This window comes from Diabrotica virgifera, chromosome 7 (genome assembly GCF_917563875.1).
Source record: "Diabrotica virgifera virgifera chromosome 7, PGI_DIABVI_V3a".
Taxonomy (NCBI): Eukaryota; Metazoa; Arthropoda; class Insecta; order Coleoptera; family Chrysomelidae; genus Diabrotica; species Diabrotica virgifera.
The window spans coordinates 50,581,586-50,653,674 of NC_065449.1; the positions used below are offsets into that span (position 1 = coordinate 50,581,586).

Below are 72,089 nucleotides of genomic sequence, written 5' to 3' on the forward strand. Positions count from 1 at the left end.
TAGGTTCGATTTTTATTTTTAAATTATGATTTTTTGGCGTAGATTTATTTATCTAGTAGGTATGTAATGCTTTGATTTACATACTTAATTTGATTACCAACAAAAGTTCTACCAATCTTCATCTAATATATTGTTTTCTTACTGTTTTGTTATATTTTTATATTTTCTTCCACAAAATTTAAACTACATAATTTTCAAAACAATTGTCAAACAGTAAAACGTTCAGTTACCGTATTTTCCCACAAGATAAATAATGTGCGATTGGACGAGTGAGTCTACACTTCGATTACGAGTCAAAGCGGCACGAAATTCAAGGGTTCAATTCCCGATGCAAGTTTTATTTTTTTATGCATATTATGATTGTAAGTATATTTGTTATATAATTTTTTTTTCAGCAAATGCGTATTTAAAATTTTTGCCAACAATTATTATCGTCCAGAATTCATTTTTTCTTTGTGGCATTTTTCAATGTGTTTCTGTGCGTTTTATTCTTTTATTTTTTTAAATTTTTGGTATAGTCTTAAAAATCACATAATATGTAGTAGAAGTATAACTTCTTACGTGCGTACAAAGTACACACACATTCTTGTTTTGTTAATCCGGACCTGGATTTTTCTTGTCATTAGTAATTGAGTCGTTCCAATGTGGTAAATAAGTATTGATTATTTTTAAAATGAGTATTGATGCATTAACTTTAATAATTTATAAGTAAAAGTTAATAATATCCGCTTTTTAATGTCAGAGTTCTCAAAAAATTCAATATAATTTCAAAATTACAGACACAAAATTGTCTGGCCGAAAAATTTAAGCAAACCATTAAACTTACTTTTTGTGCTCTTTTCAAATATGCAAACAGATTTTCAAAATTTGAATATACAGGGTGTTTTTTTTAAGCTCACAAATACTTTATAATTTTTTGTTAATTCGGACCTGGACTTTTCTTATGGTTAGTATGTCGGTCGTTTGGTTTTTGAATTAGACATATGTGTACCAAATTTCAAACAAATATACAGGGTGGTTCTAAAGTTATGGCTTAGGATAGAAATGGGTAAAATTGATAAAACACCCTGTAACTCGGTTATAAAAGTCGGTAGGGCAAAAAACGTAGTATATCTAGAACCGACTCGGTGACCTCTATTTACCATTAAAGTATTTCCGTTTCCCAATAAAACACCCTGTATAATAACCGAGATATTGATAATACCTTATCCTTTCCAAAGAATGTACGGAAGTAGACTACCATCCATAGGAAAGAAAAGAAAATAATTGATACAATGATGAAATTTTATACAACATCGGCAATTCAATCATTTCTACGTGGACACTAACAAAAAAAGAAATAAAGTAGAAGACATTCTGCCAAAATAGGGTTTTTAAGAAGTGTTATAGGATAACGAGGGCTAACCGAATAAATTAATGAGCAGAGTTGATATTCGCCCTAAATGACAAAATGGTAGGATACCGGAACAACTGGAACAGGAACTGGAACATTTGAACATAATTAATACCGAACTGTGTCCCTTGTTAAATACTATCCTAAAACGTACATTTAAAATTCTACAAGAACTAATGAATCAGAGGATACGCTTAGCAGATGAACGACATGAATTTCGTACTGGAAGATCGTGTACAGATGCAATATTCGTCATAAAGGAAAGTACTGAGAAATCACTAGAGTATAATACACTAGCATTTCTATGTGTTATTGACTTAAAGAAAGCATTTGACAGAGTAAGACTCAAAGATGTAATCCATATTCTGTATAATAAAGAAGTCCTCCTAGATATCATAAAAACCACACCTACATGAAAACATCTACTAACACAACAAAATGGAAGTCAGAATAGATGGACAACTTACAAAGTCTATAGACATTGGCAGCGGAATAAGACAGGGAGGCTCATTGAGTCATATGCTCTTCAATTTATTCATAGATGAAATATTCAAAAGCGTCAACAGAGGAATAGGATTCAAAATGGGATACAAAGAATAAAATAGTCTGTTACGCAGACGACGAAATATTGATAGCACAAGATGAAGATGTCTGCAAAGATCAGTCCACAGATTTAACATAAAATCAAAAGAATTCAATATGACAATTTCATCTCAGGGAACTAAAACAGTAGTAATCAGAAGAGACCCAATCAGATGTAAAACAGAAATTGATGGCATCATCATTGAACAAGTAATGGAAATAAAATACCTTGGAATTACATTGTTAAGCTACGGATACCTGGACAAAGAAGTGAGAAATCCAGTACAGCAGGCAAATAGACTAGCAGAAATAATCTTAATAACATTTGGCGAAACCGACATATTAACACTGAGATAAAGGCAAGAATTTATAAAGCCAGTATAAGACCAATAATGACATATGTATCAGAAATAGCCACAACACAAAGACTACTAGAAACGGCAGAGATGGAAGTAATGAGAAGAATTACAGGAAATACGCTGAGAGATCGAAAGAGGACTGAGAGTGAAGACTTTAGAAGACAATGTAACGTACAGTGTATAAACGAATGGACACTAAGTAGTTAGAAAAAAAAATGAATGACCATTTTCAATTTCGTTGCAACACGAAACTACATCCGCATCATTATTATAGTTCAATCAGAGAGTGCAACAAGCACCTCTACCGGTTTCGAAACTTATTAGTTTCTCATCAGGAGGCACATATGCTGCTCTCTCTGACCCAACTAGGACAAACGCCGGCGTGCAGTCACGGATTGCAACGAACGAAATGGCAGTGATGCCCTAGCGGCAACTGCTAGCAAAAGACTAAGTTTTCAATCTAACAAAACCATTCTCATTGGAACTTTACCGCACTGAGCAGATGGGACGTGAATTATAAATTGTAAAATTCCCTCATCTTCCTTAGTCTCAGCATCCGTTATGGCTTGCAAATTGTAGAAGCCTCGGAGGTGTTACCAGAGAAGGTTCCCATTGTTTTCAATCTGGTAGAATGTAGAGTAGCATTTTTTGGTGTTGCTTTATGTGCTATTAGATTGAAAACTTAGTCTTTTGCTAGCAGTTGCCGCTAGGGCATGCCTGCCATTTCGTTCGTTGCAATCCGTGACTGCACGCCGGCGTTTGTCCTAGTTGGGCCAGAGAGAGCAGCATATGTGCCTCCTGATGAGAAACTAATAAGTTTCGAAACCGGTCGAGGTGTTTGTTGCACTTTCTGATTGAACTAGAATAATGATGCGGTTGTAGTTTCGCGTTGCAACGAAAGTGAAAATGGTCATTTATTTTTGATTTACATGTTTACTATGATTGGAGTACGAAGGGAACCATTCTCGTTGGAACTTTACCGCGCTGAGCAGATGGGACGTGAATTATAAATTGTAAAATTCCCTCATCTTCCTTAGTCTCAGCATCCGTTATGGCTTGCAAATTGTAGAAGCCTCGGAGGTGTTACCAGATAAGTTTCCCATTGTTTTCAATCTGGTAGGATGTAGAGTAGCATTTTTTGGTGTTGCTTTATGTGCTATTAGATTGAAAACTTAGTCTTTTGCTAGCAGTTGCCGCTAGGGCATCCCTGCCATTTCGTTCCTTGCAATCTGTGACTTCACGCCGGGGTTTGTCCTAGTTGAGTCAAAGAGAGCAGCACATGTGCCTCCTGATGAGAGACTAATAAGTTTCGAAACCGGTAGAGGTGCTTGTTGCACTTTTTGATTGAACTAGAATAATTATGCGGATGTAGTTTCGTGTTGCAATGAAACTGAAAATGGTCATTCATTTTTAATTTACATGTTTACTCTGATTGGAGTACGGAGGGAACCATTCTCGTTGGAACTTTACCGCGCTGAGCAGATGGGACGTGAATTATAAATTGTAATATTCCCTCATCTTCCTTAGTCTCAGCATCCGTTATGGCTTGCAAATTGTAGAAGCCTCGGAGGTGTTACCAGATAAGTTTCCCATTGTTTTCGATCTGATAGGAGGTAGAGTAGCATTTTTTGGAGTGGCTTTATTATGTGCTATTAGATTGAAAACTTAGTCTTTTAGTTAGAAAAAGATTAGAATAACCACATAAGTAGAATGGGGGAGATACGTGTGACCAAGAAGAGATACATCACCAATCAGCAGAAGAAGTATCGGCCGACCGAGCAAAAGATGGAGAGACAACCTTTCATATAGGTATCAATTCGCCAATGAACAAGCAGAATATTGCTTATAAAGAGGAATCAGAAAAAGGCGAACAACTGTGTCCGACTACAAACCCAAAGATAAAAAAATGTTGTAAGACCAGAAAGTGGTGAATTAAAAGAAAAGAACAGTGAAGGCTGATAATGATGATGAAGTATGTTATTATGTAATAGTGTAAAGAAATTATTATTATCAGCCACAATATAAATAGAATACAAAAAAATACTCGTTAGAACTTGTTAAGAACAATAACACATTATTTTAGTTATCTAATTATTAAAAAGTCTCCCTTTTTAATTTGCCCATTAGCGACATAAACAACTTTTTAACTGCGTAATCAGTTAATTTTTGACATCTTCATTAAGTTTTTCATAAACAATTAAACAGAACAACCAAACAGGGGGTACTATAAATATAAGCTCCACTTCGTAGGAAAGTAACTCTGTTCAGAATGGCTTTCTCTATTTACATCGTCTATGTCATTGCATTGGCAGGTCTTGTAGGTAAGTATAATTTTTATTAACGTACAGATGAACCGAAACAGGAATAGACGTTTGCAATAAATGATTTTGAATTTCTATTGTTGAAGTTATACTTCTTTACGATCGAGGGTAAAATTTTATACTTGCCTGGCGCATACGCAGTCAGACAGTATGTAGTTCGTTGCCAATCTTTCAAATTATGTATGTATCAGCGCAAATAAGTCATTAAAAGAATATATTAGTGTTTTTAGTAAATGTATTATTTATTATAATTATTGTGTCTTTGGATTTGTCTTCCTCGGAAATAAAATATTTTATAATAATAGTAAGTATATTTACTTTAAATTTTAAAGTATTTTTATACCTCACTTTTGGTCTATTGAATTTGTCAGTATGTATGAGAAATCTTGTAAGCTGTCAAAGCAAAGGGAGTTTGGCTCGGCGATAGCGCGTTCGACCGGAGATTGAGAGGTCCCTGGTTCAATTCCGTTTGTTATCTATTTTTTTTTTATTATTTTTAGTATTGTTTTAATAAAAATTTTTGGAAAGTAGTAAGTAAAAATTAGTTTAAACTTTAAATACACATAACCTGTTGAAAGTATATTTATTTCGTTGAAATCATATATAATAGAAGTATAACTTCTTACGTGCGCAAAAAGTACACACACATTCTTTTTTTTATTTTTCTTTTATTTAATTATATTAGTTTTGAAAAATTGGAAAAAAATAAGCGAAGTCGAGTCGTGAGTTATGTACAGGGTGTTTCTCAATAAGTCTGTCAAACTTCAAGGCACAATTCTGCATAAAAAATAATGACAGTTTGATCTATAAACATATGTCCAGAAATGCTTCGTTTCCTAGATACCACTAACACCGGTTGAGCTATGAAAATAAAATTTATTGAGTTTTAAGAGGTAGTTATTGTGCATTTTTTGACATTTGAATTTTGTATTCATCTTTGGCGCGCATACGGGTAATGGTCTGAATTTTTTTAAAGAAAAAATAGTACGCCACTGTGATATTTCAAAATTAAAATTATTTTTAAATTTCTCGTGTAATTTGTGATAAAAATCTTTCTTTTCTTATTTTCATATGATGCACCGTTTTTATGCAAAAAATGAACAGAGCGCGTATTTTTCTTTTCATATCTTATCAAGAACTGATACTGAGACAATAATACTTAACTAGAACAATAACAGAAAATAATACTAATAAGATTTCAACAACACGCAAAGATACAACAAATGTTCAAAATGACCTTCTTCACTGGTTACAGAAAAATTTTATATTGATTATTGACTCGCGTAAGGGTAATGTTCTGAATTTTTTGAAGAAAAGATAGTAGGCCACTGAGATATTTCAAATTAAAACCATTGTTAAATTTCTCGTATAATTTGTGACAAAAAATATATCTTGAATTTTTTTCGCACGAGGCACCGTTCTTATACAATAAACTAAACGCTTACACAGTATTTTTGAGGTATTTCTCATGCATGGAATTCAAGTAATTTGTAAACGTTAAGATGTTTTATTTTTTTGCATATAAACGGCGCCTTATATGCAAAAAAGTCGAGAAATATTTTTTGTCGTAAATTGAACGAGGAATTCAAAAATCTTTTTTTATTTGAAATATCTCAGTGGCGTACTACTCTTTTCATTAAAAAAACCTGCAGACCATTATCCGTACGAGCGCCAATGATGAATATAAAATTCTTCTGTCACCTCCGAAGGCGGTCATTTTGAATATTTGTTGTAGCTTTGCGCCTAGTTTAAATCTTATTAGCGTCTGTTATTGTTCTAGTTTAGTATTATTGTATTAGATAGTTCTTGATAATGTATCATAAAGAAATGAAAAACACGCGCTAAGATGTTTTTTTTGCATAAAAACTGTGCAACATATCAAAATATGACGAGAGAAATTTTTTAGCATAAATTAAACGACGAAATCATAAATAATGTTTAATTTGACATAGCTCAATGGCGTACTATTCTTTTCTTTAAAAACATTCAGACCATTACCCGTATGCGCGCCAATGATGAATACATCTTATTTGTATTTCAAAAAATGCACAATAACTACCTCTTAGAACCCACCAAATTTCATTTTCATAGTTCAACCGGTCTTAGAGAGATAAATAAATTGGCACTTTGAAAGAAAAATTTCAACACCACCTATCTCGGAAACGAAACATTTCCGGACATATAATTATAGAACGAACTGTCATTATTTTTGCATGTAAAATTACCCCTTAAAGTTTGTCATACTTATTTAGGAACACACTGTATATACCAGGACCAGAGAGTTTGCTAAACAGAACATCTTGAGTGGGGATTGGAAAATTTTCCCGTCTAATATAAACATTTAAGGACCGAGGGTCCATGCACACCCTAATATCGCCGTTGGCCTTGGGTGCTATTACTATGGGGTGTACCCAGTCCGTTGGCTCACTTACAGGTACAATAATTTTTTCAGCCACCATTTCATCAAGTTTTTCCTTCACTTTGGAATTAAGAGCAGCAGGTATTTTTCTAGCACCAGAAATTCGGGGTATAGCATCATCCCTTAAGGCTATTTTGTAGCACCTATCAACAAGTCCTATACCTGAAAAAACTTTTGTATGTTTGCACAGAATGTTATTTACACTAGTTGGAATGGGAATGTGTTTGTCGGAGTCTATAATAGTTTCACAATTGTTACCATTCAGGTTTAATATTTTTAAATCATTAGCAGCACTAAGTCCCAGAATAGAACTAGGGTAGGGGTCCCTTAGAACATAAAATAAAAGTTTTTTCTGGATATTATTATATTCACAATTTATATAAATCTGTCCGATAGTGTCTATTTTGTGACCAGAATATGATGAAAGTTTTACACGTGAAAGTTTATTAGATGGAATATTTAAGTTTTTAAAATCACTAAAATTTAAAATCCACAAGGAAAAAAGTTTTCCTGTAGTTGGCTGTATACCATGTGATACAAAAACAATAAATGCTGTATAAAAGGTATATTTAAAAAAACCCTCAAAAGGGCCACATCAATTCACATAACTAGTTTTCGACTGGTTTACCAGTCATCATCAGTGCTTACGTGCAATGTACATGTTAGCCACCAAAATGCTATTTTACAAAAATATGTGGGTCAAAGCCCATTTCAAGTAGTCCGTTAAGGAAACATAAGTATAAAAAGCTACCTTAAGCCTTGATGTTCACTTGCCGTCAAACTTCCAACATGTGAACAAGTCACACCCAAATTTCAGATGTTACCTAGGGCAAATTAAATTATATTTTAAACATCAAGGCTTAAGGTAGCTTTTTATACTTATGTTTCCTTAACGGACTACTTGAAATGGGCTTTGACCCACATATTTTTGTAAAATAGCATTTTGGTGGCTAACATGTACATTGCACGTAAGCACTGATGATGACTGGTAAACCAGTCGAAAACTAGTTATGTGAATTGATGTGGCCCTTTTGAGGGTTTTTTTAAATATACCTTTTATACAGCATTTATTGTTTTTTTTTTTAAATTTAAAATGTTTACATGACTGCCCGGATCAATTTTGAAATTAGTTTTAGTACCCATGAGAGATATCCTCTCAAACCACTCAATAGCATCAACTGAGTCTATTGTCCACACGACATTTTCGGAACAGTCAATAGAGTCTATACGCACTTCTAATTCCTCAGTACTGTCTTCCAGGTTTTCGGAAATTTCGTGTACTCTATTCATGCTGCGGCAAAATTTACGATAGTGACCCCTACGGTTACAGTGGCCACAAGTTCTATAAAAAGCAGGACACTTACCTCGTACATGTTGAAGACCGCAGTTCATACAGTTACCTCCAGCCGTTCTGCCACTCCTGATGTCAGCACTTTTACTGTTGCCGCTGTGCTCTGCTTTAGACCGAAACTGTTCATTTTTCTGAAAGTTGCTACTTGTTGCACTACGCGCACTATCACTATTTGGCATGTATTGTTTATTAATTGCACTTACGGATGCACTGTCTGCCGCTATTTGTCTCTGGGTTAAAACACTTGATTCCATTGACCTGGATATGTTTATAGCTTCAGCTAAACTAAGATCTGGCTTTTGTAATAATTTCTCCTGTATTCTTTCATCTATAACTCCAAGGACAATCCTATCCCGTATCAACACATCTTTTTCTTTAAAATCACATGAATTTGCTAACTCTTCCAATGACATGACAAATTGTTCTATTGTTTCACCCTGTAACTGGTTTCGTTTGAAAAATTTGTAGTGCTCAAATACCTGATTTTTAAGTGGCTCACAGTATTGATCAAACTTTTCCAATACTACTGACAATTTCTTTTTGTCTTCTGCTTCTTCATACTCAAAGGTATTATAGATACGGATGCCCTCATCTCCTAAATAGTTTAATAGTATGTACTGCTATTTTTATGCTGTCTGGTTTAGTTGACTTCCCACTAGCCAATATGTAAATATGATATTTTTGCTTCCACAACTTCCAGTTTGCTGGGAGATTGTTACCCTTGAATTCGAATTGTTCAGGGGCTCTACACTGTTCAAATGACTCGGCCATTTTAAGAAAGTAAATTCTACAGCTAGCTAGGTATTATACCACCTTAATTGAATGTGTTTTTTAGAAAAAACCGAAAATGTTTTTATGATTACCGCTAAATCACGCCATTGACATAACCTTTTCACACAAAGTTATTTTAAACATTAGTTTTCCGTTTACCGCTGCCACCATGTTATGTCCTGAATATTAGGTAAACGGGAAAATATTATTTACTCATACACTGTACTTTGATTATTACTTTTATTTAATTAGAGAGTTATTGCCAACGTCTTTTAAGTCGACCTGTAATAAAAGATCCTTTATTTTGACATATAAGCATGCGCAGTATTGCGTCTTTTATTTTTGTCTTTTAATAAAATACAGGCCGCCTGTATTTAAGGAAAATTAGAGGACACCTTTATTTTAATAAAAGTTCCTTTATTTTGACATAACGTGTCAAAAATGTGAAGAAAGGTCTAACTTGTATTTTGAATTTATCTTGCTTCTTTGGATTGATAATTTATGTATTGTGGGATTGATATTTGATTAAACTTTCATCATTAAAGTTGTATGTTGGGTTTTATTTATTAAAAACAACTCTAAGTAATATTCTGAGATATAGATTATTGATGTTTTGACCCAAACGAATAAAGAAAAGAACATTTTATTGAAGCTTGAGTTATTACAAGAAGTTGTAAAAAGGAATATTACGTAAATAATTTTAAATTGTTACTAATTACAATGATCAGACTTAAAATATCAGTAACTCATTTATTAAACTCAATATATTTTACATTTTTCTATAGAAATAAATATTTATTGAAGATATAAGAGATTGAAGATATAAGATCAATAAATTTTAATGAAAGTTAGGATTTGTTAAAATTCTAGATTCAAAATAGAGTTCTATTCAACAGATATATAACAACAGGTTAACAAAATAAAACAAAGGTTCAAGTATTTATTTTTGAAAATTTAATCTTTTATAGATTAGAATCTATAAAATTTTTAATCAAAAGTATTAATACACTTTCATTTTCATGCCATATTCTTCTTTTGGTTCTTATCCGTTTCGAATGTTGGAAATCATATAGCAATCGTAACCTTGCTAGCTGCGATTCGAAACAGTTCCATTGATATTCTCCCTCTACCAGGTCTTCGCTTACCTTTGACTGTACCTTGCAATATGTACTGCAGCAGGGAGTAACGGTGCTGATTTATCATATGTGTCCCAGATACTGCAGTTTTATGCGTTTAATGGTAAACACAATCTCCAATTCCTTCTTCATTCCTCCTTGTTCGTGATCCATTTCATGCCATCAGTATTTGTTTATTTAAACATTGCCAAAAAAATTAATAAAAACCAGCATAAAGCTTAATTCTTCTATTATCTTTTTGTATATCGGGAAGTTTATCCGACAGATTACAGGTCTTTTCATTTTCAGATAACTAATTATTGGGAAGTTTATATAACAGTATCCTTAGTATCTGTCTTTTCAGCTCCGGATAACTATTTACCGGGAAGTTTTTCTCTGTCAGATATCTATTAGTATCTAATCTGTCAGATAAACTTCCTGATAACTAGTTATCCAGAGGTGAAAAGAAAGAAAGAGAGGGCCATAATGGATAAAAGATCAAACGCCAATAGCATGTATGTATATATTTATAAATTTATTATTTAAAACCTGCTAATGATCATAAAATACTTAAAATAAGTCACCAATATATTATTTATATTTATTTATAAATTTATTAACAAACTGCAGTCCAATAAAAATAAAATTAGTTTAAGCGCTAGCTTTAAATGTCGAACAATAATTTTAAACAAACACACACACAATTTAGTCGCATTAGATTAGCTCCTGGTTGAAAATGTACTGCCACAGCTTCTATATCAATATCAACAGCACACTCATTTGCCAGTATTTCAACGTTTTCTCTATTATGTACTACTGCAATATGTAAAACTGAACAAGCTGATATTATTCTTTGAATAAAAGGTAACTTGCATCTCATTACATATGGTAAAATGGGAAATCTCTTCACAATACCAAATGTTCTTTCAATAACAATTCTTGAAGGGATTTGTGATGGATTATAAAAACACAACTTCTGTCTGAAAATTCTGGAATGGTGTCATTCGGTAGTTGTAGTTGAGGAATGGATATCCACTATTCCCTAATAATATATTCTCCAGAAATTCCCCATTACATATACCCATAATGCAAAAGTATTTAAAAACTCCTAAAATAGTATTTCCAATTTATTGCACTTCCATATTATTGAACGATGAGTATTATGGGATATATTATGTTGTTCTCTAAACATCTTTAAATGACAAAATAATTAAATTTAACGTTTTACTCTTCAATTATCTTATTTTAATTTATATCGACAAATGGAATTTTATAGGTTATTTTTATATTTACAAAAATATTTCATGTCATTTGTCAAAATAAAAGATTCTTTAACTGCGTTTGCAATACCACTCTTTTAGACCCGTCCTGTATTTGTCCTTTATTAAAGTATCCTGTAATAAAGGATCCTTTATTTGCCGGTGGCAATAACTCTCTATTAGTTTATACATTTTAAATTATATGACCTGACATGAGTTGTGACATAAGTCAAACTGGGGACCTGGCTGTCAGCTGCGTTGCCAGACGTCTTTGATGACCTTGATATATGACAATATATGTATATTTATTCAATATGTATATGTAAACTGTTTCTAGACCTCACCTATGCTGATGTTGAAGTTCAAATTAAATGCCAGAAAACCGGAAACCTGATCGGTGCTGATAGCTTTAACACTGAAGAATACGGTACCACGAAATTGTACGCAAAAAAAACTGTAGCTCATAATAAATGGATATTTACCGAAGAAGCTCAATTCAGGAACAAAAAACTATATACAGCCGAACTGAAAGATAACTCTAAGTAAGTAAAATAATTATACAGTGTGTCAATTTGAAAAGGTGTCCCGTGTCCCCTCGATAATTTTTTGGTCCCTGTAAAAAATTTAAAAATATGCAAAAACACGTAAAATTTATTTGTGAGATGGACATTTTGTACGCCAGTTTTCAACTAGATTACTAGTAGGCGATGGGCACACACCTACTTTTAGGCTTAAAAATCGATAAAGTGACCACGAGAGGCGAATGGCAAATGTTAATCATTCTTTACGTTTCGGAGGTCGCTGAATCCGAATATGAAGCTAATTTTTATCTAGAGTTGGTGGAACATATCCAAAAGTCAAATTTTATGCAAAAATGCGAACAATAAATTTTGATGATTTTTCAACTTTAACTTGGTGTATCTTTGGTCTCTGTAAATATTTCTTTTGAAAATTGTTCACACGGTCCCCATTAATAGACTATGGGAAGTACTAGAAAAGACCAGCATAAATGTATCTATTATACGGGCACTCAAAGAACTATATAGAAACTCGACATCCAAAATTAAAAACGGAAATAAAATATCAAAAGGTTGCCTGACCACTAAAGGTCTAAGGCAAGGATGCTATATATCTCCAGTATTATTCAATACATTGATGAAGCCCATAGACAATGGCAGAAGAAGTGTAATGGAACGGGACTACCGCTGCACTATGCAGACGACCAAATTGTAATTGCACAGGACAAGGAAGATCTTGAATATATGGCAAGGAGACAGGAGACTAATAGAGGAATATAGAAAATGGGGCCTGGATGTGAATACAAAAAAAAAACACAATATCTCTGCGTAGGAAGGGAAGAAACGGAGAACTTGAACCTGGAACAGGAGATAATTACAAGCTGCAATGAATACATATATCTGGGAATAAAACTAACTAGTACACAGGACGAAACGAAGAAATTAAAAAAGGATAGTAAAGGGAAAACAGGTGATAGGAGCCCTGAACTCGGTACTGCGGAAAAAAATATAAGAACAGAAAATAAAAAACGAATTTACAACACAATATTAAAACCAGTGTTAACCTATGGAGCTGAAGTCTGACAATTAACCAACAAGTACAAAGATAAATAATCACTAGCCACTAAGATGGATTTTTGGAGAAGGTCAGCAAGAAGATCTAGACTACATCAGAAACGACGACATTAGACAACAAATGGAAATAGAAAGAACAATCATAGATGACATCAAAAGACAACAGCTAGTTTGGTGCGGACACGTAAGACGAATGGATGAAAGGAGAATCCCCAAAAAAGTGTTAGAATGGGCCCCCAAAGAAAAACGAAAACGAGGAATACCAGCAACTACATGGATAAAGAGCATCTCCAAGGCGATGTCGGAAAGAAATCTAAGAGAGGAAGGCTGCCACAATAGAAAGGAGTGGCGATTAGGAACGGAAAGGCGTAGAACGCTATAAAACCGATATAATATATATGAAAATTGTTCAATATTATCTTAGATGTATTTAGATAACAATGAGATTTTGTCTAAAATTTTTAAACAAATTAAAAGATGAGTTGTTAATTTTTAAACATTTTCTCGTCAGATTTCGTTAGTTTGATGTTTACTTAAAAAAAGTTGAGTAACAAACTTTTTAGTACATAATTTTGACCACCCGTGTTGAGCTGGACCCCCACTTGCAAAAATTATAAAACAAATAGCGCTGATTTATGAGCTATTTATGAGCTTTCATATTCCGCAAATTAAAAATTTTGAGCTCGTTACACTGAGCAGGAATTTAATATTTTAGGGGGGGCTACGTTAGCCCTCCCGCTACTTAAAAATAGGGATATTGAAGCGGTCTTTACGGCAGAATTACGAGCTATTTATGAGCTCTTGAAATAATAGAGTTTCGATTTTTGAGCTCATCCCTTCACCCCAAACAACCCTTTAATTGATTTAACTTAAAAGAAACATGCTGAAAAAAATTAAAATATATCGTATCGGGGATATAATTCGTATAACTTATATATTATAAGAATCAACTCTTAAACCACGCGCATTTCATTTATTGAGATACAACCCCTTCGCAAGAAAACCACTCAATCTTCCCGGATTAAGAGGGAGTTATACTTGGTTGTACTTAAAATGCATTAAATTAATTATTTGGCGACTACATATCATTTAATAATTTATGAGCTCCCAAAATACGCTCATTTAGATCATTAAATTACAATTCCTTTTGTATAGTGCAGTCACTGAAGGTAAAAATCAACTATTACCTTCAATTTCTGTGAACCTTCATCGATTTTCACGAAAATTGGTGAGTGGATAGAGGATACCTTAAGAAACAAAAGTAACATGGTACCGACTTGCGGTTTTAGCCTGAAATTATCCCTTCTCGGGGCTGAAAATTACATTATTAAAAATAGCCCCACCAATCGATAGAGGGACAAATTCTAAGCAAAATGTGTTATAATTAATGTTATTAAAATAAATCAATAGTTTTTGAGTTATTAAAGATCGAATATATTAATTTTTGTGAAAAAAAATGCATGCTTCAAAGCGATTTTTCATAACTAACTCAAAAACTGTAAGTTTTTACAAAAAAGTTTTTATCATTAAAATTGAAGCTAATAAAAAATTATAATAAAATCCTTACTTGAAAAACTATTTAATATTAATTTAAAGTAAGTTATAGGTAATTTAATATATATTTTTTTCAGCGAGTATTCAAATCTAAGGATCCAAGCTTAAATAACGGGAAAGCGATGCATTTTATAACACTTACTAAATACTTGTCAAAGTACTTAGAAATACCTATCAAATGAGCCCCAAAAAAGTTGATATCATCAAAATTTATACTCCAAGAATTTTTTCAAAAAAAAAAATGAAATTGTTTTTTTTTGGAATAACTCTGTTAATTTTTGTGACATCAGGCACATCCAACTATTAAGGTAATTTCAAAAAGCTATATATAAAACTGTATTAGATTTAACATTTCAAATACTTTATTGTTTTAGGATAATAGGTTAAAGGGCCTCAGTTACATTGTTCTCGCAGTAAAATTTAGGCTTAAACGTTTCTATCTTGGTTATTCTGATTCATACAAGACAAGTAAAATCTTTGCTAATAAAAAAACTCAAATTTCGTTATCTATCATTTTTTACGTGTATCGAGTATTGTTGGAGTTATTATCAAAAGCAAATAATTTACGAAAATTTGAAAAATTTTGATTTTTTTTAAATCACATATATTTTAAATTTTTTAAAAATATGCATTCCAAATCGGTCAAAATGTTTAAGGTCATTACTTATGCTAAAGTAAAGAAAGTCTTATAGGGATCAATAAAGATTTTATTTTTTGTGGAAATGGCGTTCGTTTTATTTTTCACTTTTTACTAAAAAATTCGAAAGGGTACTATTATTTTCATGTTTACTTGCTTAATTTTGATGCTATTAACTTCTTTATGTGCTCATTTAATAGGTATTTCTGAATACGTTGACAAATGTATATTAAGTGTATTTTATAAAATGCATCGTTTCCCTGTTAATTAGGCTCGAATAATAAGATTTGAGTACTCGCCGAAAAAAAAATGCATTTAATTACACCTTTAATTAGGTTTTTCAAAACTTTAATTTTCGTAATGGTAACTTTTTTGTAAAAACTTACAATTTTTAAGTGATTTACGAAAAACGGCTTTGAAACATGCATTTTTTCACGAAAAATTAAAATCTGTGATCTTTAGTAACTCAAAAAGTGTTGATTTACTTTAATAACTTTATATAACAAGTTCTACTTATAATTTGCCCTTCTATCGATTTGTGGAGTTACTTTTAATAAAATAATTTTCACCCCCGAGAAGGGGCGGTATCCACCCTCAGGGTAAAGGCGCAAGGTGGCACCACGTCACCTTTGTTTCTTGGGGTATCCTCTAACCACTTACCAATTTTCGTGAAAATCTATGAAGGTTCACCGAAATTGAAGGTATTAGTTGATTTTTACCTTCAGTGACTGCACTATACAAAAGAAATTCCAATTTAATTATCTAAATGCGAGTATTTTGGGAGCTCATAAATTATTAAACGATATATAGTCTCCAAATAATTAATTTAATTCAGTTTAAGTAGAACTACTTTCTCTTAAGCCGGGAAGAAGGGGTGGTTTTCTTGCGAAGTGGTTATATCTGAATAATCGAAATGCGCGTGATTTAAGATTTTATTCTTAGAATATATAAGCTACAGGAATTATATCCGCGATGCAATATATTTTAATTTTTTTGCATGTTTTTCTTAAGTTAAATCAATTAAAGGGCTGTTTGGGGGCGGAGGGGATGAGCTCAAAAGTAAAAAAAATCATTTCAAGAGCTCATAAATGGCTTGTAATTCTGCGACAAAGATCGATTCAATATCCCTATTTTTAAGTAGTGGGGGGGGGGGCTGCCCCCCAACTAAAATATTAAATTCCTGCTCAGTGTAACGAGTTAAAATTTTTAATTTGTGGAATATGAAAGCTCATAAATCAGCGCTATTTGTTTTTTAATTTTTGCAAGGGGGGTGGGAGCTCAAAGGTATTTTGACCAACAGAAGAGGAAAAAGTTATGTGACTTTGGAGATCGACATCAGTCAAGCGCTACCGCACTCGGTACGCGGCAAATCGAAACTCAATGCTCTATCTATATTATACATATAAACGAATGCTAAATGCTATTTTCGAGTCGCCAGATACTGATGTTGTTTAACTATTGAGTCACTATCATCGATTTGAAAATAATCCATAAATTTGATTTTTCACTGGAAAAAGTTTACTTGGTAACGATTTGCCCAGATATACATATACCTATTCACGTATCTATATCATAAACTTTAGGAAAAACTTTTAACTTCGCAGTTTTAGCAGCTCACACCCTCACTGGTTGTGATACAGTTTAATCGATATTTTATATAGGAAAAAAGACTGTTTTTATATTGTTTAAAAATATCAAGAGAAAAAAGTTTTAAAAATAGCATATTATTCGTACAACAGGGTGATTCATTAAGAATGTCCAATCTCTGAGTTATAGAATCTAGACCTCAAAATATTAAGATTTAACCCAAATCACTCAAATAAAATGTGGCTCGTTACTGAGTTACAGGGTTTCTTTAAAAAAATTTATAAATATTTTTACACAGTGCTTTAAAACTATTTGATATATCCTACTAAATTATGATAAATAAACGTTTCTGGCTACTACCAGAAGCGTACGACAGGGGACAGTTAATGGTTTACCATTCCCAAATTCTACGCCACTGGCGTAGATTTCGAAACGAGCCGAAATTTCTTTAACAAGCTTGTCATTATTTTATCTTGTACTCTAATACTTTTTCTAATTCATTTGTTTCTGCTATGACTGATACTGTTCTTTGACAATAAGTAATTCAGATTACAAATATGTATTTTCAATGTACAGTGTGTCCGTAAAGTATGGAATAAATTGGAGAAAAATCTCTCACTCATCTTCTCTCCTAACGTTACTATGAGAGAGTAGCTATGTGCGAAAAGTATTTTTTCTTTGGATGCTATACAATGTGCAACTTCTCTCACTACTTACTTACATTCAAAATGAACAATTTCTCAGACAGTGAGAAAAGTCGGCCATTGCAGTGAGAAATATTTTTTCTCACAGGTTCTCCACACATAATATGATCGCCGTTTCTATGGTAACATGCACATTACAAACACAATTATTTTTGTCAAACAAAATGTGTTGAAGCAAAACTTACCAGGAATTACCTTTCAAAACTGTCCAAATATTTCTAGTAATTATAATTTTAAATATATAAAGTATATAAATTTTAAGAATATTAAATATCTACATGTAGGCTATTGATTATATTCAAAATAAGATAGCTAAAAGGAACTACAACGTTAACGGAGTTTTATTATTTGATATGGTCAATGGACATCTATATATGAAAAAACCGCGGAGTGCTACCATTTAAAGGGGTGCGTTTTTGAGAAATTAGTGAATTAGTCCCTGGGCACAGGTTACATTAGGGTGAGTTCTATGCACTTTTTATACAAATACGTCTACATAAAAATTGTTCCTGGTTAAATTTCCTATCTCAATATAACTTTTTAAAGTCAAAGATACTTTTTTTTACAAAAATATATTCAAAAGAAAAAGCACAAAGAAACCCAAAAGAAAGAAATTTTATTTTTTGTCCCATAACTTTTGTCCACGGGGATATAGGTATAGACATTTCTTCACAGAAAAAAACTTACATATTTTCTCTTTAAAATGATGTTTGGTAGAGGTCATTAGGATTTACAGTTTTCGGAATATGATTTTTCAAAGTTCGCCACTCACAGCAATTTTGGGCAATTTTCCTTGTTATTTCGCAAATATTGTTCTGTAACTTTTTTCTACGTAACTTTAGGTATATGCAATGGTACACGTAATAGGAATAGAAATCAATTAGCTTTAAAATGGTCTGCTGTATAACGTTGTACGACCTTTTTTAAAGAGATTGTGGTTTTTCAAGGTTTTATACTTTTAACGATTTTTTTATAATATAATATAAAAAGAAAACAAAATTATTATATAATATATTATATATTATATAATACCTAATATAAAAAAAATATTATTTTTTACATTTTTTACGAATATTTTTGAAATTTCTCATTATAACTTTTTTTCTTGTACATGAATATACTATCTATATATTGCGCAAAAAAGAGGGCTTACTTTCTGTTCTTTAAAATGGTGTATCATCTATATTTAAATACATAATGGAAACCGAGTGATTCTTTGATATTTTTTTACAAAATTACAAAAACATTAGTCTTAAAAAACATCACTTTAGTTAAAATTATTTAAACGTTGACATTTAAAAAAATTTCAAAATCAAAATCCATCTCTTCGTTAGCATTAGCTTCAATATCTTCCTCTGACACCTCAGTTATCTTAGAGTTCCCACAATTAGTACCCATGCACATGCACCCTTTGCAGAATTTGAACAACTAATTCCTATCTTCCTACAACCGCAGTTTTTTGTACATCCTTTGGTACATTTACATGATATTTTTTCAAGCAAAGCTTGTGGTGCAGGACAGTAAATATTGGAATTAATCCATATTTTCAAGTTTGCCCGGCCGAGTCAAGTGGATCAAAAGTATTACCTATAAAAAATAAGATTCAATCATAACACACAATCAAATAAAAAAGTTATAATGGGGAATTTAAAAAATAATCCTAAAATCAAAAATCGTTGCAAGTACTTATTACAATTTGAAAAAGCACATCTTATTCAAAAATAACCCTAGAATTTTTTATAATTCACCGTTTTAAAGTAAACAGAATAAGCTTTCTTTTTTATTATTTAATATATACCATATAGAAAAAAAGTTATAATGGGAAATTTAAAAAATAATGGTAAAAATATAAAAACTCGTTAAAAGTCTTGAAAAAGATAACCTCTTTAAAAGAAGTCGTACAACATTATACAGTAGACCATTTTAAAGGTAATTGATTTATATTCCTCTTACATGTACCATTGCATATATCTAAAGTTACGTAGAAAAAAGTTACAGAACAATATTTGCGAAATAACAAGGAAAATTGCCCAAAATTGCTGTGAGTGGCGAACTTTGAAAAATCATATTTCGAAAACTGTAAATCCTAATGACCTCTACCAAACATCATTTTAAAAAGAAAATATGTAAGTTTTTTTTGTGAAGCAATGTCTATACCTATATCCCCGTGGACAAAAGTTATGGGACAAAAAACAAAATTTCTTTCTTTTGGGTTTCTTTGTGCTTTTTCTTTTGAATATATTTTTGTAAAAAAAAGTATCTTTGACTTTAAAAAGTTATATTTAGATAGGAAACTAATTCACCTATTTCTCAAAAACGCACCCCTTTAAATGGTAGCACTCCGCGGGTTTTTCATATAGAGAGATTCATTGACCATATGAAATAATAAAACCCCGTTAACGTTGTAGTTCCTTTCTATAGTACATAATCAATAGCCTAATGTATATGTATTTTATTTCAATTTATGTATATAATATACCTAAAAGCACCTAAATTACTTAATTTTGAAGTTTGAACTCTTGTCAAAACCGCATCCATAGAAAAAGTACAGTGTACAACACATGAGAAAATGACATATTTCTCCCTCGCTTGATTTGCGCAGACTTCTGGCTCGTGAGAAATATGTCTTTTTCCTAACTTGTTGTTCAATATACTATAGTGTATGTCTTATTATTTTTTATATTTGACTATTCTCTTGCTTGGCTAAACTAAGTAAAAAAACTACTACGAATGTTACATTTTACAAAAATGATCTGAAACCCGTTTTTCAGTGCGTCATTAATTTTGATGTCATATAAGATTTTAAGAATGTCGCGAATCGAGGCATGACATTTTAGTTAAATCTGACAGTTGTCAGAATATTTGTATTTATGTTTATACGAATATAAATATTTGCCAGAATTTTAATATTTAAGATATTTTGAGGACAAAACAAATAAATATAGAATACAATTTTACTATATAATCTCCGAATATACCAATGACATAAAATATTTATATTTACGTCGTTGACAAATATCTAACATAGAATTACAATTATCATTTTATCCGTTAAAATTGTGAAACCTAATATCACGTAGATCACTTTTGTTTCAAATTATCTTTATTCGCATCATGGATTGGTTACCTATTGTAGAGTATTGTAACTGTAAATCAATTATACATATCTTTAAGTATAAGTAAGTTAAATATGGAAAACCCTTCAACGAATACATAATTTTGGAAGTTCTATGTACAGTATTCACGAAGGTACCTTTTTTCTATCTTCTTCTTTAAGAGCCGTCTCATAATCGGAGGTTGGATATCATCATTATTATCTTTACTCTATCTACCTCTGCTCTGAAGTGTTCTATAGAACTGCTTTTAAACCAGTCCCTTAAATTCTTCAACCATGACACTCTCCTTCTTCCTACACTCCTTCAGCCTCTTATCTTTCCCTGTATTATCAGTCTTAGCAATTCATATCGCTGTCCCCTCATCACGTGTCCCAGATATTGTAACTTTCTTATATTTATTGTGTTTATTATTTCGCATTCTTTGCCCATTTCTCGCAATACTTCTGTGTTCAGTTTCTTCTGTGTCCATGCTATTATAAGCATCCTTCTGTAACACCACATTTCAAATGACTGTAGCTTATTTATGTGTTCTTCCTTCAATGTCCAGCTTTCAAGTCCATATTGCGGTATCGAGAACACGTAACATCTCAAAGCTCTTCCTTTTTTCTGTCAGTTCGATCTTAATGCGTTAGAGCGAATTCGACAAATTATGACGGACTGAAAAAACGGTTTGGGATCCACTGTACCGGGTGTCCCAATAAGAATGGCTCTCGGCCATATCTCAGGAACCGTTTATAGTACAGCTTTGAGAAAAACATATTTATAACAAAAGTTGCCTCGGGAAAAGCCTGGAAATTATTTTCATAACTGTAAGTCCACCGCTAGAGGGCGTAATTGAATATCAAAAATTAAAAAATGAAATTTTACAAAATTTACCTAATTAAAGGGCACTAGAAATCCAATCATCGTATTCTTCATAAAATGCTGCTCATATTTGATTTCACAAGTTTAAGTCTACTTTTGCAAATAAGAGGTGGGGGTGAGTGGGAACCTTCTTATGAAAAAATGGCCGTAAGTCCGGTTCTACTAAATTGAATTTTGCATACTTGATCTTGTTGAAAACAGCTCTTTTTCGTCAATATAAGTGTCTTATTTTCAAAATAGCCTAATAAGTAGTGTGTAAATCAGGAGGCGTTATTTAATTATTTTCAGAAATCTAGTTTTATTTGGAAAATATGAAATACAAGTAGGCGTTTTTATTCCTCTATTACAAAATTATACCAAATTAGCAACATAATACCGAAAACGGCATGTCGATACCTTTTTTCTATCTCGATATATCTTAAGAAACGTGTAAATTTTAGACAATTGTTAATGTCACCGGTAAACGAAGTTAAGGAAAAGTAGTGTGCTATGGAAAAAACAAATAAACATTTTCCAGATGTAAACCTATATAAATAATTAAAACAACAATAAGACAAACAACACTATAAAATATAACAAAGAAATAAAAGCAACTAATTATTTAGTGACGACCTAGATTTTCAAATTTTTGCCCATCATTTTCGATGCAAGCATTTACTCTTTCAAGAGTAAACTGAACAGCAGTTTCAATTTCTGCTTTCGCAATGCTTTAAATGGCGTTTCGTATTCTCTAGATTCTAGATTATGTTTTCTCGAGTAGTGGGCATAGCGGCAAAAAAAGGTCTTTAATCCGTCCCCATAAATAGAAGTCTAAAGCAGTTAAATCTGTTGCTATTTAATTTACTCTTGAAAGAGTAAATGCATCGAAAATGATGGGCAACAATTTGAACATTTAGGCGGTCACTTAGACTAAGTAAGTATTCGCTATTATTTCTTTGTTATATTTTATAGTGTTGTTTGTCTTATTGCTGTTTTAATTAATTATATACGTTTACATCTGGAAAATGTTTATTTGTTTCTTCCATAGCACACTACTCTTCCTTAACCTCGTTTACCGGTGACAGTAACAGTTATGTTTAAAATTTACACGTTTCTTGAGATATCTCGAGATAGAAAAAAGGTATCGACCTGCGGTTTTTGGTATTATGTTCATAAGTTGGTCTTATTTTGTAATACAGGATTTAAAATGCATACTTATATTCAATATTTTCCAAAGAAAACTAGATTTCTGAAAATAATTAAATAACGCCTGCTAGCTTGTACATTACTTATTAGGCTATTTCGAAAATAAGACAATTACATTGACGAAAAAGAACTGTTTTCAACAATACCAAGTATACAAAATTCGATTTAGCAGAACCGGACTTACAGCCATTTTTTTATAAGAAGGTTCCCACTCACCCCCACCTCTTATTTTCAAAGGTAGACTTAAACGTGGCAATTCAAATATGCGCAGAATTTTATAAAGAATACGATGATTGGATTTACAGTGCACTTTCATTAGGTAAATTTTGTAAAATTTGATTTTTTAATTTTTGATATTCAATTACGCCCTCTAGAGGCGTATAATTTCCAGGCTTTTTCCGAGGCAACTTTTGTTATAAATATTTTTTTTTCAAAACTGTACTATAAACGGTTCCTGAGATATGGCCGAGAGCCATTCCTATTGGAACACCCGGTACATTCATTATGTTTTCGAGCTCGGCTTGTTAGTTCGAGCCGAGCCGACACGAGCCACGAGCTCATCCTGAAAGCTCGAAGTTCAAGCCGAGCTTCTATCTCAAGCTAGCCTCGAAATTTCGAGCTGGACTCGAGCATTTCAAAAGCTCGGCTCGGCTCGACTCGAGTCCATCCCTAATAGATATGTAGATTTTATATTTATACATTTTTTTAGATTGCTTTTAACTCATTCAAAAAATTGTAATGGAGACACTGATGCAGTATTATTTAAACGACCGGCACAGGTAAGCCAAATCAACTATTTTAACATCAATTTGGACTCAACCGCCCCACAGCAAATTTATTCGTTTTATAAACAATGTGACAAACAATGTCTTTACGTTGACGGAGAGGAACTCAAATCTGGCAGTTGCGATGCTCATTCAGATAGTAATCAATTTGTAATAACTAAGTTAAAATAAAACAAATAAGATGAAATAACTTTTTAATTTTTGGAATGTAGTAATATTAAAGGTCATAAAAAAGTTGAGTGTATTATTATTAGGGGTCTACCCCAATATCCCGACAGAAAAAAAAACCCGACAGCCAAAATCCCGACACGCCAGAATCCCGACACGCCAAAATCCCGACACGCCAAAATCCCGACACGCCAACATTCCGACAAATCAAAAATCACATATTTAATTCTCTTAAATTGATTGGTATATCACTGCAGGTTTTAATCCCATAAAAAAATACTGTGTTTTGGTCAAGGTTTGATAATTTCTTTTATCTACTCTATGTCATATTATGTATAAGTTTTTAGTTTGTGAAAACTGTCATTATAGATAGCAGTGCCTGAAGGATTTAAAGTGTGCGTGAAGTAACAATGTATTTTAAATGGGACATACTTTTTCGCACTGTTTTTAACTTTCGCGTTGTCATGGTGACAATCCTTAACTTTCGCGTTGTCATGGTGATGACAATATGAGCAATGAATTACAACAAAAGTTTTGACAGTTTTGTGGTTTGAAAGTAGTTAGAATTTTTAAATGTCAAAGTTCTAAAAATTGTAGAATAGAAATGAATTCCAGTGACGAAGAGTTACAGGTTTTTTAATTTGTTTATCGTAGATAAAATATTGTATGAAACTGTTCGTGAAGTACTTTTTGCGAACTTACGCGATTTATAGCACTCGCTCCGTTGTCGCTCGTGCTCTAAAAATCGCGTGCGTTCGCAAAAAGCATACTTCACGAACTGTTTCATAAATAACCATTATAACATAATTACATTTAGGTACATATAGTTACTGTATTTTGGATTTTGTTTACCGAGATCTGTTTTTTATTTTTTGTTACTAAACAAAACTATTTACCATTTAATACGAACTAATTTTTTAAATAAAATTACTAACATAGGTACATAGGTACGTTAAATTATTTTTATATTTTGAATGTATAGTTCAATATACAGGGTTGCGAAAAAGTCTGGCAACAAGGCTTTATCATTGAAACGAATTAACTTAAAATTATGAAATAAATTGGGTTACTAAATGGAATTATATTATGCATGTTTTACAAGAAAACTCAAATTTGTATGACGTCATCGTTTCCAGCATAGCCGCCATCCTGAATTTTTTTAAATAGCAACCTAGGTTGTGTTAGATCAGATTGTACCGTCGCCCCCGTTAGATAAATTATTCCGATTCAAATTTTTTGCACAAACTTACTAAAAAGGAGGTCCTTATAACAAATCTACAGGGTGGCGTAAAACCTTAATACTCTGGGATTGAGATTTTGAAGAGGAAGAACAGACTAAATAGGGGAAAAACTGGAAGAGAAAATATTTAAGATACTAATGAAGAGTGACTTAGCTCAGAAGAACAAATCAAATAGGCAGAGAGACACTAAATCTCAAGTGAGTATTCGGGCTAGCTTCAATACACTGGATATTGGCTTTGAGATATAAAAATAGAGAGATGGGACATGGAAATGATGGAAACAAGGAAGATAATGAGACCTGTTAATACAAAAAGGGAAGGCAACTAGATAAGAACGCTGGAATTAGAGTGATTGGAAAAGTACGACAATGTCTCTAATAAAAGTTACTTATTTTTACGCAAGGAATTCAAATTTGCAATAAAAAATGGGGGCTCCCATTTAAGATTTTAAAGTAAACTTCCACCCCCCTTCGTGGGGGGTCGTATTTGGTGCCATTCGATAGATTTTCCAAAAATATTGAATGAGTGTATTTTTCAGTTTTTCGATGTGCTCGAGTAACTGCAAAAATCCCCGCTTGGGCTCCCCTACCATAGTAAAAGTTAAAATGTAATTGAGCTATAGTTACTATGGTAGGGGAGCCCAAGCGGGGATTTTTGCAGTTACTCGAGCGGGTCAGATTATGTTATGGGGAGAAACTTTGTACCCTGTAAATGTACTCCTACCATATATTGGATCTTAATACAGGTGCGTTCGTTAAGGGGATCCCGAAAAAAATTCTCGCCTTAGAAAAACTCGAAATTGTCAGATTAAGATAAGGTAAGTTAAGTACATGCAAAACAGTGTATATTTTAAAAATCTGACGATTTGACCGGGGCGTAAGGAAATGGGCGAGTCACAAAGTTTCACAAGAAAAAAGCGAATATTTCGCGAAATGAATGACAGATCGAAAAACTAAAAAATATGTATTCAATATTTTCAAAAATCTATCGAATGATATGAAACACGACTACCCACGGAGAGGGGTGGGGGGTAAATTTAGTATTTTAAATACGAATCCCGCGATATTTCGCGAAATGAACATCAGATCGAAAAACTGAAAAATACACTTATTCAATATTTTTGAAAAATCTATCGAATGGCACCAAACACGACCCCCATGAAGGGGGGGTGGAGGGTTACTTTAAAATCTTAAATGGGAGCCCCCATTTTTTATTGCAGATTTGAATTCCTTACGTAAAAATAAGTAACTTTTATTCGAGACATTTTTTCGAATTATGGATAGACGGCGCTATAATCTAGAAAAACGATTGTTGTCTCTATCACCAGTATATATTACAAGAATAAAAAACCGCTAAACGCCGTAAAAATGAGTGGCGCATAAAATATTCCAGCTAAAAAAGATCTGATATGAATATTACGTGGCGCGAAAATGGATTTTCATTTGATGCAAAACAAAATTCTAGTTTTATTTTAAAAGATTTTTCCATAATATTTGCTAAATTTGAAGTAAACGCGCCACAAAAGAGTAACTTTGATACAGTTTGAATTTTTAAACTCTTTTGTGGCGCGTTTACTTCAATTTTAGCAAATATTATGGAAAAATCTTTTAAAATAAAACTAGAATTTTGTTTTGCATCAAATGAAAATCCATTTTCGCGCCACGTAATATTCATATCAGATCTTTTTTAGCTGGAATATTTTATGCGCCACTCATTTTTACGGCGTTTAGCGGTTTTTTATTCTTGTATCAGGAGTTTTTCAAAGTTATTTATAAATTAAATGTATGAAGTTGAATGCAATGTTCCCCTATTACACGTCAAGCTTTATAAATGGTCATCTTTGTTGCATTATATCCCAAATGATCTAGTATCCATCGAATGTACACTAGATTTTTTTCTATTCGAAAATAGATTAAAACAAAAATATTGAGATGGCCGGTAAATGAAGTCGGATTGCCCGTTGCCAGATCAAATTTAGCGTCGTAACCACTAGAACTACATAAACCATTTCGGGAATAATCGTTAATTGGATTATACTTTTGAAGCTTAATAACTTCTAAACGGCTTAACGGATTTTGGTCAGTAAACATGAGTCTGAAACGTATTGACCAGTAGTATCTGATGGATCTAAGGTCAAGTATGATAACTGAAGCTATTACAGGAATTATTGAGCTTGAGAAACCGTTTTTCCCACAGGAAATAGATTTTATCATACTGATGAAGCCTATAACCTAAAAAATTCTAATTTTCCCGGATATAAGGTATACACCGTTAGATTCGTCTTGAGTCCTTCTGGCGCAATTCGTAGGTTGAAATGTTGAGTAATTGTCGAAAAACCAAAATTTTCAAAAGTTTAGTTTTTCAGTTTTTCGGCTATACCGAGCTGTGTGTATGTCTGATCCTGACGGATTAGATACCATTTGAAAGCTTAAGTCAATACTATTGATTTGATGTATTTGCGGTTCTCCTGCCTCTTCTTGATCCGAATATATATACCTCCAAAAAATATGCCGTTTTGTACCTACCAAGTCCTATAGCTGGATTTTGGGTGGTCAAAAGTCACAAACTACACCGGCTCTAAATCGGCCCTGACCCCCTCTTCAAACACAGAGAAAAAATATCAAATCGGTTTAACTTTCAAACACACATACATACATATCCACAAACATTTTCCCTTTTTTAAATAAAAATTGAGTCACATTTCTAAGCTCTATAACTTTTGAATGGTATAACCGATTTTCAAAATTAGACATGCGTTGGAAAGGTAATGATCAGTTCTATTAGAAGCCGCAAAGGTTGGACTTTGAATTTCGTGTATATAATAGTGTCGCGTGTAGGGGGTGAATTTCTGCGCCACTGGCGAGAACTGCCGTTCTCTGGTAATTTTTTCGATATAAAACTAACAGCTTCGATAACCACTAAATCGAAAACTATTAATTTTATCAAAAAAATGTATAATGAACATTTTTTGCTTATAATTAATGTTTTTACCAGCATTTGCGGTCAAAATATAATAAAAAATTTCCACCCTCGAGATGAGGTGGCAACCACCCCATGGTAAAAGCGTCTTTCTGCATCATATAGATTTTGATCCTTGGACTATCCACTACTTATTGTCAAATTTTCAAGCAAATCTATCCATTCTGTAAAAATTGCGAAGTGAAAAATTTCAGTTCTTGGACTAATTATACATTTGGAGCTCTATAACTTCTGAACGGCTTACCTGATGATGATCACTAAACATGAATTTGAAACGTATTGACAAGTAGTATCTGATGCATCCAAGATCGAGTATGATAACTGAACGTATTACAGGAATTATTGAGCTTGAAAAACCGTTTTTTCCATAAAAAATAGATTTGATCATACTTATGAAGCCTATAACTTAAAAATTCGAATTTTCCCAGATATGAAGTATACACCGTTAGACGCGTCCTGAGTCCTTCTACAAACGCTCAGTTATTGGCGCAATTCGTAGGTTAAAATTTTGAGTAATTGTCGAAAAACCAAAATTTTCAAAGTTTAATTTTTCAGTTTTTTGGCTATGGTGAGCAGTGTATATGTCTCAGCTTAATTGCTTAAGTGCCATTTGAAAGCTTATCTTAACCCTATTGATTTGGTGTATTTGCGGTTTTCCTGTCTTTCCTTGAACCTAAGATATATATGCCCAAAAAATATGCTATTTTGTATCTACCTAGTCCTCTAGCTGGCTTAAGGGTAGTCAGAAGTCAAAAATTAGACCGGTTCTGAATCGGCCCTCACACCCTCTTGAAACACAGAAAAGAAAATTCAGATCGGTTATACATACATACATATCCACAAACATTTTCCATTTTTTAAATAAAAATTGAGTCATATTTCTGAGCTCGATAACTTTTGAATGGTATAACCGATTTTCAAAATTAAACATGCTTTGGAAAGGTAATTATCTGTGCTATCAGAAGCCGTAAAGGTCAGGCTTAAATTTTTGAAATTTTTGGGAGTTTTGGGGACGAGAACGAAAAACAGGCTTTAAGTGGGAAGGGCCGTAAAATCCACACCCTTGGACCAAAATTGATGGTTGACATATGAATGGACGAGTCTTTTCCTAAACTTTAAGAAGGGATGTGGCCCAATTTTCAATTCAGTCAGGTTTAGAAAATCGAAAATTTCGTGTATATATAGTGTTGCATGTAGGGGTGTTGTGCGCCACTGGTGAGAACTGCCGTTCTCTGTGGATAACAGGACAAGGTAAGTAGTGAGTATTTTTGTATTTCAGGTCATTGTATTAAGTGTCATTATTTCCTGTCGTTCGTTACTTCAAAAACTCGAGCTTTTCAAACTCTAGGCCTAGAAAGCCCGAGTTGGCGCCCTTCTTCTTCTCTCCTTGTCGTACTTTTCTCCAATCACTCTAATTCCAGCGTTCTTATCTAGTTGCCTTTTCTTTTTGTATTTACAGCTCTCATTTTCTTCCTTGTTTTCATCTTTTCCATGTCCCATCTCTCTATTTTTATATCTCAAAGCCAATATTCAGTGTATTGAAGCTAGCCCGAATACTCACTCGAGATTTAGTGTCTCTTTGACTATTTGATTTGTTCTTCTGAGCTAAGCCACTCTTCATTAGTATCTATCTTGAATATCTTCTCTTCCAGTTTTCTCCCTATTTAGTCTGTTCTTCCGCTTCAAAATCTTAATACACAGAGTATTGAGGTTTCTCGTCACCCTGTAGATTTGTTATAAGGACCACCTTTTTAGTAAGTTTGTGCAAAATTTTTAAATCGGAATAATTTACCTAACGGGGGCGACGGTACAGTCTGATCTAACACAACTTATGTTGCTATTTAAAAAAATTCAAGATGGCGGCTATATAGGAAACGATGACGTCATATAGGCTTGAATTTTCTTGTAAAACATGCATAATATAATTCCATTTAGTAACCCAAATTATTTCATAATTTTAAATTAATTCGTTTCAAAAATAAAGCCTTGTTGCCAGACATTTTCGCAACGCTTTATATTGAACTATACATTCAAAATATAAAGAGACAAGAGTAGAACGAACACACTAATGGAAGAACCGAGGATAGGATAGTAAGAATAGCACGAGATAAGTCACCAAATGGACAAAGAAGTATTGGCAGACCAAGAAAAAGGTGGTGCGATGATTTAAACAATTTATGGGCTAATATTGAACAATAAACAGGCTTTAAAGCTTACATATACACGAAAGAAGAAGAAGCAGACAATAAATACTCATTCAATACAAACTTTGTAGAAATAAATATTCAAATCACTGCATCGTTGTAAAGTTGACAGGAGATAGGAGTGGTACCACCTTTCAAATGTGGTATCCCTTGAGCTCGGATTGTATTTAAAAAAAAATCGTCGATTGCGCCGTAACGTCAACACTGATGACGTAAGGTCCAAGACATATAGCAATTGCTGGCTTTTTAAAAATTAAAATTGTCATATCCCAAGATTTTTTTTAAATCCTCTATTTTTGAAAAAATGAATTTATTCCATACTTTTTCATCATACTATGTGTACCAAATATGTTCTCAATAATAAATCTTAATAAAAATGGTGAATATATTAAAATATTTTTGCCTATACCCAACAATTAAATACACATCACAGTTGAGATAACGTCAAAATCATTTCTGTTTAATGAAGATAAATCTGTTTCTAAATATCCCACACACGGTACTGGTCACTGGTCCATTTATTAAAAAGAAAAATGAATAATTCCTAAATACGAATAAGTATTATGCAAGAGAAGAAAAAGGAAGTATTGACACCACAAATTCTGATGTCTTACACTTTCTTTAGTTCAGTGATTAATTTGACAGGTTGTTGTTAGTTGCATGACTCTACTTGACTGGATGTTTGGAGAGCAATTAATTATTGTTATATTGGACGACAGACGGCAGATATTTGAACACAAATTTTATTCTTGATTTTACCGTCCAGCGAACAGGTATAAAAATGATTATACAATTTAAATTATTATTGTACAAATATAGAATTATACATAATATTATTTTTTAATGATTTTAATTTCCAATCGTGTAGTAAGATTTTTCATCACGTGTTTAATTCTGTCCAATCAATTGAAAAATAATGTTTTTATAATACAACGTTTTTATTATTTATACGACACAATACATAACTTGCGTTGGATATATAATAGACCAGTAAGGATCTGTGAAAAAACGTCTATTTTTGGATGTGAAAGGTGGCATTCGGATTTTTGCAGATAAAGTTAGGTGACACCTTCAGTAATAATAATTGACTTATGCTCCTTCTCAAATATGCCCGGAACATTAATAAAAAAATTAAAATATTTAAAAATTTCTAAAAACGTCGATTTTTTTCTGCTTCTTTGCTTATAACTTTAAAACGATTCGTTTTGGAACAAAGTCGTAAAGATATAAAATAAAGATAATTGAATTTTGTATGATATACGACTGGTCAAAAATGTCTTAACGTATTACCTTTTCTGCAATATAGCAATAAATACAAAATAAGGGGGCAAAATATGCCTGTTTTTATTCAATGTTTTTGACCACTTTGGCGGCAATTAGTACCTTAATAATTCACTTAGGAAATTCTTTGTAATATATTTAAACCGTGTACCAAATTTCATTAAAATCGACCGAATAGATTTTGCATAATAAAGCAATCTAAATGTTTTTAAGAAAGTTCAAATTTTTTAAAATCTTTCTGAACAAAAAGTAGATCATTTAGAAGTTGTCTAATTTTTTTACATACAAAGATGTACTCTACCTATCTAATACACTTTACAGAATTAAAATCGGATTATTTAAGGGGCTTCAGCAATGTTTTAAACTTATAAACAATTTTTTGTCTTATAAACAAATAGCTTTGTTTAATAATAAAAAAATAATTTTTAGCAATGCAAATAATTAGAACCGGTATAATTTGACTTAAACTTTCAAATGCTGTCAGCAGAATTGCTATTTTACTTTTTAATCAAAAGTTATTTGCGTTCAAAAATTGCAATTTTTCGAATTTTTGAAAGTTCCACTGCGTTTATCTCGAAAACTATGCATCCTACGAAAAAACTTGTAACAACATTTTTTGCTTAGAATTACCCAAGAAATACACAAAAATGTTTTATTTTGCGAAAAATCGATGTTATGTAATTCCTTAAGTTCTTTGTTTATGACAATCTTATCGACATCCGGATCAACTACTGTTACCCAAAAAAATCGTGTTCTACGGGTCAAAAAATACATAAAAATCTTGGGTAAGTCCATCTAAATAAAGGAGCCCGTAGCACCCCCTCCTGGCCACAGGACTAATTTGTTTATATACCAAAAAATTGTTTATAACTTTAAAACATTGCTGAGGCTGCTTAAATAATCAGATTTCAATTCTGTAAAGTGCATTAGATAGGTGAGGTGCTTCTTTATATGTAAAAAAATTGACAAATATTTGTATGTTCTAGTTTTTGTTGTGCAAGATTTTAAAAACATTTAATTTTTTAAAAAAAGTTTAGATTGCAAAATTATTATTCAAAATCTAGTAAGTCAATTTTAATGAAATTTGGTGTGCGGTTTTAACACATTACAAAAATTTTCTAAGCGAATTAGGAAGGTTCCAAGTGTAACCTAAGTGATGGAAAATCATTGAATAAGGACAGGCTTGTTTTGCCCCCTTATTTTATATTTATTGCTATTTTGCAGCAAGGGTGATAAATTAAGACATTTTTAACCAATCGCATCTGATAGAAAATTTAATTATCTTTGTTTTATTCCCATACGACTTTGTTCCAAAATGAATCATTTTAAAGTTATAACCAAAAAAATATAAAAAAAAACGAAGTTTTTTGAAATTTTTAAATATTTTTTTTTATTAATGTTCCGGGCATATTTGAGAAGGAGCATAAATCAATTATTATTCACAAAGTTATCACCTAACTTTATCCGCAAAAATCTGAATGCCACCTCTCACATCCACCTAAAAACAGATCCTTACTGCTCTATAACTACATATCTAAAACACATAGATATTATATTGCATCACAATAATTATGTCCATATTTTTCAAGTAAATAAATCCAGATTTAGCCATACGGCTCACACTCCCTCTAAGGGGAAAATTGACTCATCCCAGATACCTACGGTATCAAAAGGATTGAGCTCTGGTGGGACTCTTTCCGTGTTATCGAGCCCTAGGTGACTTGGAATGCAGGTGTATCTCCCAGAAATTTTCGTACGCATCTGGCCGTCGCGAGTAGTACAGCTTTCTGCATGGTCTTATAAATATGTTCATTCAGACCCAGCTTTTTTATGCTTTCGAGGAGGGTCTTCGGAATGACTCCAGTAGTAGACATAATAATCGGTATCGTCTGGGTACTTTGCATTCTCCATTGCCTTCGTATTTGAATTTCTAGATCTCTGTACTTGGCGATCTTTTCAGTAAATTTACTACGTAGATTATTGTTGTTAGGTATCGCCATATCAATTAGTGTTGTTTGTCTTGTTAATTTATTAACTAGTACGAGATCTGGTCTATTATGTGCCACTGTTTGGTCTGTGAGCACAGTGCGGTCCCAAGTCCCAGTAAAGCTTGTAGTTGCCATCCTCAAGCATACTCTCAGGGACGTATTGATAATACGGGAGATGGTCTGTTTGGAGAAGTCCCAGCTTGATAGCTATCTCTTGATGAAGGATTTTTCCCACTGCGTCATGCCGTTCCTTGTATTCAGTTGCAGCAAATGCCTGGCAGCCCCCTGTAAGATGTTGGATGGTTTCTTGGGCTTGACATCCATATCGGCATCTGTCGTTTTGAACCTGAGGGTCTTTGATGATATATTTCAGGTAATTTCTGGTTGGTATGACCTGATCCTGAATGGCCAGTAATGAACCCTCCGTCTCAGGGAACATCTTTCCTAATGTCAACCAGTAGTTCGACGCTATATTGTCGACATAATCTTGGCTGACCTCATTGGGATGTCGCCCGTGCAGAGGTTTACCCATCCAGGCGCGCACTTTTTCGTCCTTAGTAAGGTGGTTTATGCGCATTTCTGGTTCCCTCAGTTTGATCGGTGTTGTGTCACCTACTGCGCAAATAGCGCGATGTAGAGTAGATGTCTCAGCCTGCATCTGAAAATAAGTTCTTAAATTAGCAATTTGTTTATCTAATTGCTCACCTATATCCATAAGTCCCCTTCCTCCTAGATTCCGTGGTAATGCTGTTCTTTCTACTGCACTTTTAGGATGGTGTTTTTGTGCCTTTGTGAGGTGTGTTCGTACTTTTCGCTGAAGAGCTTCTATATCTGTTTTTGTCCACTTAACAATACCAAATGAGTAGCTAAGCGCGGAACATGCGTAGGTGTTTAGTGCCTTAAACAAATTTCTACTGTTAAGGTGTGAGCGAAGCAGCTGTTTGACCCTTCGTATAAACTCAGTAGTTATCTCTGTTTTCATTTGTTTATGGTCAATTTTCCGCGCTTGCTTTACTCCAAGATATTTATACATATCGTTTTCACCCATGGCCTCGATGTTCTGGCCATTTTGCATATCGAATCCTCCGGGCTGTACTTTTCCTCTGACTATATTTAAAATACGGCACTTATCTAGTCCGAAGTGCATACTAATATCATTAGAAAAAGTTTCTACAGTTTTTAGCATCTGGTCGAGTTGGTTTCGAGTGGAAGCCATTAATTTCAAATCATCCATGTACAATAAATGATTAAGCTTCGCCACCACATTGTTGTTATTTTTGATGCTAAAACCTGCATCTGTGGAGTTCAATAGCTGAGATAGTGGGTTCATAGCTAGACAGAACCACAGAGGACTCAACGAATCTCCTTGAAACAGGCCCCGGCTGATTACGATATTTTCAGTTTCGATGTTACTTTCACCAGGTATTTGAAGGTGAATTCTAGTTTTCCACTCTGTCATTATATGTTGTAAAAAGGTCACTATATTATCATCGACTTTATATATTCTCAGTATATCTATAAGCCATTCATGCGGCACTGAATCAAAGGCCTTCTTGTAATCAATAAAAGCAGTAAATAGATTCCTCTTTTTGGAATATGCTTGATTAGAAATGACTGAGTCGATGATAAGTTGTTCTTTGCAACCCATGGAACCCTTAGCGCATCCTTTCTGTTGAGGCTCTATGATATTGTTCAGAGCACAGTGTTGGTAGATACGCCGGGCTACACAAGATGTGACCAATTTATACAAAGTTGGAAGGCAAGTAATTGGGCGGTATTTTGCTGGATCTTGGGTGTTATTTTGATCCTTCGGTATTAAATAAGTGGTTCCCTGAGTTAGGAATGATGGTATATCCTGCGGATTAGAAATAACATGATTAATTAGTGTTGATAAGCATTCATGAGCACTCCAAAACTTCTTGAGCCAAAAGTTTTGAACTCCGTCTGGGCCAGGAGATTTCCAGTTATGAAGCTCTTTGATGATATTTGAGACTTCTTCAGTGGTGAAGGGTTCGTAGAGAGTAGTAGTGTAGTGTTGGCAGTTCTGTGCCGTATCTTCTATCCATCCAGCATTGTTGTTAAGAGCAGCTGGTGTGGAAAGTTGATTTCCCCAAAACTCATGAATTTCTTCTTGGCTTGGGTAAGACTTATCGAGATTTTCTACGGTGGAATTGAGTTTTCGATAGAACGCCTTCTCAGCAGTCTCAAAAGGGCATTGTCGGATTTTCGGTTGTTACTCACTTTGTACCTTCTTAGTCGTCCTGAATAAACTGAGAGTCTTTGTTTTAATGTATCCAGGCACTGTTGGGCTGTGTTGTTTTCTGGATCGTATCTTGAGTGTCTTGCAGTATTCCATATTATTTCTTCAGCTCTCGTGATGACTCTTGTAGTTCTTACACCTCGTATATATTCTGTGACTTGACCAATATCCCTACGCAGCAATTCAATCTTTCCGAGCAGTCTTTTAAGTAAATAAATAATTAATTAAGTAAATAAGTTAATAATTAATTAATTAATAATTAATTAAGTAAATAAATATTATTATTCCAGATTTAGCCATACGGCTCACACTCCCTCTAAGGGGAGTGTGAGCCGTATGGTTTTTTATTATTATTATTATTATTAATAATAATAATAATAATAATAATATTATTATTATCCCAGATTTAGCCATACGGCTCACACTCCCTGTAAGGGGAAAATTGACTCATCCCAGATACCTACGGTATCAAAAGGATTGAGCTCTGGTGGGACTCTTTCCATGTTATCGAGCCCTAGGTGACTTGGTATGCTGGAGTATCTCCCAGAAATTTTCGTACACATCTGGCCGTCGCGAGTAGTACAGCTTTCTGCATGGTCTTATAAAGGTGTTCATTTAGACCCAGCTTTTTTATGTTTTCGAGGAGGTTCTTCGGAATGACTCCAGTAGTAGACATAATAATAGGTATCGTCTGGGTACTTTGCATTCTCCATTGTCTTCGTATTTGAATTTCCAGATCTCTGTACTTGGCGATCTTTTCAGTAAATTTACTACGTAGATTATTGTTGTTAGGTATCGCCACATCAATCAATGTTGTTTGTCTTGTTAATTTATTAACTAGTACGAGATCTGGTCTATTATGTGCCACTGTTTGGTCTGTGAGCACAGTACGGTCCCAGTATAGCTTGTAGTTGCCATCCTCAAGCATACTCTCAGGGACGTATTGATAATATGGGAGATGGTCCGTTTGGAGAAGTCCCAGCTTGATAGCTATCTCTTGATGAAGGATTTTTCCCACTGCGTCATGCCGTTCCTTGTATTCAGTTGCAGCAAATGCCTGGCAGCCCCCTGTAAGATGTTGGATGGTTTCTTGGGTTCGGCATCCATATCGGCATTTGTCGTTCTGGATCTGAGGGTCTTTGACGATGTGTTTCAGGTAATTTTTAGTTGGTATTACCTGATCCTGAATGGCTAGTATTGAACCTTCTGTTTCAGGGAACATCTTACCCGATGTCAACCAATAGTTCGACGCTGTATTGTCGACATAGTCTTGGCTGACCTCATTGGGATGTCGCCCGTGCAGAGGTTTGCCCATCCAGGTGCGCAGTTTTTCGTCCTTAGTAAGGTGGTTTATGCGCATTTCTGGTTCCCTCAGCTTGATCGGTGTTGTGTCATCTACTGCGCAAATGGCGCGGTGTAGATTAGATGTCTCAGCCTGCATCTGAAAATAAGTTCTTAAATTAGCAATCTGTTTATCTAATTGCTCACCTATATCCATAAGTCCTCTTCCTCCTAGATACCGGGGTAATGTCGTTCGTTCTACTGCACTTTTAGGGTGGTGTTTTTGTGCCTTTGTCAGGTGTGTTCTTACTTTTCGCTGAAGGTGTTCTATATCCGTTTTTGTCCACTTAACAATACCAAATGAATAGCTAAGCGCGGAACAAGCGTAGGTGTTTATTATTATTATTATTATTATTATTATTAATATAAACAAATATTATTAAAATAATTATTTTTCAAATCCAAATGTCAATTTTAAAAACAAAATAGATTTCCGTCGCCGGGAATCGAACCAGACTCGTCTAGGTGAAAGCCAGGATCCAGCTGTTCTAGCCACTAGGCCATTATGGATGTAAGGCATGGAGATAAATATTTGATATATAAGTTGTAGGACTTTTTCATTTACTTTCATATTTTATCTTTCTTGTCCAAAAGCCCCAGTTTTGGGCCAGCTGACACATAATTTGTTAATAAGTTTTGGAACAACTGACCATATAATTCAAAACAGCCATGCTAGGATGCTACGGTCAAACTTGACGCTATCTCCCGGACTATTACACTTTAAAAATTAAAGATTTTGAATATATTTTATCAATATACCATTTCGAAATATATTCGAAATATATTTCGAAATTTTTAAATATTTTAATTTTTTTATTAATGTTCCGGGCATATTTGAGAAGGAGCATCAGTCAATTATAATCACCTAACTTTATCTGCAAAAATCCGAATGCCACCTCTCATATCCACCTTAAAACAGATCCGTCCTGGTCTACAGTGTGTAGTGAATATATTTTTTATGTATAAGGTACATTCTATGTCAAATCACTCAGGCAAAAACTTTTGTATTCCCGATTTTTCTGACACTTGGTGTATACGCTATGAGCTCGTAGGTAGAGGGGATAATTAAAAATTCGCGAGCGCCAGTAGTAACAAGTCTGTAAGCTTTTACTGGAAATTTGACAAAAATGTCAAAGTGATTAATTTAAAACATTGGAATTAAAAACATTAATAGTAAATAATATTAGTTGGTCAAAGCTGTGGTGTATATTTTTACCTTAAATATACTTACGTTTTAAATACTGAATTTAAGTTTTTTTAATATATAGTAATATGTAATTATAAATTAATCTAAGCGCCATCTACACGATAATTGTGAAAGTATCCGAAGTACGAAATTAATATTTCATTAATAGAACGTTAAAATGATTAGCCAAATCTTAAAAAATCAATTACAATTTAATTACTTTTTTGCGTTGTAAATATTAAGCGATCGATAATAATTAAATAATAAATTTAAAAATTACCGGTGAAAGTTCAATTAGTCATCCGCTAGGAGCGACACCAGCGAAGCTCAGAGCGTATACGCTGTGAGCTCGTACGTAGAGGGGATATTTACAAATTCGCGAGCACCAGTAGTGGCAAGTCTGTAAACGTTTACCGGAAATTTGACATAAATATCAAAGTGATTAATTTAAAATTAAAATTAAAAACATTAATTATAAAAAATATTAGTTGGTCAATGCTGTGGTATATATTTTTACCTTAAATATACTTACGTTTTAAATACTGAATTTAAGTTTTTTAATGTTCCGTAATATGTAATTATAAATTAATATATTAATCTTAGTGCCATTCAGTACAATAGACTTAGGTCAATTCATATTTTATCAATAGAACGTCAAAATGATTAGCAAAATCTTAAAAAAATCGATTACAATTTAATTACTTTTTTGCGTTGTAAATATTAAGCGATAACAATTAAATAATAAATTTAAAAATTACTGGTGAAATTTGAATTAGAGTCCGCTAAGTAGTTCAGAAAAATAAGGAAAAAAAATATCATGTTGGTTACACATCCCCCTCCAGACCGAAACCAAACTTTCTGAGTAGTATTGACATCTATAATAATAACCTATATGTTTCCTGCAGCCGATTTTGATGATATACATAGTTATAAACAAATCGAAGATCAAAAAACCGTAAATTTTCGCTTTTTTCGTCCATAACCAAAAAGTTAAGTATTTTAAACAAATTTGAGAGTGAGAAACTCATATATCGTATAAAAAACTTCAATATGGCGTTCTCTGAATATGTCTGTCCTTATTGGTTGCTTAGAAAATTGCAAAATAAATCATAAATTTTGAGTTTTTTTTAAATACTCATAACTTGTGTAAAAATTAACTTAGAACGTTCTTGTTACACGAATTGGTAAGACTGGTGGTGCTTAAATTATATTTTAAATTTCAAGGCAATTGGTCAAATAGTTTAAAAGTTATTTAATTTGTTTTTCCCAAATTAATTTTTTTTTGCAACGCTTTAAGTCAGAAAATGGGGAAGTTACATAATACTTTGGATAGTTTATGAAAGAAGAAGATTTATACTATTAATATAATTAAAGAAAATAGCAAAAAATAATTCTAAATACTGCAAAATTATTTTGCAAAAACATGTGAATTAAAAAAGGGGGGGCTAACTTCGTCCCTAATTGTCCTAGGACAATTAGTTTTCTTTCTAAATGTGTATAAAAATTCAGCCTTTCCAAATCTGAAAAAATAATTTTTCTATGGGTAACGGTTAAAAAGTTATTCTAATTGTTTATAAGTAAGCAAAAAATCGACGTGTTTTTGCAAAATAATTTTACACTGTTTAAAATTACTTTTTATCATTTTTTTTAATTAAGTCAATAGTATAAATTTTCTTCTTCCATAAACTGTCCGAAGTCTTACTGTAACCTCATAATTTTCTGACTTATAGTGTTGCAAAAAAAATGAATTTGGGATATACAAATTAAATAACTTTTAAACTATTTGACCAATTGCTTTGAAATTTAAAATATAATTTAAGCACCACAAGTCTCAGCAATTCGTATAATAAGAAGGTTCTAAGTTAATTTTTACATAAGTTATGAATATTTATAAAAACTTAAAATTTATGATTTATTTAGCAATTTTCTAAGCAACCAATAAGGATAGACATATTCGGGGAACGCCATATTGAAATTTTTTAGACGATTTATGAGTTTATTACTCTCAAATTTGTTTAAAATGCTTAACTTTTTGGTTGTAGACGAAAAAATCGAAAATTTACCGTTTTTTGATCTTCATTTGTTTATAACTGTGTATATCATCAAAATCGGCTGCAGGAAACATAAAGGTTATTAATATAGATGTCCATACCACTCAAAAAATTTGGTTTCGGCGTGGAGGGGGATGTGTCACGAGAAAAATCTTATTTCTCTGGACTAAGGAGCGACACCAGCGAAGCTCAGAGCGTATAGCTTCTGCGAGACGTAAAAATCAGATATTTAAGGTCAAAAAATCTTCTTCTTCTTTTTTTTTCTCAAAATGGTATTTTATGCCATTTTACAGTGATTTGGTGTTTATTTAAACAAATTTGCATTTTCTGTCGTAAAGTAGCAATGGAACAAATAATATTTTATTAGAATAGACTCAAAAATGTCATTATAACAAGTTATTTTGATTCAAAATAAGTTTTTGATCAAATTTTATAGTGTAGAAAACGTTAAAATACCGTTTTTTACGTTTTCCTTCATTCCCAAAATAAATAATAATCGATTTTTCTGAAAATTTGCCCACAGATAGCCATAACATAATACTTTAAACATTTGAATTATGCTACAATACCAAAAAAGTTACATGCAATAACTCATGCTATTCCGACTAGACTAATACACTCAAAATTATATTAGTCCAGTCGGAAGCGTTCATGACATTCAATGATCGATGATTCAATTCTTGTATCTTGCAGGTCTTGCTTGTTAACACATAAATAATAATAATAAATATTCTATCTTTGCTCTATATCCAGTCAGTTATACAGTTGGTGTAAAGACAAACACATTAAGGTAGTATTAATCACAAAAATTTACATTACTGTTTTAATTAATAATATTTTTATGCTCTAGACATTTACATATTATGTAACAAATACAATTATTAATAGCACGTTTTTAAGAACTGTTATTATGCGTTAGAAAAGCGAAGAGACGTGATGCAAACGGAAAGTATGAGTGCTGTAATTAATAGAACTAACTAATTAAAATTCAATACAGCTTATAATAAGTCACTTTTCGGAACCGAATGGTCGTCACATTCTTCGAGTATATATAATGCACTGAGATGGGAAATTCTATCGCACCTATATTTTCTTAAAAAAATAGGTATGAAAAGTTAAAAGACTTATTTTTCGTACCACCTACTTTTTACGATTAAATCAGATTAAGTCAGAAATTTTACGGCTGCCCTCCATCTTATATACCATTGCGTTTTTTTTTCTTTTTGCGGGATGCGACCACATTTTTCACATTCATCATCCAGCCTTCTGCATCCAAAGTTGAACATAGGCCTCCCCTAATTTCTCCCATTTTTGTCAATCTTGGGATTCCTGAAACCAATTCACAACAATCCTTTTGACGTCGTGTGTCCATCGTGTAGGTGGTCTATATCTACTTCTTCTATCTGCTATTGGTCTCCACACTGTAATTTTTTGGGTCCACCTCCCGTCCTTCATTCTGGCTACATGGCCCGCCCAATGCCACTTCAGCCATGCTCTCGCTCTATGACATCTGTGACGCCTGTCCTTCTGATTTCTTCGTTTCTGACCCTGTCTCTGAGAATCAGTCCAAGTAGTGACTGTTCCATTCTTCTTTGGGCCACTCTAAGTTTGGTTGCTGTGGCCTGGGTTAACGATAATAGTTCAGAGAAATAAGGAAAAAAAATATCCTGTTGGTGACACAACCCCCTCCAGGCCGGAACCAAATTTCTTAAGTAATATGGACATCTTTATTAATAACCTATAAGTTTCCTGCAGCCAATTTTGATGATATACATAGTTATAAACAAATAAAGATCAAAAAACGGTACATTTTCGCTTTTTTCGTCTATAACCAAAAAGTTAAGAATTTTAAACAAATTTGAGAGTGAGAAACTCATAAATCGTATAAAAAACTTCAATATGGCGTTCGCTGAATATGTTCTATTCTTATTGGTTGCTTAGACAATTGCAAAATAAATCATAAATTTTGAGTTTTATAAATATTCATACCTTATGTAAAAATTAACTTAGAACGTACGTATAACACGGAATGCTGAGACTTCTGGTGCTTAAATTATACCCTAAATTTCAAAGCAATTAGTCAAATAGTTTAAAAAGTATTTAATTTGTTTTTTTTTTAATTAAATCAAATTAATTTTTTTTGCAACGCTATAAGTCAGAAAATGATGAAGTTACACTAATACTTTGGATAGTTTATGAAAGAAGAAGATTTATACTATTAATTTAATAAAAAAAATGACGAAAAATTATTCTAAATACTGCAAAATTATTTTGCAAAACATGTGAATTAAAAAAACGGGGGGCTAACTTCGTCCCTAATTATCCTAGGACCATTGTTTTTCTTTCTTAATGTGCAAAAAATTCAGTCTTTCCAAATATGAAAAAATAATTTTTCTACGGGTAACGGTTAAAAAGTTATTCTAATTTTTTATAAGTAAGCAAAAAATCGACGTTTGTTGCAAAATAATTTTACACTGTTTAAAATTACTTTTGTCATTTTTTTTAATTAAGTCAATAGTATAATTGTTCTTCTTCCATAAACTGTCAGAAGTCTTATTATAACCTTATAATTTTCTGACTTATAGTGTTGCAAAAAAAATGAATTTGGGATAAACAATTTAACTTTTAAATTATTTGACCAAATGCTTTGAAATTTAAAATATAATTTAAGCACCAGAAGTCTCAGTAATTCGTGTAATAAGAAGATTCGAAGTTAATTTTTACATAAGTTATGAATATTTATAAAAACTTAAAATTTATGATTTATTTTGCAATTTTCTAAGCAACCAATAAGGATAGACATTCAGCGAACGCCATATTGAAATTTTTTAGACTATTTATGAGTGAAATGCTTAACTTTTTGGTTATAGACGAAAAAAGCGAAAATTTACCGTTTTTTGATCTTCATTTGTTTATAACTATGTATATCATCAAAATCGGCTGCAGGAAACATAAAGGTTATTAATATAGATGTCCACTACTCAAAAAATTTGGTTTCGGCCTGGAGGAGGATGTGTCACGAGAAAAATCTTATTTCTCTGGACTATAATGTTTCGGCACCGTAAGTCATGACTGGAAGCACACGTTGGTCAAACGTCTTCTTTTTCAAATAATTTGGCAAGTTGCTTTTGAAGATGTCTGATAGAGCTCCATATGCGGCCCATGCTAAGGTGATCCTTCTTCGTAATTCGGCAGTTTGATTATCCCTGGCAATTTGGATTTTATGCCCAAGTATTTATGTTTATGCACCAATGCTATTTCGTTGCCGTCGACTTTTGGATTTTCGCTTGGTACCAGGTTTGTCATGTATTGTGTCTTTCCAAAATTTATGTTTAAACCAGCTTTCTTACAGGCGACATCTAACTCAATAAGCATAGTTCTAATCTCTTTTAAGTTGTCTGTTATAAGAACTTTCGCTGTCGATATTTATTCCTTTGCTGTCCACTACAATTTTTTGAAAGCATGTTCAAGTACTTTCGTAAAGAGTTTGGGTGATTTTTTAAAGCGGCTATTATAGAGAACTATTTTTATTTCTCAAGCTTTCGAATGTCGTTGCATTCTATTTCAAGAGCTACAATAAAAAATTGATAAAGTGGACAAAACATGATGAAAAAAATATAACTCATCAGATTAAACCAGGTTGGTTATTAAACCTGCTAACTTAACTAACATTAAATGGAACAAGGAAACTGTTAATAATACAATGAATATTTCCCAAACTTTAAAAAAAAATAATGAATTTGAAGTTTGAATTTAAATTATCGGTAGAACTTTTTTTATAAAAGTCAAAGTCAATGTTTATTCCATAATAATTGAAGTACTCCATAAGATCGTAATCGATTACAGAGACATTCGAGGTAGTGGAAAATTACAAAACACAAAACGTTTTCGGTCTAAACTGACCATCATCAGCGTGAACGTGTGGTGTCGATGTATTCAGGTTATTGAGAACCATGTGGATGTATTTCATCCTTGCTCGAAAGATTCACGTAATGCTCAGGTGAGAGGTAACGTTTAAAGTATTAAATAACATTATATTTATGAAAATCATTACATTGTTATAGCAAGAGTTCTAAGAAAAACGATTTTGGAAAACTTGTATGTGCTAGTCTCTGAAACAAGGGAATACACATAGACCTGAATTTTCCGGACAAACGGGACAGAAATACCTTGTTTTTCTCTTTGAAGCCTTAATTGTCCACTGACGGCATCTTCTCATGGCGATTTTTCGGTTGGCGCATTTGGCTGTAAGGAATGGAGAATATTATCTTGATTTTCTTCCTTTTTATTTGCACAAGTTTCTACATTGTTGTAAAAGTTCGGTTATAATAACCTCACGAAATTATAAAAGGTGTAATTTTTTATTTAGTTGTTTATTATAAATATAGCATGCATTACAAATACATAAATCTATTAGATGAAAAAAAAATTTCTATACAACCTTACGGGGGTGGCATAATAGGACTTCATTTGATCCCCTTTGTCAATTCCTGACATGACATGTCACATTGTGTCTGTTGTAAACAAAAACATATTACAACGTGGAATGAAGTAAGCACTTCTGTTGTATGTAGGCATATGAATTTATTAAAATCCATAAAATTTATCCACAAGGACGTGAAAGAACAAAACGTTTTTCAGTGTAAATGTCCAGTGTACAAGTAATTGTAACTAGCCACTTCAATAGGTGTAAAAACCTCTAAATTACATAATTGTTACATTTTATATTAAAAAATAGTCTACATTAAGTCGATGTCTTAGTGAGGGGACCCAAAGTCCCATTTAATGACAATGTTAACCTTATGTCACATAGCTCTGAAACCAAAGCACTTAGAGACCTAATTTTTGTTTTACTGTGAAACTACATGCATTGTTTAGTCCTGCGTAGATTTTTGTAAAGTTAGAGTGAAAGAAACATTTGTTTTAAATTTTTTTAAAATACTCTTACAAAAAAAAACCCAAAAAAGTTTGGATTTTATTTTTAATTTTACTTGTTTTTAAACATTTTTCAATAAAACTTTACGCGGGACTAGACTAGATTAGATATCTGACACCAAAAGTTAAAAACCTAGTATTCGGGAAATCGCACAAACATAAAACACTCTAATAGGTTATAAAGCTACTGGTACACGGTAAGTTGAGTACAGACGTTCAGAAAATAAATAGTTTCGTAACCATGGATATTTTGTACTATAATGTGTTATATATCGTTGAAAATAGAAGATTTCAGAGAATAATTTAGTCCAGAAAGCCACTGTGCATTCGCTAGGAAAAATATTCTTATTCGGATTTCTTGCACAATCTTACTCAAAAAGGACTCCTTTTAACAAATTTGCATGTTGCCAGGACCAAAAGGTGGTCCAAAATTTCTTAAACGTTTTTTTTTGTTTTTTTTCTAAAATTATTTTTTTTGCATGGAAAAAAGATTTTTTAGGTTTTTTGGATTATTCCAAACAGAAAAGGTCTTTAGTGACTTTTCTCTAAAAGTCATAGTTTTTGACATATAAGCGATTCAAAATTGAAAAATTGCGAAATCGGCCATTTTTAACCTTCAATAACTATGTGAAAAACTGAAAATTTGAATGTTGCCAAGGTAGGTACATATTCTTTAAACATCGATTGATGAAATCCCGAAGAGTTTTTTGCAATTCAATATTCAAAACTTCTTTTTTTTAATTGCTAATCAAGCGTGCGCGACACTATTTTCCACCGACAGTATGGTGCAAATGAAAGGAATAAATTCGTCTTATTTCGTAAACCGGCGACTTTAAGGAAAAATCCCGAAACAGGTCCATTTTTGTTTCACAATATCATTATAATATTGTGACATATACGGTATACTAGTGACGTCATCCGTCTGGGCGTGATGACATAATCGATGATTTTTTTAAATGAGAATAGGGGTCGTGTGGTAGCTTATTTGAAAGGTTTTTCAATTCTCTATTCAGTAATGTAAACATTTACATAATTATTTATACAGGGTGTCCTTCTACTTCTTTTTTTGTCAAATAATTTAATTTAATAAAAAATTTTTGGACACCCTGTATAAATAATTATGTAAATGTTTATATTACTGAATAGAGAATTGAAGAACCTTTCAAATTAGCTAGCACACAACCCCTATTCTCATTTAAAAAAATCATCGATTACATCATCACGTCCAGACGGATGACGTCACTAGTATTCCATATATGCCACAATATCATAACTTAAAAATAACAATCGACCTGTTTCGGGATATTTCCTTAAAGTCACCAGTTTACGAAATAACGAATTTATTACTTTCATTTGCACCATACTGTCGGTGGAAAATAGGGTCGCGCACGCTTGATTAGCAATTAAAAAACAAAGGAGTTTTGAATATTATATTGCAAAAAACTCTTAGGAATTTCATCAATCGATGTTTAGAGAATATCCACCTACCTTGGCAACATTCAAATTTTCAGTTTTTCACATAGTTTTTGAGGGTTAAAAATGGCCGATTGCGCAATTTTTCAATTTTTAATCGCTTATATGTCAAAAACTATCATTTTTTGAGAAAAGTCACTAAAGACCTTTTCTGTTTGGAATGATCCAAAAAACCTAAAAAAAGTTTTTTTTAGGTTTAAAAAACTTTTGACCACCTTTTGGTCCTGGCAACATACAAATTTGTTAAAAGGAGTCCTTTTTGAGTAAGATTGTGCAAAAAATCCGAATTAGAATATTTTTCCTAGCGGATGCGCAGTGGCTTTCTGGACTAATTTTCAATCATGACGCAAAAAACTTAAAAAAAAATAAATTTTCAGACTTTGGGTGCCTTTAAAATTTTAGAGATCACATGTGAATGTATTTCATCCTTGCTCGAAAATTGCACAAGGTACTTGTGTTCTAGTGAGAGGTTACCGACCAACTAATTGGTACCAACTGCAATTCTTCGGTCACGTGGTTCGCAGTGGTGATGAGAGTTTGGAGATATTGATTATTTCCAGAAACGTTCCGGGGAGAAAATAAAGACGACGATCACCAACTAGATGGTCCAACCAAATTAAGAATTCAGCTGGAAACTCATTCTGCGAAGCTCTTAGAGCAGCTGAAGATAGAGATCAATGGATAAAAAATTGTTAGGAATATTGAAAGAAATCACGATACTCAAATGGGGAAACGACAGGAGAGAGATTGCTAGAAAGATTTTCATTGAGCCAGTTCGGTCGTAACTTCATTTCAGATGAGAGATATCAAGATGGCTGCCTCCACAAAACGAGACATCAAAAACTTTAATGGTGCCGACGAGAGTGTCACTACTGTTTGTTGTTAATAGTGTTGTATTAGTACTTAAGGGTTAAGTAGTGAGTTCTAGTAACTGATTTTATTCAAGTGTATTACTTAGAATATATCACCTTATATAGATATTTTTACTTAAATATAAGATAACTTAATTTTGTTATGCAAAAGTTTTTCCAGGAAATTAAACATATTTCGTAGGAAACCTTTTCGACTTTTATAGATAATATTAAATGTAAATGTCACATTATTTACATTTGATATGGAACTTTATAGAATTTAAAATAATTGGTAGTTAAAATAAACAAATAGACGTGCCTTAAGCTCAGCTTACTAAACATGCACCACTGAATCTTAGATCAATTTTTAGCTTGACACAATGTATTGCCACGTCGTGCTTAGTTAAGACGTGCTTAGACTAAAATCGAAAATTATGGATCTATAAGCTGAGCTTATAGTGGAGTCACTGAAGGTGGATATGAGCTATTACCTCCGATTTCGTTGTACCTTCATCGATTTGCATGAAAATTGGTGAGTGGTTAGAGGATATCTCAAGGAACAAAGGTGACATGGTGCCAACTTGCGCTTTTACCCTGGGGGTGCATGCTACCCCTTGTCGGGGGTGAAAATTATTTTATTAAAAATAACCCCATAATTCGATAGAGGGACAAATTTTAAGCAAAATTTGTTATATAAAGTTATTAAAATAAATCAAAACTTTTTGAGTTATTAAAGATCAAAGATTTTAATTTTTCTTGAGAAAAATGCATGTTTTTAACCAATTTTTCATCAATAACTCAAGTGTAAGTTTTTTCAAAAAATAATCTTTATTAAAATTGAAGCTAATAAAAAATGAAATAAACCCCTTACTACAAAAACTTTTAATGTTAACTAAAAGTGAGTGATAGGTAATTGAATGTATATTTTTTTCGGCGAAGAAAAAACTCTAAGTATTCAAGCCGAACTAACGGGAAATTGGGCATTTTATAACATAAACTTATTAAACATTTGTAAAAGTACTTAAAAATATCTATTAAATGAGCCCCCGAACATGTTGATAGCGTTAAAATTTATGTTCCAAAATTTTTTCGAAATTTATGTTTAAAAATTTTTCCAAAAAATGTTATTGTTTTTTTTTAATAACTCCGTTTATGTTTACGATATTGGGTTCATCTAACAACTGTTTAAAAGTTAATTCCAAGTGCTATTTAAGCACGTTGAACCTAAACTTTTAAATCCCTCACTTTATTGAAAATAAAAGGTTAAATAACCCCAGTTGCGTGGTTCCCACAGCAAAATTTAAGATTTAAACGTTTCTATCTCGGTTACTTTTTACCCTATAGAAATAGTAAAACAGTTAAAATATTTGGCATAGAAAAAATTAAAATTTAGTAAAATACAATTTTTTACGTATATTGAGTATTTTTGGAGTTATTATCAAAATAATATGAGAATTACAATAATTTTATAAATTATGATTTTTTTAAATCATATCTTTTTTCAAAAATATGCATTCTAAACCGGTCAAAAATATCGGAAACATTACTTATCCTAATATAAAGAAGTTCTTGTAAGGATTACTATAAATTTTAATTTTTCTGAAAATGGCGTATGTTTTATTTTTTACTTTTTCCTAAAAAATTCGAAACGGTTCTTTTATTTTCATTATAACTTGCTTAATTTTGACGCTATTATCTGGTTCTGAAGCTCATTTGATAGGTATTCCGAAGTACTTTGGCAAATGTTTAGCGGGAATATTTTATACATTGCATCGTTTTCCCGTTATTTAGGCTTGAATACTTAGATTTGAGTACTCGTCGAAAAAAATACACATTCAATTGCCAATAACTCACTTTGAACTAAAATTAGTTTAGTTTTTTATGTAAGGAATTTATTAAATTTTTTATTATCTTTAATTTCAGTAATTATAATTTTTGAAAAACCGATTTTAAACATGCATTTTTTTACGAAAAAATAAAATCTTTGGTCTTTAATAACTCAAAAAGTGTTGATTTATCTTATTAACTTTATATAACAAATTTTGCTTATAATTTGTCACTTTATCGACTTTTGGTATTACTTTTAATATAATAATTTTCACCCCCGAGAAGGGGTGGCATCCACCCCCCAGGGTAAAAGCGCAAGTTGGCATCATGTCACCTTTGTTCCTTGAGGTAACCTCTAATTATTCACCAATTTTCATGAAAATCGATGGAGGTTCAACGAAATCGGAGGTGAAAACCTTCAGTGACTGCACTATTAGCTAAGTTAGAGCTTAAGATTTCTTGGTGCAACCAGGCATTAATTACAAACTAAAATAATTGCTTGAAAATAACCTAAAGGCTTATACTTGACCTGCAAATATACCACGTGGTTCCATAAAACAAATATTAGAAATTCTCATCTTTGTTGGATCGATACTCAAAAACTACATTACTATCATAAATGCAACCTTACTCTAGCAGTCAGAATCTGTCTCCAGAAGGGAGTATTATCTCATTGCTTATGGAATATGTAATCTACACATAATATGGATTGATTCTGTATTAGACACAGCAACGACAGACATCATGTATTCTGCTGTGCTGTTAGGCCTGGATTCCGCGTCAAAAAAATCATCCCCTAAATGTTAATCCCTTAGTTACAATTCCTAACAATAAATTTTTTAAAAGATGAAAGATGAGGTTAGTTAGAAAAAATAATTTTTTAATAGCACCCTGTGCATTTTTTTAATTGTATATGTGGTCGACATCGTCTGTTCAACAATTTTTTTAAAAATAAAAATTGCTCGTAAGTAGTCAAGAAAATATCAGTTTTTTTATTATTAGTCCAGGAACCAAAGCTTTTCACCTCGCAATTTTTACAAAATGGATCGATTTGCTTGAAATTTTAAGAATAAGTAGTGGATAGTCCAAGGATCAAAATCTATATGATGCCGAAAGGCGTTTTTACCATGGGGGTGGTTGCCACCCCCCGGTGGTTTTTATTATACTTTGACCGCAAAAGTTGATAGAAACATTCATTCTAAGCAAAAAATGTTCTATACATTTTTTTTGATAAAATTAATGGTTTTCGATTTATTCGCTATCGAATGTGTTAGTTTTACATACATATATCGAAAAAATCAATATTTTTAGATATACTCATTTACGATTCACTCAATTTTTGTGGTAGAAAAATTTTTTTTTAACCAAGTTGTTGGGAATTAAATAACCTACAATTTGATATTCAAACATTTGTTCGAATCTCTGATGCTAATCTTTCTATTCTGAAGAAAATTGCATTTTTTACCAAACTATAAAAATTCGTTATTCTCTTTTAACTCCAGTTTTTTAAAAACTGATCATTCTACGCCAGTCAAACTTCTAGAATCTATTAATAATACATAAATTAAGAAGAATAAATAAGGCCAATGACCAGAAACACCGCTAACTTACATTATTGTGCTTCAAATTTTATTTCTCCTTTTTTTTTTCAAAAAAATATATTGATTTTTGGCCGTAACTGTTTTATTTTCTATCTTAGAATGTTTGGTAAAAAAAGAATTTTGTAGGTTTTTACAAGATCTATAAGCCCATTAATATTTACTATTTTTAGAATTCTGCCGCAAAAAGAGGTGAGTTTGAAAGGGTTGGTAAAGGTGGTTTTTGCATGGTATTACAAGTTTTAATAATTATCAATAGCTCACTCAATTTTTGCCGTAGAAAAAATATTTGCAAACTAGGTCCTTGGGAAATATATAAGCTACAATTTTATATTAAAACATTTTTTCGAATCTCTGATGCTAATCTTTCTATTCTGAAGAAAATACTATTTCTTTCCAAACTACGAAAATTCGTTATTCGCTTTTAACACATTTTTTTTTAACTAATCATTCTAAGCCGGTAAAACTGATGTAGACTGACGTGAACTTATTAGAAATCCATAAATAAAGAAGCCCAAATAAGGTCAATGACTAATTTTAATTAGTGTGGTGATTAGGAGGTGGCTTTCGATCACTTTTTCGCTGAAAAAAATAGGGACTGACATTCTTTTCATTATAAGTCACTTAATTTTTGAGCTAGAGACTTTTTTATTTTTGGAGGTAGATATTTTTATATACTTTAAATTAGTTTGAACAAGTTATCCTCGAAAAATGCATAGTTTTCCCGTATTTTGACTTTGAAAATATAATATTTAGCATTTGACGAAGAAGACCTAACATATAATGAAGTATAGTTCGATTACTATTGGCCTTAAAAAAAATAAAAAAAAACGATTTTGTTTATTTTTTTAAAAGGTATATTTTTGTTAAGTGAAGTTATTTTGATAAAACGAAAACTTTTGGAGATATTAATAGAAAACTTTTTAAAAACATTGATTTTTTCGATATAAGACTAACACTTTCGATAGCGAATAAATTGAAAACTATTAATTTTATCAAAAAAATGTATAGAACGTTTTTTGCTTAAAATGAATGTTTTTAATAACTTTTACGGTCAAAATATAATAACAAATTTCCACCCCTGAGATGGTGTGGCAACCACTCCCACGGTAAAAGCGCATTTCGGCATGATTTAGATTTTGATTCTTGGACTATCCACTACTTATCCTCAAATTTTCAAGCAAATCGATCCATTCTGTAAAAATTGCGAGGTTTTGCCCTATTTTAAGCTTCATTACTTGGACTATATGTTAAGTTAACCAAGAAATCTTTAAAGCTCAAAGGAACAATAAAAATAAATGTAATAAAAAGTATGCAGGTAAATCATGCTCGATGTGTCATTTTACGGTTTTTCACATTTTCACAAAAATGTTTCGATTGAAAGAAAAACGAGAGTTGGTTCGTAACCTCTCACCTGAACACAACCAACGAGAGTTGGTTCGTAACCTCTCACCTGAACACAAGTACTTACCTTGTGCAATTTTCGAGCAAGGATGAAATACATTCACATGTGATCTTTAAATCTTAAGACATCGACTTAATGTCGACCACTTTTCATTTTAGAATGTAACAATAATGTATTTTTGAGGTTTTTATACCTATTGAAGTGGCTAGTTTCAATTACTTGTACACTGGACGTTTACACTGATGATGGTCAGTTTGACCGAAAACGTTTTGTACTTCCACTCCTTCGTGGATAAATTTTAAGGATTGATTTTTTTAATAAATTCGTATATGCCTACATACAACAGAAGTGTTTACTTCATCCCACGTTGTTATATTGAAGGTATACAGCCCACTACAGGGTTTAGTCCCTTTTTTTAAGTTTTTATTACATTTATTTTGCATTATGACAAATATTGCGTCTGTCGTCAATCTGTCGTTTCTGAATCCTTGGTGTTCTTCTCTGTTCTTTATCTGTGATTCCAATTTATTCTTGAGTATGCCTGTGAATAACTTCATTGTCGTATTTAAGAGAGTTATTTTTCTGTAATTTTCCGGACATGTTCTTTGTTCTTTCTTAAAAATCGGTATTGTGATACTGGTGTGCCAATCTTGTGGTATCTCTGCTCTATCTAAGATTTTGTTAAACAATGTTGTGAGACAATTAGTGAGTTCCTGACTACCGTATGTCAGTAGTTCGTTTGGTATTCCATCAGTACCTGGCGATCGTATATATATTCTTTAGGATTTTCATTCACGCTACTACATCAGTTTATTTACTGATATACCTGTCTTCTGTTTTGTAATCGTGTTCGTCATTTTCTTCCTCACCTTTGTGGAGTACTCTGAAGTATTTTTCCCATGTCTCAGTCTGTATCCCCTTGGTCTGTACAAATTCGTTTACTGGTCTTTCAGCATTTTCCAAACTTTCCTCTGTGCGCCATATATGTTGTGATCCATGTCACATCCATTCTTCGTGATCCATTTGTGAAGTTGATTCAATATTCTCTTTTTATTGGTTTTATTCGCGAATTCATTCTGTTTCTGGTTTCTATGTAGATGGCGAGTTGTTCCTGCGTTCTGGTGCATTTGTAACACAAAAAGCATTTTCTTTTTTGTTCTGCGAGTTCCTTGACTCCTTGACAAAACCATGGTTGGTTGTTTTTTATTGGTGTTTGTTTTCCTTTTACCAATAGACTCTTCCGCAGCTTGCTACATGCAGTTCTTGATTTTATTCTAGCATTCTTCTACTTCACAGTTGTGCATGTTAATGTTTTTAATTTGTTTGTCAGCTTGCTTTCAAACAATCTTTTTGTTCTTTCTGAAGTCATTGATTGTATATTTTATCTCGCGATGTATTTGGGGGATTTTTTGATTTTAATTGGTCGTTCTATCTGTATTTTACATAAAACCAAGTTATGATCTGTTCCAGTATTAGCTGAGGTTAGGGCTCTAACATCTAGAATCTGCGATGAGGTGAAATCTGTGTTAGTAATTATGTAGTCTATGATTGATTTTCGGCCTCTGCTGTTGCAAAACGTGTATTTATGTTGTTTTTTATGTGGGAAGTACGTGCTGTTAATCCTCATGTCGGTTCTGGCACAAGAATCAATCAGGAACTCTCCGTTCTCGTGGATGGTGTCTTCGTTTAATTTTTGTTTTACGCCTGGCAGGATGTCATTACCTATCCTGGCATTGAGGTCGCCGAAAATGACCACTTTATGTATAATTATAATTAGTTATAATTAATTATAATTAGTACGTTAAGATTAATCTGAGATTACAAATTAGGGGTTTAATTTATGATTGGATAGTAAGTCTATATCTAGGATAATAAAACTGAGGAAAAAAGTTTGAACTGTTCTCAATCACATTGTGAGTCATTTCTAGAACACTTCATTATGTAAAGTATTTATATTTTTAAACAAATTCCAGGTTATTTAACTCACTTTATTTGGAAACCATTATCTTAACTTCATTTCCGGAGTAGATGATATCATTGTGCATTTAATATACTCGAGATACCTTTTATCTTCAAAAGGAGCCAAGATTATAAACAAACAGTTTAGCAACATAATAAAATACCTTCTTACTTTATTAGGTCACTCTTGTTGTATTTAAGGCGCCAAAAGTATCCAGCAAAAAAATAAATAAAAAGTTGACTATTTTCTTATCACTTAATTAGTGATAAAGACGAGATGCTGCCGATGCCAGGATATGGAGTCATATCTCCAAATTAGGTATGATTTTAAAAAGTACATAAGTCTTATCAACGCCTTCTGTAGTTCCCATGCAAATGAGGAGATGTTTATTAAGATAAGAAGATTCGGTTTATCTTGTGACTATTTTAAGATTTAAATATAAATAATATACATAATGCCAAATTATAAGTCAAAATATGTATTGTATTAATCTATTTGTTTGTCTTTAGGCTAGTTTAAATTTACTACGCAATTAATTAAAATGTTTCTTATTAATTTTTTTTTCTACAACCGTGTTAAAAATGCAATTTTTAGCACTCCATACGAGAGTTAAAAATGCTACTTTAAGGCACCAGTGCTTTAAAAAATTTTTAAGGCACTGCAGTTCGTATTGATCGTATAGGCAATTTTGATGTAATGCCAAAAAAATATAAAAATGGAATGTCGGTCAAGTTCAAGTAAAAGTTTTTGTAGATATTGTCCTGTAATTACGTTTGTAGAAAACATTGTAGAAAAAATATTGTATGATATCGCACCTCCGCTAAAAAAGAGTCACAACTCAAAAATCGCCATTATTGAGATGAACATGCTACAAGTATTAAAATAAGTCGTACTTTCTTCCATAAAAGCGTCACTCTTATAATATTTGAACTATTTACTGCGAGATGACGATGTGACACTTTTGTTTTTTACAGGTTAGCTCAGCATGCATTCCTGTACAGTGTCACCTTTGACTTTATAACAGTGCTTAATCCTGAAAAGAGTCACATTTAGAATTGTGACAGTTTTTTTGTGAATTATTAGTTATATCTGATTATTGCAATAAGTAAAATACTGTTCTTTTTTGTGTTGTGACAGTTTTTTCGAAGTTGTAAACGAGGAAAGTACTTTTGGGTGGTGCGGAGTAGTGTTACATTTTGAGTTGAGCCAGTTTTTTGAATATGTAAGTATATTTTTTTAAACTATTTTTGGAATATAATTGGGATTTTTAAGATGATAATATCTTGTTCTAAAAAAGTGTCACAATATCGGCATGTTTCTATTTTTTCACTAAGAACTGCAAAAATTTAATTTTCTGAGAAAAATAATGCACCAATTACACTGAGCTAATATATTCCCATTTACAATAAAATAACATATCAGCTTGCATTTAGTCATGGAACTGACAAATAGATGTTCAACTGAACTAAAATCTTTAACATCGATTTTCTCAAAACAACGTTTTTTGAGTTGTAACTCTTTTTTAGCGGAGGTGCGATATGCGCGTTACAAAGTACATTTTTAAGGCACTTATGTGAATTGCAGAACTCGCTATCGCTCATTCTGCAAACTTTCACATGCGTGCCTTAAACGTGTACTTTTAACACTTATATCATAAATAACTATTATTTATTCTTTTTAAAATATGAACAAAAAAAAAACGAAAAGTTTTATGAAATTGATATTAGTTCATTTTAATTTGACGCTATTAACCCAGCCTTTGTTTTCGTTTTAATAGAAAGATAATTTGAAGCCTTCAAAAGACATCTTAGTCTTTTGTCAATAGAAAGTCTATAATTATAATTATAGACAAATGAGAAATATTTAAAGAAAAATGGGTGGAAGTGCATAATTGCATTCACAGTGCATCCAAAAGTGTACAAGTTTATCAAAATCAGTATATTATTAAGGGCTTTTTGTTACTCGAGTGTTTTTAAAATTACTGAATATGAATACATCATCAGAAGCGACCCACCGGAGCACCTGGTGCCCAGTGTTATGCTAAGATACGTCGTCTGGAGTTTCGAGGGTGTTCCATACTAAATTGATGCAAACAGATTACTCTGTAACTCCCTACTCAAAAAAAGAATGTGTGTGTACTTTGTACGCACGTAAGAAGTTATACTTCTACTAAATATTATGTGATTTTTAAGACAATACCAAAAATTTAAAAAAATAAAAGAATAAAACGCACACAAACACATTGAAAAATGCCACAAAGAAAAAATGATTTCTGAACGATAATAATTGTTGGCAAAAATTTTAAATACGCATTTTCTGAAAAAAAAATTATATAACAAATATACTTACAATCATAAAATGCATAAAAAAATAAAAAAATAAAAACTTGCATCGGGAATCGAACCCGTGAGTTTCGGGGCGCTTTGATTCGTAATCGAAGCCTAGACTCACTCGTCCAATTCCACATTATTTGTCATGTGGAAAAATAGGGTAACTGAACGTTTTACTGTTTGACAGTTGTTTTGAATAAAATTAAATTATGTAGTTTAAATTTTGTGGAAGAAAATATTAAAATATAACAAAACAGTAAGAAAACAATATATTAATGAAGATTGGTAGAACTTTTGTTGGTAATTAAATTAAGTATGTAAATCAAAGCATTACATACCTACTAGATAAATAAATCTACGCCAAAAAATCATAATTTAAAAATAAAAATCGGACCTAATTTGGGATTTCTCTCTAAAATCCCCATTCTTGAGAAAATAAATGTACAGTAGAGCTTCGATTATCCGAACGTCGATCAACCGAACGACCGCTTATTCGAACTATCGACTCCCGCGTCCCGCACTCGAATACCGAGCAAGCGTTAGTAATTGACGCTTAAAATATCTTCAATTTTCGTCAATATTGTATCCAAAAATAATTATGTTGTTGCAAAGACTGCACTTTTTTGTTTAGTTGCTAGTTGTCATTATCAAGATATAAATAAATATGTAGGAATGTAGGTATATAAATATGGCTTTTATTCACTTGTGGATAAATATGTATGACTATAAATATGTATCAATATATTGTAGTTCGATTATCCGAACAAATCGGTTTTCCGAACACCTATGTCCCCCAATTAGTTCGAATAATCGACGATCTACTGTATTTCAACCTAATCCAAATGTATAATTACAATATGATTATAATAAAAACTACTTACCAAATTAGAATGAGTTTTCCTTGTCCAAAATAGTCCAAAAGTCCAAAAATATAGGTATATGAAAACTATTTCAAAAGGAAGTATAACTATTAACTAACTTTTGGTTGTTGTTTCTTTTCACACAAATTTTAAAACGCAACAACCATAAATAATCAAACTACAGCTGTGCCACAGCCGCCATATTGAATAATTTTTGACATGTCATTTGAACATCCAATCAGAACAAAGTTATAATGCGCATGCGCCGGGATCATAGGTTTTAAAATATAAAAATTCACCCTCATATCGCCGGTAAAGAAGTATAACTTCAAAAATATTCATAAGGTAGAGTTGTCGCTATTTTGGGTCGCGCTGGGTTCAAGTACCTAACGCCGCCTATTGTGAGTTTTTTTGTTTGTCGATTTTTAGACCACGCTATGCAAACAGCTAAATAGTTCTGGTACTACTGTGAATTGACCCACTAATAATTCAAAGGTGCTTTTTCTTTCCGGAGGTTGCCATTATAAGCTTTGGTAGTAAATGTTTCTTCATTCTTTGTACATGGCTATATCAACAAAATTGTTTTTCCTGAATTTCTTCAATTGTGTTTGTTTTTCTATTCATAGTATCTCATGCTCGTTAATTCTTTATGTATGAGACTCTAGATATGCAGGCCGCTCTTCGCCAGAAGTCCATCTCCAGTGCGAGCAACTTCTGTTCTGTCCGCTTATTCAGTTGCCAGGTTTCACATCCATGACATAGTTCCTTATGTCTTTTTCAAACTGTACTTTGACCTTATTAGTTGTCACGAGAGGAACGGCTAGGATGATGAAGTTTGGATTCGTCCTCCAGGTGACTTGTTGTGACTCCAGGTGACCTATTAGGCTTTTAACCCTTAAACGCCCAAGGGTGGGTAAAAAATGTCCACCTAATGCGTATTCCCTTGTAACACTACGTGTAACATTACGTGTTTAATTTTTTTTAATTATTTATTTTTAAAACGACAGCCCATTATCAAATGTTGATTTGGTTCTACCAATATTTTTGAAAATAAAAGCAGCATCTTGAGTTAAATACGGATGGGCATAAAAAGTACACCCTTGGCAAAACTTGTTACTAAAGGTTTCTATATAATTTCTCGTTGGTAGGAAGATAATCCATATAATTATCGATGCATAATTACATAATCTACATAATTATCTGCCAATGAGGAGGCTGAAACAAAGAATATGGAGAAAATCGACAAATCTGAATTACTGGCTTTTACTAGTATGTTAATTTTGATGTACATTGTAATTTTGTTGTAAGGTTTGTAAATTGTTCATATTATTATTTTAGAAGATGCTGTGTTTATTAAGCATAAGATTCTAAAGTTTAATCCATTTTCAACAACTCTCAATAAATATATTAGCTATTTTCGAGGTGGACATTTTTTACTCACCCTTGGGCGTACATGGAACCTAAAAAAGGTTGGGCGTTTAAGGGTTAAGTGGTATTAGTTTTCGACTTCTCTTTTGTACCTATATATTTTATAGTTAGTTGTACTTACATATCGAATTTTGACTTACTGAATATTGTTCTTTACTCTTCTTGACATTAAGCGTGAAATTTGTTATACCAATTTGGATTTGATTAGGTGTTAAAAATTTGTTACTGTTCAACTTCTAATGTTCTAGTTTTGGGATGTGTTTAACCAATATAACTAAGTTTCTATTATTGACTACGGATTCACCATAAGCTATAGATTGGTAATCTTCATTCATACGTAATATAAAAGAATCTATATTTTTTAGAATAGTGGGGATCTAGTAGGGGAAGACTAAAAAAAGATGGCTAGACGACATCAAAGCAAAAGATGGAGAGAAACTGGCAGCAAATAGCACAAAACAGATAAGAATAGAGAACTCGCGGCCTTTGTCCAGGAGTAAATGCAAACAGGCTGAATAACGAAGAAAATCTTTTTACTAATAATCTCATTTTTATGAATAGGTAAAGAATTTTTTATTACCTATATATCTAATATACCAAAAATTAAGTAATATTACGTTATTACTTATAATCTTATGGATTTTATGTAGTTATTGATTTATAAAAGAATTAAACATTAAACAATTATTCACGCCTTAAGGTATTTCCCATATATTAGTTAGTTAAGGGATTTTTAGGTTTAAAATACATGTATCTAATACAAATAATCACCGAACAAGTCCGTTATCATTAAGAAAATATTTACGTATTCACTATGTTAGCAGTGGAGAGTTGTTATGCATCAAATAAATGTGAATCTAATTACACTCAGGTGCAACTCTTTGGATCAATAACATATTATCCAATGATTGCAAGTTTTAAAACTTAGAGTTGTTGTATGGTTTATAATATGTAAATTTAGAGAAACCCTAGTATAAGTATAAATATTAATTGCTATATTTCTTCTTCTTGTGGCGCTGTCTCTTTTATTGGAGGTTAGCGACTACACTGGCAAATCTGCCTCTGTCCAATGAAACTCTAAACCAATATGTTGAATCAAGGCCAGTCCAGTCTCTGATATTTCTAAAGCCATGAAATATGGCCCCTACCAGGACCCTGTTTTCCTTTTAGATCTGGATCCCGCGTATGAAAAAAAAAGTTAATTAATAGCAAGCTGAAAATTTGTTAGTAGCTTAAGGGTGTCTAGTCGGACAAACTTTGATATATGGGGACACTGGAACAGGGGCAGTTTTAATTGTGGAACAGGTTAAAAATTTGGAACGCTCAGACCACGAAAACGGCACATGTATTTTGTCCGACAGAACAGACTTAAACTCACTGAATCGAGATAAAACTCTCATGCAAAAATCTGACTGCTATTTATCACCAAATGGTCATTTTAATGAGTGGAACATGTAGAATATGTCAAATGACAGGAAGTATGACAGGTGATAAATAGCAGTCTGATTTTTGCATGAGAGTTTAATCTCTGTTCGGAGAGTTTAAGTCTGTTCTGTCGGACAAAATAAATGTCCCGTTTTCGTGGTCTGACCGTTCCAAATTTTTAACCTGTTCCACAATTAAAACTGCCCCTGTTCCAGTGTTCCCATATAGCAAAGTTTATCCGACTAGACACCCTTAAGCTATTAACAAATTTTCAGCTTGCTATTAATCAACTTTTTTTTCATACGCGGGATCCAGACCTATTTAATCTTACCCTGGATGATCAGTAGCGCGAGGCGGTAGTTTTCGTTTCTTATTATGTATCTCAAGTAGCTAACTTTTCTAAATTTGATGATCTTTAACAGTTGTTTTTTATGTTTTTATTGCATTTTTAAAAACAATAAGAATTTAATTTCGATAAACGACAAGAAATTAATGTGTAATCATACTGATTTTAAAAACCATACCAATTTGGTTTTAAAACTATTTGAGTTCATAAAATTGTTAGTTGTATAGTGACATTAACACCAACGGATTCTGCAAGATCCGTGGATAAATGTGGTTTTAGTGCAAAAATTATTTATTGCATAAGTTCTGAATTGAGGAATTCATCTTTATGATGCACTCAGCTATATTGACACCAGAAAAAATCTTCACTGAGAAGATTAACACAATAATTATACCATATACAGAACAAAACGTGCAAATATTAATGAAGACTTAATGAGGACCCAAATAATATGGTTCACTAATGGATGTAAAACTACCCATGGTACCGGATCAGGAGTTTTTCGGCAAACATGCAATTATTTTAATAAATCTTACAGCCTAGGTCAATATATACAGAATACAAAGACTGAAATGGGCCGGATATGTGATAAGAATGGGAGAGGATAGGCTACCAAAAAGAGCACTGAATGCTAGAATGCGGGAAAAGAGACCGGTTGGAAAGCCAAGAAAGCGCTGGGAAGACACAGTAAACAGCGACGCACAATTAATTTTAGGAGTCCGTGTATGGAGAAGAGCAGCCACAGACATGCAAGGGTGGAGGCAAAAAATAAAGAAGGCCAAGGCTCAATTTGGGCTGTAGTGCCGTGGAAGAAGAAGAAGGTCAATATATAACTGTGTTCCAGGCTGACGTTTTCGATTGTGTCCTGCATTGATGAAATCATAGATGGAGACTGTAAAGCTAAGATAACTAACATTTACACAGGTGGCCAAGTGGCTGTACTGGTAGTAAAGAACCCAATTCTTGAATTAAAACTGGCGAGCAACTGCAAAAAATTTCCTCAACAACCTGACAAAAGACAATAACGTGTCTCTAATATGGGTGCTGATTCAAGCGCGTCGCCAGCCAGCATGATAAGGGGGGGGGGGGGCAAAATGGAACATACATTGGAAATTAGAAAACGGATAATTATGTAACTATATATTCTAACTCATATACACTTACTACATTTGCAAATCTGCCAACTACGTTATAAATAAAATCTTCCGAATTTTTAAATATATATTTTCGGTGCACAGTCATCATTGCCAGGCCATTGAGCCAACTTTCTGCCATAGTGCTTCTCAACCAGGTTTTAATTCTTCTTAAGCTACTGAAGGATCATTTAAGCTATCCTCGTTTCGGCGAAAAATGTTCAGTCTCTTTTAGGACACCTATTTGTGCCGTTGACTCAGATTTATCTTGCCATAGTTCTTGCCAAAGTTCAATTTCATTTTTAATATTCGATTATCCGTAAAAATGGGAGAGGAGATCGCAAGCTTCTGTGAGATCTTTTAGTGGCATTGTTAATATTTGAACTGGCTGCAAGTTAGATAATGCAAATGACGGTTTTCTCTTATTCAGAAAAGCGAATTTCAAGAGAACTAATTATCGAGTCCAAATATGGGACTACTAAAGACCTCCGCCGAAATTCTGATGGACTTTCTGCTGTGAAATTGCTTCGATGCAACCCTCTCCCAATACGGGGTAATGACTTTATATCCTCTTCCACTCCAATTGTATCTGCAAGTTTCTTACCATTTCTCATAATTTCATCTGTGACCTCTTCCGGACTATCACGGTGTTGTTTTATCAATTGCAATAAGCGTTTAATGTGCTGGGATGCCTTAACCACATCCAAAGTTGCCGACTGAAGTACGTTTACAACTGGTTGTATCATAGCTGAATATTTGGCTATCAAAATAAGAGTCACAATCAGGGCCGCGTTTAGGTCAATTGCCGCCCTAGGCAATTCTCTAGTAGCCGCTCTTCAAACATGTACCTTTTTTGCGAAAAAAAAAATGCAAGCAGAATTTTTTATTTAGGGAGCGTTCAAGTATTATGTAACACGATTTTTGAAGATTTTTGACCCCCCTCCCCCTACGTAACGCAATTTTTGAAGATTTTTGACCCCCCTTCCAACCTGCGTTACGTAATACTTCAACGGTCCCTTAAATAAGAAATGTATTGTTTGGAAATGTATTAAAATGAGGAACATAGAATTTATAAAAAATAATATTATTTACACAAGTGAGAAGAACAAAAATCACACTGATCACAGTATGGTATGAACTCACTTTTGACCGGTGAAAATAAACACAGAATGTTTTACATAAAAATGAAAAATTATGATTATGTATAATTTGCAATTTGCACTAGTATAAGATAGGAATGTGTTGCGATAGCAGTAGCCGTTATTTTTTAACTGTTATTTCACTGAAGCTATTTCACACTGTAACATCATTTTCATAACAACTGAAATATTCAGGTAGCTGACTACTTTTTTATTTATTGTAGACCTATAGGAAGAAAACCTACCCGTGCCCTGTCTAGAGTTCACGTCCGTTTTTTTAATTATTAACAATTTAATTTGTATGTAATTTCTACATACATTACATATATGCAATTTTATTATAGATGTATTAATTAATAAAGGGTCTACTTTGTTTAAACATTTCTTGAAAAAATTATTTTTTTCCAAATACCTATTTTCTTAAACATATCATTATAGTATGGTATAACTAGATCCAAACCCAGGCATCCAAAGTGAAAGTTATCCCCCAGCACCAAATTGTTCTATATGGTCTACATAATGTTCAGAAAAAAGTCACACCATTTTGAGCGTCGGGTTTGGGGGAAGAGGGGGAGAAATCGGTTATTTCGTAGTTTTTTAAGTATTTCGTCAATATTTCTAAAACTATGCGGTTTAGCATGAACAACCTTCTATACAAAAATGTTCTACATTAAATTTGAAACAAAAAAGGTCCTCTGCATAATCCGTCTAAAATGAACGGCTCCAAAGTTATGGAGGTAGTATAGTATAATTGGTCCAAAAAAGGCCTAACCCAGACATTAAAAGTAAAAGTTTTCCTCCAACACCAAATTGTTCTATATGGTCCAGATATTATTCAGTAAAAAGTTACACCATTTTGAGCGTCCCGTTTGGGGGGTAAATAGAGGAGAAATCGGTAAATTAGTAGTTTTTTTATGTTTTTCGTCAATATTTCTAAAAATATGCTTTAATGTTCTATAAAAAAATGTTCTACATTAAATTTAAAACAAAAAAGGTCCTATACATAATTGTTATAACATCAACGATTCCACAGTTACGGAGGGTGAAAAGTGGAGGTTTTCGATACTTTTTATATTTTTTGAGCAATTTATAATATTTTTACTGATTGAAATAAATTTTCTTTAACAGGATTTGCTATTTCAGTGGCCGATGGTATGTTAGTGATAATCCCTTGAAGAATTAAACGTCAACCTCACCACCCAAAATCATCTTCAATTGCCAAAAAATATAAAAAGTATCGAAAACCTCCACATTTCACCGTCCGTAACTCTGGAACCTGTTGATTTTATAACAATTAAGGATAGGACCATTTTTGTTTTAAATTTTATGTAGAACGTTTTTGTATATAACATTGTTTACGCTTAAACATAGTTTTAGAAATATTGACGAAAAACGTAAAGAAATAACTAATTTACCGACTTCTCCCCCATCTCCCCCCCAAACCGGACCCTCAAAATGGTGTAACTTTTTACTGAACAATATGTGGATCATATAGAACAATTTGGTGTTGGAGGAAAACTTTTACTTTGGATGTCTAGGTTAGGCCTTTTTTGGACCAATTATGCTATACTACTTCCGTAACTTTGGAATCGTTCATTTTAGAAGGATTATGTATAGGACATTTTTTATTTCAAATTTATTGTAGAACATTTTTGTATAAAATGTTGTTCATGTTAAACCTCATAGTTTTAGAAATATTGACGAAAAACGTAAAAAACTACGAATTTACCGACTTCTCCTTCTCCCCCCTCACCCCCCCAAACCCGACGCTCAAAAAGTGTACCTTTTTTCTGAACATTATATGGACGATATAGAACAATTTGGTGTTCGTGGATAACTTTCACTTTGGATGTCTGGGTTATGTCATTTTTTGAATCAATTCTATCATACTATTAATGATCATAGAAAAAGTTAAAGTATATTTTAATAAATAAATTATTTTTATTAAATAATAATTTATTGAACATAATTTATTCATTAAAATCTACCTTAACTTTTTCTATGATTAATAATGATAGTATCATTACAAAAAATGAATTTTTGAGAAAATATTATTTTTTCAAAAATTATATAAAAAATTAGACTGTTTATTAATTATTAAATGTCTAGACAAATTGCATATTTGTAATTTACACAAAAGTACATACAAATTAAAAGAAGAAATATCAAAATTCATTGAGTAGATCCCAAGATATAGAAAATGGTAGTAGTTTTAAGTTGCTTTTTTAGTTTTTGAACTCATGCATTTTTCGGCTCCCGCCAGGTAGCTGACAACTGTTTTAATTGTTGACCTATAGGATGAAAGAAGATGACCTATAGAAGATTGTACACTTGGAGGTCACCACAGGACAAGTCTGGGTACATCGTTAGAAATCAGATAGACTTTATAACAATCAACAAACGATTCCGTAACGCAATAATATCAGCCAAAACATATCCTGGAGCTGATATAAACTCTGACCATAATCCTCTTGTAGCCCAATTACGAGTCAGACTAAAAACCTTAATCCAGAAACAGAATAACAAAAGACTAGATATGGATCAACTTAGAAATCCCGAGATAAAAGTCAAGCTTACAAATAGCATTAATAGTAATGTTGCTTTAACAACAAATACGGATGATATTGAAAGAGACTGGATCAACTTAAGGGACGCTATATGCAACGGTGCGAAAGAAGTAATTGGTGACTACGAGCGGAAGAAGAAGAACGAATGGATGACAGATGAAATATTACACCTCATGGACAGAAGGAGGGAAAATAAGAATAATCCCGAACAATATAAAGAACTGGATAGAACTGTCAGCAGAAAGATAAAAGAATCCAAAGAGAAATGGTTACAAGAAAAATGTCAAGAAATAGAAGAGCTAGAACGAAGACACCATAGTTTTAACATGCATAAAAAAATTAAGGAGTTTTCTTATACTTACAAGAAAAAACAGTTTGGTAAGTTAATAGACGAGAACAACAAACTTATTGTAGATAAAGAAGAACAGTTACAGACTTGGGCAATTTACATAAAAGATTTGTTTACGGATTATCGTCATATTTCTACGAACTCTCTTGATCTAAATGGACCAAAAATATTGAAAAGTGAGGTGATAAAAGCTATAGATCAAACGAAAGATGGGAAAGCAACAGGATGCGATGAAATACCAGTCGAATTTTTAAAAGTTTTTAACGAGAACAACATGAATGTAGTATTGAAACTGTTCAATAAGATATACGATACTGGTCAAATTCCATCGGACTGGCTGAAATCTACATTTGTGCCCCTTCCCAAGAAATCCAATTCTAAGACGTGTAGCGAATATCGCCTTATAAGTTTAATGAGTCATACCCTTAAAGTATTCTTGCGTATTATCCATTCCAGAATACGAGCAAAATTAGAACACAGCATAAGTAAAACACAGTTCCGTTTTAGATGCGGTTTTGGAACTCGAGAGCCCCTATTTGCAATACAAGTCTTGATTCAAAAATGCCTGGATCAACAGAAAGATGTTTACGCCTGTTTTATCGACTATGAGAAAGCATTTGATACTATCAAACATGACAAACTCATAGAACTATTACATCTTTCAGGACTTGACACTAAGGACATCCAGATTATAAAAAATCTATATTGGAATCAAACAGCCCATATAAAGAATGGACATATGGTGAGTGAAAACATAACCATTTCTAGAGGGGTTAGACAGGGCTGTATTCTTTCGCCACTGCTTTTCAACGTGTACACGGAACAAATATTTCTAGAGGCACTAGAAGAGTACAATGAGGGCATCAAGATTAATGGCGTACCAATAAGTAATTTTCGATATGCAGATGATACTGTTATACTAACCGATAACATCGAAGATTTACAGATGATGCTAAATAGAGTAAATACAACTGGCAACCAATTTGGACTGAAGATCAATAGAAAGAAAACTAAATTTATGGTGATCAGTAAAAAGAACATTCAACATATCGACCTGAATATTGAAGCCGAACGTATTGAAAGAGTACACCGATTTAAATATCTGGGATATACAGTAAATGATAAGTGGGACCCAGACGTAGAGATTAGGATCCGAATTGAAATAGCAAGATCCAAATTCATAAAAATGAGAAAGCTCTTAAGCAACCGCAACCTAAGCGTTAACCTCCGATGGCGCGCCACAAAATGCTATGTACTCTCTACGCTACTTTACGGAGTAGAAGGGTGGACGTTAACAGCAGCAACTATAAAGAAGTTAGCGGCTCTAGAAATGTGGCTGTATCGACGCATACTGAGAATTCCTTGGACAGACAGAGTGACCAACACAGAGGTATTGAGACGAATGGGTAAAGAGTTGGAATTGTTAACAACTGTTAAAAGGAGGAAAGCGTCATACCTGGCCATGTGTTCCGTAATGATAAGTACGGTCTGCTACAGCTTATCGTCGAAGGCAAGATTGAAGGTAGAAGAGGTTTGGGCAGGAAGAAGAAATCCTGGCTGAGAAACTTGAGAGAATGGTTTCAAATACCAGAAGCTGCGAACATAATACATGCGGCACAAAACAGAGAAACCTATCGTTTGATCGTCGCCAACCTTCGGTAGAAGACGGCACATAAAGAAGAAGATAGGATGAAAACGTACATGTTTCCTGCCTAGAGTTCGCGTTCGTTTTTTAATTATTAACAATTTAGTGCAATCAACGCAGAAGCTCCCCCTTCACTTACTATGACTAATCATCATTTGAACTACATTTTTAAAAATTCGAGTAAAATATCATCTTTCCGAATACCTATGTAAGAAGATGTTTTCTACGGACAAAATTTTTAAAGTTATTGTAAATGTTTATAAACTAGTATTTTTTACTATATTAGATAATTTTTTATCTTTTCTTAATACATTTTGATAGGATCACTTTTCTACTTTCATTTGGCATACGCAGAATTGTCCTATCTTCACTATTTTCTGTCATTTGTTATTGCAAAACAAAGGTCTCTGAGATAAACAAATAGAATACCTAACTTTTAAACTAATTAATGGATCGGTCTCAAATTTTGGGAGTTTGTTATGTACCCCAATACCCAACTTTGAGTAAAGCGAAACACCACAGTTCTAAGTTAGGTTTAGGAAAACTTATTAATAAATAACGATTTTCAGTTATTTTGCAGTTTACGAAGCTACAAATTAACTTTTTGACTTTCAAAAATCGTCATTTTGAAGGTTTTCAATGTTCTAAAAAAATAAATTTTGTAATTTTATGTCAACTATTTAGCTTTTTAATCGAGTGCAAAAAATGGAAAAAATCGCGTTGATTGCACGAAATTGCTAATAATTAAAAAACACGAACTCTAGGCAGGAAACATGATGTTTTTCATCCTATAGGTCAAGTCCACAATAACTAAAAAGTAGTCAGCTACCTTGACATTAATTTCATTGTCCCGAACATGGTCTATTTCTTGCTTATTTCCCTGGCTGAAGTATTATATCAGTGCGACGATACGAATATTATCTCCTTGTAATAATTCAGTTTGAAAATCCCAACTCTAACTCGATTTCCTACTGGTAATCTTTAGTTTCTGCAATATGTGCAATATTGATGTGATCAGTCAATTCACCGTCTTTGCGGAGCTTCTGGCGGCCCAATAATCACTAAATTTATGACTTCCGTTTTTTTGGATGAATAGTGTCAGGTTTAAGATAACAGAATGCTACGTTTGTTTTATTTTTGATATGAATGCAATTTCTTTTATTTAGAAACGAACGCCCACTTCTATTTCATTGATGGATGAATGATGAATATACTGTTATATTTCTATTTGATATAAAAATTAAATTTTGATAATTATAAACAGAATTCAATTTAATATAAAATATTTTCAATTTTCTCAACCACGGGCATATAAATTTAGAACAACCTCTATACAACAAATTGTTATGTTTAATTTTAAGAAGTGATTAGACGAAGCTTACGAAACTCGGGACAATGCGCTTAGAATAAACAAAGTGAATGGCGCGTACCATTATCGTTGTTCGCGGAAGGTTCGATCATTAGCCTATGCTAAATAAGACTCAGTTGAAAAAGATAATAGGTCATTATCGTTGTTCGCGGAAGGTTCGATCATTAGCCTATGCTAAATAAGACTCAATAGTAGAAAGTAATTTTAGAATGGGAATTAACTATTTCTTTTTTGAAATCCATTAAGCATATTTAGAAAGATTAAAAATTGGTTTTGAGGAAGACTGCGAATGAGAGTTGGTGGTGGAAGGTTGATTTGTGAATCTGGAAGGGATATTTAGAAAGTAGGGGAATGAATGACAAATATAGATCAGAATGTTTTGAGCTGTCGAGAAGTGAAGTCCAGTAGTAGACGGTAGTGTACGGAGAGTGAGAAAGCCGGTGTAGTTCCGTGAGTGTGGAGATCTATCGTGGAACGAGAGGTAGGCCAGGTTGAGAGTAAAGAACCTCCTTGAGCCAAGAGTGTCCAGGTAGCTGATTGCAGTTTCGAAAAAGGTAGAACACAGCATCACGACAGAAGCAGGAACGTGAGCTATACGAGCTAATCTTCAAAGGAGAACATTACTGAAAGCCAGGACGAGGTTTTGATCGCAGCCAAGGATAGCAGGAAACGGGTCTTGTGTGAAGACATTCTCAGTTCACCAGAAAAAGGTCAGTCTCATTTGTTTGGACATGAATGTATGGGTTTTTCGTATTAAATACCACATTTAAAATTGAAGAACATAATCAATAATATCAGAAAAGCTTCATCAAACTTCAATAGAATTGTTGCTAATAAATCATAATAGTTAAATGTTAATAAAAACTTTCAATTGGAAACCAAAAGGAAATAAGATTCCCATGTGTAAATGTTATGTTTAAGAATAATAAGATATAGCAAATATTAAGCAGTGATTGCCATTTAAATAAAATAAACAATATTTTTATTATAATTGTAACCCATATGTGTGTATTATTTTACTTTTTTCTTTCCTATCCCGATTAGGAACCATTGAGAAATACTTAGAAGCCACGTAAGTAAGTAATTAATTTTATAAAAAGCCCTGAGATTGAAAACATATTGATATGTGATCTGGTAAATTAATTGGATTATTATTAATGCATTGATTAAATTAAATGACATATAAGAATATTATCTCATATCAATAATCAAGATCACATCAACTGTCGTCCAACGTGGAAAGCATTGAAAAGTATTTCTAGTGGCAAATTTGAAGGATAGAAAGAGTAAAGCCGGTATTTGAAAATTTATATGCCTGTGGTAAAACCTGAGATACCTGCATTTGATAACATAAAATTTTAGATCTCTTTAGGTACAAATTTTACATAACTGATTTAATATTTTATTTTTACGATATTTACATTTGATATATTTATTGACAATTTATATTATTTGGGTAAAAAAAAAGTCGTCTTGGTAACATACTAGTAAAATTTCATATTTGGCGGGGATAATACTTCTTGAAAACAAATGTCTGTGACAAGAAGCCAAAGCAAGGACAACAAAAAACAAAAAGAACATTCAGACCAAGAAGATATTTTAGACACGACAATCATGGCATCAGAACAGCAAGAATTATCAGGAATAGATAAACTATTACAACTGATGCAACTCCAGTCACAAAAACTGGATGACAATCAAAGAGAAACAAAACAAGCAATGGATGAAGCAAAAAGGACAATGGATAAAAATCAGGAGGAAACAAAACAAGCAATGGATAAAAATCAGGAAGAAACATCAAAGAAAATGGATAAAGTGGATCAAAAAATGGATGAAACACAACAAAAAATGGATGAAACACAACAAAAAATGGATGAAACACAACAAAAAATGGATGAAACACAACAAAAATTGGATCAAAAAATGGATGAAACAAAAAGAATAATGCAAGAAAATCAGAAGGAAACAAAACAAGCCATATAAGAGAACAACAAGAAAATGGAGGAACGCATAGAAAAGTATGAAATGAAAATTCAAGATAAAATAAAGGAGTTAACGAATGGCCAGAAAAAGGAACTAGAAAATTTGGAAAATAAGTTGGAAAATGCTATTCAAGTAGACAGAGAAGAAGTGGAAAAAAGAATCACAGAAATAGAAAAACAAGTCACCGAAAACCGGACGCAACAAAATGTCGGAGAAAGAAGAGAAATGGTTATACATAGCACAGATGACGTGAAGATAAGGTTTGGCGGGGATGTAAGAAGATTACACCCAGTGCCGTTCATAAATAGCCTGAAAAAGAAAATACAACACATCGGAAATTTCGATACAGCAAAAGAAACTATCAGAAACCATCTCAAATATGAAGCAAGCCTATGGTTCGATAGTAAAGAAGAAGAATTCGGCAATTGGCAACAATTTGAACAAAAATTTTTGAATTATTTCTGGGGAAAAGTCCAACAATTGGAAATTAACAAGGAATTGCAAAATGGGAAATACAATGATAGGATGGGTGTATCAGAAAGGACATATGCTTTACAAATTTACAATAATGCAAAACATTTACAATATAATTACTCATCGGAACAATTAGTCGAACTGATTGCAAGACATTTCGAAGAAACGCTGGAAGACCATATCACATTGCAAAACTACAAAGACATAGATAGTCTATGCTAATTCCTACAAATAAGAGAATCACGTCTAAGAGAAAGAAAATCAAGAAGGTCGCGAGAAGATTACAGGCCCCGAGAAACACAAGATTACAGAGATAGAAATCAAAATAGGAGGGACTATACAAGACGAGATTTTAATCCCAGAAGGGAAAACGAAAATAGAGACAACGGAAGAGGAAATTATGAACAAAGAAATAGGCAATGGAATGAGAACAGAAATCGAGAATACCAGAATAGAAACACCACACGCTCAAATCAAGAAAACAGAAATAATGGTAGACAAAATGAACAGGGATATCGAGAAAACCGAAACAGATCCGACAGACCAAGAGAAAATAGAAGAGAAGTAAATAATACCCAGACAGATGAATATGACGGAGAGAGACAGTATGACGAAAATATAAACAACGATGAGCAACCGGCGTCTTTTCACGACGGCGCTCACTAAAAACCAAAAATCAAACAGGAATCTTTTGTCACC

The 72,089-nt window shown here is 32.6% G+C and overlaps 1 protein-coding gene across 1 annotated transcript; it reads left to right on the plus strand.

The window, feature by feature from the left end:
• The first annotated feature begins 4,534 nt into the window (after positions 1-4,534).
• On the plus strand, positions 4,535-23,831 carry LOC114327322 (uncharacterized). The gene is made up of 3 exons (XM_028275910.2): positions 4,535-4,655; positions 11,908-12,112; positions 23,519-23,831. The coding sequence occupies exons 1-3, from the start codon at positions 4,604-4,606 to the stop codon at positions 23,763-23,765; spliced, it is 504 nt and encodes a 167-aa protein (XP_028131711.2). The 5' UTR covers positions 4,535-4,603; the 3' UTR covers positions 23,766-23,831.
• Positions 23,832-72,089: the final 48,258 nt, after the last annotated feature.

Excerpts from the sequence above, each read along its gene's own strand:
- LOC114327322 (XM_028275910.2), top strand. The coding sequence starts at position 4,604 with ATGGCTTTCTCTATTTACATCGTCTATGTCATTGCATTGGCAGGTCTT. Across the intron at positions 4,656-11,907 it reads TGCATTGGCAGGTCTTGTAG|ACCTCACCTATGCTGATGTT; the intron begins GTAAGTATAATT and ends AACTGTTTCTAG. Across the intron at positions 12,113-23,518 it reads GAACTGAAAGATAACTCTAA|ATTGCTTTTAACTCATTCAA; the intron begins GTAAGTAAAATA and ends ACATTTTTTTAG.